The sequence below is a fragment of the Larimichthys crocea genome, chromosome XXI (genome assembly GCF_000972845.2).
Source record: "Larimichthys crocea isolate SSNF chromosome XXI, L_crocea_2.0, whole genome shotgun sequence".
Taxonomy (NCBI): domain Eukaryota; kingdom Metazoa; phylum Chordata; class Actinopteri; family Sciaenidae; genus Larimichthys; species Larimichthys crocea.
Genome location: NC_040031.1, coordinates 11,350,671 through 11,422,759, shown reverse-complemented (window position 1 = coordinate 11,422,759; position 72,089 = coordinate 11,350,671). Strand labels below are relative to the sequence as shown.

Here is a 72,089-nt window from a genome sequence, read left to right as displayed (position 1 = left end):
CTAATAAAGCTGCATTTTTATGTTTCTCTGGGCAGAGACCACAATGCAAAATGTGGGAAATTGTGGTCCACAAAAAAGTGTTAATAAAAACTTTCAGAAAGTTTGCCATTATATATATACTGAGTAAAAAAAAAAAAGGATTCAGCCACAGCACAGCAATATTTAACACATGTTCAATTCTCAAAGATAAACTCAGTAAAGGACGTTAGAATTAGAATTCTGATTTGGATTTTAATTAATACAGTTTGTTGTAATGATTATAAATCTAATAATTAAAGTACATACACCCCCCCTCTCAAGGAATATATCTTATCATTTGTTGGCACATTTTAAAACGTGGCATATTTCAAAATCACTTCAGTGCCTGTAAATATTTGAATTACTGCATTTGTTTAATTTTATTTATTTATTTTTTGTTGTTTAGTTCAATCTTCGTCTTCCGAAATGTTGAAATGTTCGCAGCTTTACTTTTCTAATCTCAAATTGCAAAGCATGTGCATGGACATGAGGTAAAAAAAAAAAAAAAAACACACACACACAGACCAGTCAGCTTCTGAACTGCTGCCTTCATATTTAACAAATCAAAAATACAAAAGTCACAGTATGAAGTGTGTTTTAAATCATTTTTCAGACACTTTCTTAAAAAAAAAAAACCTACATTTGTAGAACGGTCACGAACACTGGATCGATTTATCGTAACAAGAAAACAGAAATAAACACTTTTTTTGAAAGCAGGATTTAACTCACCTTGCTGTTTCTCACAGGATTCTGAAAGAAGAGGAGGAGGAAAACAGCAAAGAAGAGTTTCTCCTGGGAACAAGCTGGAAATTATGGACCTATTCGATATCAGACTCAGAGTGGACAACCTATCCAAAGAGGGACGCGCCCTAACTGTAACTAACAACTACTTCTGGCAGCCCTTCAACAGCCAAACATATTGTCCTGGATCAGGGCAGCTTTTCGTATGGCAGCATCAAACTAGGGCAGCAAGATAACCAAATTAAACTACAATATCAATAAATAAAAAAAGTTAAAAGGTTGATCAAATGCATTTGTTTTTTTAGGAGATATAGTTTCAACTGTAAACTTGGGATTACTTCTAAATTTTACTCTTCAAACTTTAAACATGAGAAAATTCTGCCAGCTAATGCACAGCTTATTTTTTTTCAATTAAACATTATGATTTACATAAATTTTACACATTCTTTTTCTTTTTTTTTTAGTACTGTGATATTACAAGACCGAAATGAAACCCTGATATTGTGATTCAACTTTACGAATGTCAAAAGTCTGAAGATCTAAATTTGTAGTCGAGACTATATAACAAAACTATATCATAGCAGGAAGTAAGCACAAAAATGTTTGACACTGTAACAACATCAATGAAATGTTAAAATATAAATAAATAAATCATCTTATTAATTTAATAAATACTTTAAATAGAGTTACTATTTACTAACTGTAACAAAAAATGTTACAAGACCAGAGATGTTTAAATGTAGTAAAAAAAACTTTACATAATTTCAACAACATAGATAATGACAATTAAAATGGTGTTAAAATGTTGATCTAAGGCACTGTAACTGAACTATTTATCACTATTTTATAACTATTTTAACTAACGTTAACTGAAGTACCGGGACAAATTCTCAAAAGTTAATGACGCGTAATAATAATAAAAAAAAGTACATTCTCCTTTTCTGTACACTTGACTAGGCTGCACCAGGCTTCCACATACCTGAACTCTGTCTTTGCAGTCCCCAGACCCCCCCCCACCTGGCCCTCCTGAGGACTGCTAATACCTACTTTAAACAGCCTTGGCCATTCTGTTTTATTCTCCCTCAACACTAAGCGCAGGAGAGCACAGGTCTGGCATTTTGGGGGCCACGTCACAATGCCTGTGTCTGCACCACAGGGCTGCAAGGAGTCCAACACTCGAGCCATACACACATACTGAGCGGTTCACTGCCTCGAGAAAAAAAAAAAAAAAAAAAAAACACTTTATACATGCTGTTTTGTTATCTTACACACTCTCTCTAGCATCCTTGCTCTACCGAGGGCAGCATAACATGCACCTAATACGCTTTATCCATTTCATAAACATACCCTCCTCCCGGTGCCATCTCTAACCCAGCGAGACCTTCAGCCCCTGAATCCCTGCACAGCACTTTCCCCTCTCCTGATTACCACAGTGAAATTAGCTCAGTCGCAAAATAGATAAATTGACGCCTCATCCTATTCCCAATTCGGCGACGGCGTTTAACGAACTTCATCGTCGTTTTCTAACTTCCTGCACGGTAAAACAAGAAAACCTTGTGGTGTCCTTTTAAAAAGGAGGGGCACAATGCTGACATTGATTTCGATACGTGACAAGGATAAAAATACTGATTAAGTAAATTCCACCTGAGCTGACGGACTGCAAATGATGTGCATAATGTTATTAGCAGAAGGATATTTATCTGTGTGGGAGAAAAGCCGCGCTTCATTGGACAGCTGCGTAAACACAAGTTTTATTACTCTCTGGGCTATTTCTGCAAATTTAGTGGTTGTTTCAATTCCCGTTAAATATTATTTTAAGATGACCAAAAGACATGCTTCAAACTGCAAACTGTTTCACATTTTACCATACGTAGGCACTGAAAGTTATGGTCATCTGAGGACATATTGTAAAGACACATGACTGTAATAGAACATATAAATAAATATGACATTTTATTGACTTTGTTTCCTGCTTTTTGAGATAACTGACCCAATATCTTTTAAGTTAGGTTTGCACAGACACAGTGACTCGGTCTGTTACTCTGTATTAGGTTTGTGCCCATCAGAGCAGCCAGTTTAGCTACCGAGGAGCTCGGTCATCTGAGGACAGGCACATTCTACAAAGAGGTCATTTCTAATAATCTGAAGCTTTAAGGCCATTTTTTTATTATGTATTCCTGTTAACAACTGTTTGCTCTGTGCTTCATAAACACCCACAGGCTATACTGGGATACTGGATACAGATAATGAATATGCAGCTTAAATTATCTCAATATTATGAGTTGTCTGGTGTCTTTCTTATGTAAATGTGCAACGATCTTATGCCTGGATATGTTTTTAGGTTGTCTGTTTTTCATATAAAGCCACGTTTTATGTGAACTGTGTTATTATCATTATTATCATCATGTTATTTTAATGAGTTTGTTGGAACAAGCAGCCTCGTGCTCATGGCTACAGACGCATAAAAGAACTCACAGGGTAAACATTAGTTTATTGGTGCTAAATTATTGCTTTCTGCAAGTCCCTGTGTGTAAATTACATGCACTCCTTTTGCTAAACTCCACCGGATGATGATGGTGTGTAATAATTCCCTGGCCTGCCCCTCATCTTTGTCATCGTCAGGCTAAAAAAAGGTGTGGACAGCACATGCGGAACGGCGATATGACAGCCTCTGACCTCTCGCGCCGGCTCATTGAGGCCAAAGGGTCACGCAGAGGACATGGCGATGGAGAAGGGAGAAGTCAATCTTATCCTTCCGTTCCGCCACAGGCCGGTGTGCAGCGACAGCAAGATGAGCAAGTGGGCTTTCCAAAATCCACACTCGGTTTGACTCGGGAGCAAGGCATCAGGCATCAGTGTGTATTTCAAAGGAAACGCTGAGGAAAGCGTTTTTTTTTTTGTGGCAGCATCCATGCACTTGACAGTGTGTATCATCCAGCCTCTGTGTCTTTGCTCCATCCCCACCCTTAATCAATACCTCACCCAACACCAATATCTGTCATCTTTAGTAGCCAAAATGGCACACAGCCCATTTGTCTCACACCAGTGCTAAAAACTCTACCATGTCTCATCCTCATACGGTTTCTCACGTGTACGGACAATTTTTGGTCATTATCTCTCTGCACAGAATACCTCCAGCTCTCCTAAACGGCGTAAGGCCAAAGGGTTAAAAAGGCAGGAGGCACTAAACGGCGTAAGGCCAAAGGGTTAAAAAGGCAGGAGGCACCCGAAATGAGAGGGAGAGAGAGAGAGAAAAGCATCAGCTCTCCTCTCGGACTGCTGTCAATTGAGCCTGTGCCTCTGTAATGGGGGGGCGGGAGGGGGGTGGGGGGGATAACCTGGCACAGAACCAACCACTAATGCCCCTTAAATGTCAGAGACTGCAGAAAGGAAGGGAGACAGCGAAAAAAAAAACGAGAGCACATTCATATTTCAGTATGGCAGATGCTATAATGCGTTGATGCATCACACTGAGTGCACACAAGGACACCGGGAGAGAGAACAAGAGAAGGCAGACGTGAAAAACGGGAAATGAAAAAGAGAGAGAGAGAGAGAGAAAAAAAAGGGGGGGCTTTGCAGCAGTGATGGAAGCAGCCCCATCTGATGGTTGTCTCTATTCGACAAAGTTCGGAGTGGATCTCTCTCTCCCTCACTCTCTCTCCGCAGACGAAAAATCTGGCGGGGTGGGGGTCCGGTGGGGTGGCGGGGTGGTGGGTTTGAGTCTGGTGTTGGGGGTGGGGTTGGATTGCTGGAGAGAGTGATCTTTTTTTCCAGCGGGGTGAAAGGCGGACGGTCATGTGTGCAGAGCTCATGACAAAAGGCCCTTTTATGTGCAGCGTATGCAGATAGAGGAGGCTCCTTTGTGCACAGATGGAGATCCCATGCCTGGGTCTGCCTGTGGCGGAGAGAGAGAGAGAGAGAGAGAGAGAGAGGGAAGGGGGAGGGAGGAGAAGAGTGTTGGTGAAGGGAAGGGAGGCGAGGAGGAGGAGGGGGGTGTCTCTGGCACTGAGTGCCATCACTGTGTCTGGTGGGGGGAGGGGGCACGGAAAAGGAGAACCAAGCCGTCCTGGTCCTGCCAGGTTCATACATTGAGGGAGGAGAGGCCACAAGGCTTGCTAAGAAGATACCGATAACTGGTAAGCCCATAGTGGGATCACAGATAGATAGAGTCCCGTCTACTGACTGAACAAGTGGAGCAGGGTCGGATATTATTATTGTTTGTTTAACCAGCTTGGGACGTGCTTTGCCACATATTGTACCAGAGAGTTCACGTCAGAGGAGCATGCAGGAAAGCATGTCATTCAACTTACCTGAAACTAACCTGAGGATTATTGGGGTTAGAAAAGCTTAACCTACTTTGTAACGCCACCTATCACGTGCTCCCAACAGGTTAAACAGGCAAACATCACTTCACCGCGAGGGGCCAACTGATCGTGTGAATGATCAAGGTGGGAAAAATCCCCCCAACAACATCCAATGTCAAGTTCAGCTTCAAATCTGCCCCCCTGTCCATTACGCCGTTATCTCTTGACCCTTTACACAGTTGCTGTTATGCCTGTAATCTATCAATCTCAGGATAAGAGCGTCAGCTAAATGCTGAAAGCGTCTATTCTATCCCGGTGCCACCTCTCCCCTGAGAAACGAGGTGACTCCCACTGACATCCCGTCTGCTGAGAAGACGTCACATCCTTTAAGCGGCCTCCTCCCACTGACCAGAACGTCTTAACACCGCAGCCACACAGATTCCTATCCTGCCAGAGAACCAAAGTGACATAGCCCTTTTCACCAGTGGACAGATGGACAACAGCCACCCGCCCCTCACACACACACACACACACTCTCTCTCATGTTAACCCCTTCACATGAGCTGCTGATAGACTTGCACTGAGCTAATAATTGTTAAACATTGAGAGTTTTCTTACAGAGATCTGTCTGGGGATGCATTAACAAACGTGCTTGATAAGACAAGGAATCATTGTGAGCTAGTTAGTGAGCTCGTTATCTCACGATAGCAAGAAAGAGGAGCCATGAATCGTTTTTCCTCCATCATTATTATACAACTTCTTTGCCATCAAAGGGAACTCATGACTTTGTAGTCTTTGACGTTTGTAGTTCAAGGTTAAACCTGTGAGATCATTGCTGACGGACAACTGAAAACAAAAAAGAATTGCCACGTCTTTATAATAACCTCGCGTTTTGTGTATTCCCATGCCAAGAAACACACATGACGTACTACAGCAATCTTTTAAAAAGTCAGTATGCACTCAGGCTTTGAAAGTTTGTTTGGATCGTCAGCCAATGGATTTCACAGACTCTGTATTTCCACAATCCAAAAGAGTTTTCATGACATAAACCTGATTATGAACCACTGCGACCACTCAAACATAAATAAATCAGTTGAAATAACAAATCTCTTACAGAACATGTCTTCCAAACTGAAACACAGATTTCAGCGAAAGACCTATACGGCAAAATAAAAAAGAGAGAGAAAGACGCTGCGGTGGAAATCTCTTGTTTATCTAATTATATTAGACCATGCAGTTAACACTGTGCGCTGCAGTTATTCAGGCATAGTGGAGAGAATCCGAAGTGCAAGTTCATGCGAAGAAACTCTTTAACTTAACAACACATCCATTGTAGTTTTTGAAGCTACCAACAGCCACGTCGAGATCGTTTTTTTACGTGTACGCTAAGTGCTTAATATAAGCTTGGTTTTAAAAAAAAAGAAAAATGAAGTGACTCAACCATTTTGGCATGTCCTCATGTGTTTTCTTCTTCCTATTGACAGTCAAACATCCCCTGCCTACTTTGTGTAAGTTGGCTCGCTGTCTGATGTTCAGACGGGCTGACATTTAGAATTTAATGAAGCGTATTTGATCCACACCTATATTTGGCAGATTGGCGGATATATAAATCTCTCGGGCCCGATTGTGTCACTCATCTTGAAACTTTCTACATGTACTACATGGGCCTGTTTTTGCTGGCAACAATTACGAATTAGCTCTCTGAATTATGCAAATTATTAGAATTTGTTGCCATTGTTGATAATTATAAATTAATATTTATTACACCTGTATAAAAAACAACTTTAACAATTAAATAACTTGCTAACTCCCATAAAATGGATGCCTAATTCCCAATTTAAAGTTTCTTGCTCAGTTTACTTCCTCAGTCAGTTTCATTTTTTTGTTTATTATTATTACCTGCCCAGCGGTAACATTACAGAGCCAAAGTATGCGACTATGCTTGACGGGTCCACTTATTTCGCAAACCAAAGAGAGACAAGATATTTTTAAACCTTCAAAAACATTGGTGAACACAGGACTTACATGCAACACGTAGTCAGAGAGGTCTGCAAAGGAATTCCCATGTTGTTCCATTACGCTAGTCATGTAAATAAACTGCATTTTTCCAACCGGGTAACCACAACGTGTTAGACAACGACATATAACGCTATGAACAAAATTTTCCATGCTAGGAGGTCGTTTTGAGGTCTTTCTGCCCCCTGCTGGTCAAAAATCAGTTAATACTAGTCATGTGATTCTATGTGCAACGCTCTTGAAGAAGTTCCTGGGTTTGTCTGCAGGTGTAGAACATTATAAAAGTGAAAAACAATATTTAAACTATCTTTTTTTTCTGAAAATATTTATGATACCATTAATCTGTGTAGTAAAATGTCTGGAAATGAACATACTATCAAGCCTGAAGGAATATGTAGAGATGATGTTGACATTTTAACTTAACAACCTGAGACTGGACTCAGATGTGTTTTTTAGGACTCGTGAACTATGCTGTCTCGGTTTCTCTCACTTACTCACACCCTGTCACACACACACACACACACACACGAGAAAGCAAACCTGGTAGCAAGCCCAACAAGGTAGGCTTAGGCTAATTAAAGTGATTAGGTGTTTTTGTTTGAGTACTGTCTTGGTTTGCTGGCTCTGGTCTAACCCATGCCCGGCCCGCCTGCAGTCTGCCTGCCAGGAAGCCAGGAATGAAAGGCTGGCACTTACCCTTCTCTCCTCTATCTGATCCCCTGTTGCTACCCTAGATGCCAACAAAGGTATTTCTGCCTCTAATCAACAGACAAGGCGAGCAAGAGAGATATACAGGCAAGCTCGTCTGTCATAGAAAGTAAAGCAATAAAGTCCCAGTTGTAAAAAGTATACAAACTATTTCTCGAATCATGAATTACATCCAGTTCAGTGCCTTAAAATATTTTATAAATCTATTTTAACCTTCTTCTTACGACTGAAATTAACATATTATAACAATTCTGCAGGAAGGTAGTTATTATATATTGTACTTCAGTAAATGAAGTCAGAGGGTGCCACAAACAAAGACAAGAGGATGATGAAGATGGCGACGAAGAGGGAAAACTCTCTTTGGCATGTTCAATATCCGCCTGTCTCAATTGACCTGTAAAATCTTCGAGACTGGAACAAATGCAAATAGCGCTGACTTGCTTGGACCAAAAAAAAAAAAAAAAAATCCTCAAGGCTTTTCAAATGAACTCACTCTCACAATGGTGGGGAGCTCAGAGCAGGGTGAATATACGGTCTGGACTCTGAATGGCACAATGTGTGAGAGCCAAACAGGGAGCTGTGAAGTGAAGGCTCAGGACCCTCCAGGCTGCCTGACACTGTTGAGCTGAGCCTCGGCTGTTACAAAGCTGACCACCACCACCACCACCACCACCACCACGGTCCTCTGTTGGCAACGCATGTGTAACGCTGCACTACACGCCTGAGCTCAAAGTGAAAAACTGTAAAGTATAAACAGTGTGTTTTCAAGGTTAGTGTGTGCTCCTGGTGTAAAACGGGGCAGCACTGACAAAGAGAAAGTGTTCTCAGTCAAGCCTTGCTGGATAAATTAATAATAAAAGTCTGCTTAGTTTATCTTAAAACTATAAAGATTCGGTTACCACCTCCTTGCACATTTGTCCTGTGGTTAAACAGAAACTCTGACAGGTGGTAAGAGGTTCAATTCCTGTCAATCATCGGGCCACACAACCTGTTCAAGTGCCCTCGAGCTTTTTTCTTACTTACATCTAAATAAACTAAATAAAAAAATAGGAAATTCAAATGCCGCAAAGGGACTCTAATAGTTATCACATCTAGTGCACCTGTCTGCATTGTACTGTTTTTGTGCACCATGGTATTTCTTAACTACAGTAGAGCACAATAATACTTTAATTGCTTGAAGACAATTATAGCCCCAATAAAACATTTTAAAAGGCATTAATGCTAATTTAACAACCGTGGTTACACTACTTCAGTCATTATACTTTTTCAACTCGAATTATCTTAGGCCAAAACCTTTAAAAAACTCAGTCAGTTATTAAAGTAAATGAGTATTTTATGATTAGAACTAAATAAACTTTTAATAAATTCTCCTGAAGCTTGTTTATCTTCTTATTCCAGAGTTATTTCGAATATTAATTCTACAGCATGTGCATGTTTAAATGTAATACTGTCCCACACCAAGTCATTAAAGTCTGACTCCGGTCGCCTTAACTCGGTTGACGTACAGTACGTTTAAACAGCACTTCACTGTATGGCCTCATTTCCATGTCCATGACTGAGGAATGTTTTGGTGATATCTCTTTAAGAGAAGGCTGAGCCTACAGCTGTGAGAGCTCTCTGCTTTGCTGCTCCTCTTATTTCCACTTTCAAACTTCATTTTCAGCCCTTGCAAAGATTTTCAGAGCCGCTCTCTGGACGTTGGCAGGCACTTTCACCAGCAGCCAAACTTCCCAGCATGCCTTGTGGCGGGGCTGGCTTTGTTCACAAAGTTAACTGTGAAGTTGCTCAGCTCGACATGAGACACAGACGCTGGTTAGCTCTTACCAGGTTTACATAAGATGAGGAATTTACTCAGGAGAGTGAAGTTTTCACATGCATACTGTATTTACAGATCTTAATTTCGCAGTGTCTCGTATTGTAACAATATTTAATATTCTTTCAAGGATTTCTTACGACTTTTTGTGCACAAACCATAATTTGAAACCCTCTAATTTGCAAACAGTGGTTATGACTGGCATTTAATAATGTTATATATCAAATGTGTTCTTTCATCATCTCTCCAAATACTGTTATTAAATCACTGGAATTAAAGACGTCTTTAATCACACTGCACTTTCTGTAACAGATGCATCATCAAAGCTACTTAATAGCATAAAATGGGACCCATTTTCTATGATGCAAAACTAAATTACATTTAATCCTAACACCATGGAAACAGTTCAAACTGTTTGCTCCACAGTGGATATTACATCTCCTTCTGGATGACATGCAAGGGACAGTACAGGCTACCTACAGCATCTGGTGGACACCTGTAAGACTGCAAGTCACTGGAGTGAATAAGAGAGGCCTTTGTGATTTTGCTAAGTCACCAGAAATCTGGGCCAGAGTATACTGACCCTCAGTGCTCCAGCCAGTTCCAAAAGCCTTCAGCAAAGCACCCACGTGGGGTATTTAACCGGAGTGTTCGATCGCTAACTCAAAAGCAACATAAATAACAAAAGTCAGCAAAAAAGCAATAAATATATATCAACACCGATCTGCTCAGTCACATAAGTTCTCGGGGAGGGCAGCAAATCAAGTCCTGCCAAGATGTTTAATTATTTCCAAGGTCGGTGACAACAAGAAGAAGACACTCAGTGGCACCCACAGAAATGTTTTCAGAGGGGTGGTGAGACCAAAAACCAAAAGCCATAGTTGAATTTTAGGAATTCTGTTAAGCTGTTGTAGTATATAGTTGAACACACTGTCAATATGAGAATAAAATAACCCCCTACTGATTTAATTTGCACTTTGGTTACTAATTTTCTGACGTATCAGTGCAGTTAACCCTTCAAGAGGGGACAGAGATTGTATCGAGGTGGCATTGGGCCCCTAGCAGCGCCACGGCAAACCAGAATGACCCGTGCACTTGATTTTTTATCTTTTCCAAAATAGTTACTGTGAGATCGGTGGCGTCTTGGAATGAGATGTAAAGGGAAAGAGAGAGTGAAAACTGCTTCTGTATGTTACTCAGGTCTTAGTCATCCCATCACACATCTGCACAGCCGACCGCGTGACTCATGTGTAAAGTTAGAGACATGTCACACAGCAGATTTGCAGACAGTGAACACAATGAAATAAACATCTGTAAGATATAGTGCAATCAAACGGATTATATATTTTCTACAGTGTTCATTTTAACTTTCACCGCATTGCACATTGTAATGTTATATTATTATTGTAAAAATATAACTACGTAACAAAAGAGTTTATCAAACAGCGTTCTGACACACATTGTAAATTTGTATGTATTGTATGGCTGTTATATTTTACAGATGTCCAGGTACTTGCATTCACCTTCCGCATGTGTAAAGTACTCACAGTGATTGTTTCCTTTGTTTTCCCTCCATCCATTGATCTGTTGAGTAAACAGAAAGAAGAAAAAAAACATTGTCAGGCCGTGTGGAAATTGTGTCTGGTGACAAAAGATTTTTTAGCTTGCGGAAGACAAAAGAAAACTGGTTCAACATGTGTTTCAGCTCAAGCACTTCAGACCTATATTCAGTGCACGCTGTTAGCTCTTCCATTTATGAGAGCTAATCACTACGAGTGAACCAGATCACAAAGGGACAGTCACTGACACCAGAGCAATTACGTTGTACAGGTCTAATCCCTTACACAGCACTTAGGACAGTTTTAAAGGCCACCAGGGCACACTGCGGAGCTCTCTTAACTGTTAGGGTGCAGTTTGGTCCATTTTACAGCCACTGGGGCACAGGCCTGATTGTTAAGACCAGGAAAAGTAATCCCTGGAGTCAGACCACTAAACCTGCTCTGTCCCTGTAACCATGGCAGCAGACAGGTAGTGTCTGGGTCACAGGGCAAACATGGCCGGGCTTCAGCGTTGGCCGCCGGTTAATAAAAAATCAGCCTGGTGTGAACACGCACGCATGGCTGGCAGGGCCAACGCATGTGTGCTTTCAGACAAATGCAAATGTGGATGTACGTGCATGTATGCACGCTCACAAACACACACACACACACACACACACACACACACACACAAAAGTTCAAGTGAAAGTTGCCAGCTAACCTGAGAACTGATACAACCGCAGAGCGGTACAAGGTTTCAGGTAATCAACAGTGGCACTGGATATTCAAGATCTAAGTGCCATCATGTGAACTAAACACAATGAGTCACAGTGACAGGTGAATGGAAACATAGAAATGAATGCAACAGTTTATACAGTAACGTGTTTCGAAATCAAGTTACGACTTCACATTAAGTCTCAGAGACGAAAATGAATCGTCTGTATATTGAGACGTCACCATAACGATGGATGTAGCAGGGCTGGGCTGACATTTCATTCACATGATGGTCTTTGCAAACCACACTGTCCGACTCTGTGTTTTCTTTTTTTTGAAATATTACGGTCTCAGTTATTGCGTTATATTACATTTGCAGTCCAGGCTCCTCTAAAATACATATTTTAACAAAAACAATACAAAGATTTTCAGAGAATGCATGCTCTTATCCGAGGCCCCCGAAGCGCTGACATCTGAAATAAAAGGTAATAAGTAATGAAGCGCTGGGTCCGAGACTAATCGTCCAGTTTGATTTTTCACTCCTCACAAAAATCCCCAAACGATGGTCAGGTCTGTCTTGCCCTTTTGAAAGAAACACATGATCTCCCCTGGCCTTTTCTCCATTTACCAGCTCTCCCTCTCTCTTTTCAGTTGCTATGAGACACTCCAGCTCAAGCCAAGGCTTCCACAATTCATTACTGGAGGAACAAAAGCCAAAGCACTGGACAAAGCAGGGCAGACCAACTCAAACCAGCTCCCACTTAACACACACATCACACCTCTGAGTGCTCTGCTGACATACAAATGGCCAATTCAAGACCTCTCCTTTTAGCTTTTTTATTTATTTTTCTACAATGTCAGTGGGACAGATGAGGGAAAACGCTCAAGATACTCAGTAAGAAGTCAACAGGTTGAAGATTTGCCGCATTTAGAGTTAAGATTTCCTATATTCTTCATAAGACATGACGTCAGAATGTTTTGAAAGGATTTTAGGCAATGCAGTATTTCCATAAATAACATTTAATATGTCTTTTGTGGTGTAACACAGCTTTTTTTTTTTATTATTTGTGCCCATGATTGAATAGGCTACAATGCACCATCAGTGCAACATCACCTGTCTCTGGCTTTCCACCAGCTCTGCCTCGCCAAATCATGAAACATCTCTTTTCTCTCCAACCAATCAGAACTCAATCTCTGGCTGTTCTCATGCAAAGAAAGAGAGGGGAAGTCCAATGAGAAGTGGCCCTCCTCCTTCCTCTTGTATCCTACACACACACACACACACACACGACAATCACCGTCTGAGAAATGCCAAAGGACGGGCAATCAGTCATTGTAATTAGGCTGGCTGCCATTCCCGAGTCTTCATAATTCAGGCTGGAGCTGGAGGACATAGGTAGTGAGAGCCCAGCTGCCAGCTGCCACAGCCCACCCCTGGCTCACCCAAACCTCAACACAGGCCACTCCCTCTCCCCTCTCCCCTCCTTCTGATGGAGGGAGGGTGAGGATGGGGGGGCAGCCGAATTATAAGGGGGGCTGGCTGACTGCAAAATTAAACCCCCCCTTACCACCACCACCACCACCATCTCCCTCCCTTCCTCCTTGTCTACATCCCAAAACCGCTCCCACTCACACTTTCTTTTCACTGCACTGCAGAGTTTTGTTCTCCAAACTGCATGTTTCTTTTCACTGCACTGCAGAGTTTTGTTCTCCAAACTGCATGACTGCAAAAGCAGATACCCTGCGCCGAGAAAATGGCTTTTTTTTTTTTTTAAATGTGTTTAATCTAAACACATAAAACGCCTCTATAAAAAGTGGGCTGGTGTAACTTCCCCCCCAGTACGTTTTTTATTCGAAGGTGTAAAGCCTACAGATGGGTATTGTCCACGTTGTTTTCTAGGTGTAGGGAACAGTGGATTTACAGTACAGACCTGGCTCGCTCTTTTCTCTTTGGAATTCACAGCTAAACAGGAAGCTATGGCAGTATTCTACAGAGATTTATTTTATTTGCTTAAAGGCCGCGGTTGACTCAGAAACTGGCTTTGCCTGTTGTATAGGACCTGAAGTTTTCTTGGCAGTGAAATGAAGAACTGCAAGTTCAGCCAAAATAGACAATAAAGTAGAATGGAGAAACATGCCAAATTGCTGGGGCAATTCAGTCCAGAGGCTCATTTTTCCAAAATGATTCACACTGGAAAGAAAAGCATTTCCCTGTCCTTAGATGAACTTAGTGTGCTCTCTGTCGGCTTTAACAAGGAAGCTATGGGGGAGGGAGGGAGGAAAGAAAAAAAAAAAACGCGTGCGCACTCTATCACACACACTTGTGTGTGTGCGCACACACACACACATGACCACACAGCCATCACTGCAGATTCTTTGCTCACTGTGGAATTAGGTCATGCACATAAAAAGCCCCAAACACAGACACGCATACAAACACGCACAACTTTTTTTTTTAAAAAAGAAAAAGACATTTTCAAAGTCACAGGAAAAAAACAAAACACACATGGAATCTTTGCAAGAAAAACCCCAAATAAGAACAACCGAGCTGGTTAAGTGCCATTTTACATGTACTATGCTGTGTGTTGTACACTAACAGCTTGTACTATAACTATGGGACAAACAGTGTTTTCTTTTTTCTTTTTTTTTTTTTAGCATGGACTCAGTTTTCAGTGCAGCAGCACAGTTGAGGAATGAGGGAGGACTAAAGGCAAGTTTTGCATCAGTCAGCAGTGTCCTGAGGCTGGTTTATTAGCTTGTCTGGCTCAGCTGCCTGAGAGTGTTCACCTGTTCCTGCTTCCCACTGCAGGATGACAGTCAACAGTTCTGCTTTGCAGCACAACAGGAACAAGGAGCTCAAACATATCTGTCGTTATTTTGTTTGTCACCCACGAAAGTCTTTGCCTTCGGATAAAATAAAAAAAACACGACGAAATGAATACCTACAAGTCGGCTCATATCAATAAACGCCACAATACAAAAAAATCCTTTTCATGACCAAAAATATAACAGGGCTTAAAAAAGAAAATGCTGCCCTGCTTCTGTTTGTCAGCACAACATGATAGCTAAAGCTTCTGATGGAGGAGGGCGGCACACTTTGTAAATATCCACTCATTAAGTCTCACAGTAAAATTAGATCTTGCACTAAGCAAACATTAAGCGTTAGGTTACACAGAAAAGATAAAAGCCGTCTGTATGGTTTTGCCGGGAGCTTTTATGCACTCATAACTATGCCTCTACTAATGACAGTAAACATTTGTGCAGCTGTTTTGCAGTCTCTCTGTTATATGCGACGGATATAATGTGAGATCAAAAGAATAAATGAGAAGAAAGGAACCATAAATATGCATTAACCACAATCGTGGAAGTTAACAGACTGTTAAGTAATTTTACTGTCGGGCTAAATCATTATTTCTTTCACTGTCAGTTGAGACCTTGCTTACTCATCAGATTATGTTCAGAAATCTTTAATAGCTGCTGTAATATAATTAATGATTCACCCAGTGTGTTCATCCAGTGAGCTTCACGCAGCTATTATCTGATGAGGTCTTCAGGCAATGACACACACACACACGTGCACACACGCATCTGGACGTGAGGCACGAATGTGTTTGGACAATCATAGGGAGGTTGGAAGTGAGAATAAGCAGACTGCCACAAAATAAAAAAAGGCAAAAAGACATAAAGATACGGGCAGTAATCAATTAAATCTCTACAGAATCACACGATGGTTCATTTCAAATGGGAACAGAACTGCGAGGTTTGTCATGGCACCGGGTGCCAAATCTGTTTTTGGCACCGTGGGTTCTAGACAAGCGTATGACACAAGGAGCAGGAGATTATTTTAACTTCATAAAAAGTTGAAAATGTTGTTCCAGATGTTGCTATTCTACAAGAGTTATTAGACATTATTCACTCTTTGGGAACAGTAAGAGAATGAAGCTGACACTGCGGAGCCGATGAAAGGTGAGAGTAAAAAACACTCGATCTGTGACCTTTGACCGCCGTGGAGAAAAACAAAAGTCCCAAAGAGGAACAACAAAACCTTCAGTGTCATTATTATCAGTTCAAGAGTGTAGTTTTACTTCTAGTCTACAGTTCACTGCTGGTAGATTACAGGCTTTATTTATTTATTATTTGCCTCTTACAGGCTAGAGACAGAAACAACAACAACAACAAGTCTGATGAAGAATTTAAGCTGTGAAAAAAGATGCACTATTATCTAATAACTCGGCTCATGTCTGAGTATTTTCAGATACTGTTCTTCGAGTGTTACTGTGCCGAACCATCGACACTAGATACTGCATCTTGTGGTTCTAAACACGTGTTAAAGTAACTTCAATGTGTAGCCTACTCTGTACTATAGTATCACCTCGATGTTTTATGTTTTCAATCATTTCTTTTTGGGCATGCATCTTCTTATAGGTCGTTCTGACATAATAGTAAGTTTTATTTCTGTGGAGTCCAGACTTCTCAGGGTGAGCTGAAATTTCACGTCTTTATGCTGCATAAACATTTTTCTAATAACCACTGAACTGAAATAGTAAACCAACAACTTTCTGTTTCATTGACACGGATGCAGCATCCCTCATCACAGTATTTTCCAATTATCACCACAAAACTACATTTCAGGACCGTACAGAGAAACCCACCTGATTACCATTGTGCCTCATGGATCTCATCCCTCCTCTGTTAATGTTTGCACTCACCGGCTGCATAAATTACACTCAGTGTTGTACACAGTTTCTCCTCGTGACATTGAACCTGAAACCACATGACTGTCTACCAACAAGGGGCACTGTGCACAGATACAGGAAACAAACTAAAAAGAGAAGAACCACAACAGGAATTCACCTCACCACAGCACCAGAACAAAATCTAGCAAAGTGCTCGTATAAAATTATTACATTATTTATTATTAGAATACAAAAAGCCTTTAAGTAAGATCTTGTTTTCAGTGCTACACATGGGGGATTTTATTTGGCACTAACTTTGGCACCACAAAAAACATAAAGACAGACTAATGTGTACTACAATCTTCCCTAAAGATTACTACTAATATGTAAAAAAAATATATATATATTTTAGTTTTTTAGAAGATTTTCTAAGTAAGTCACAACATGTCTGCAGGACAAAGAAAACTCGCAGTGGACTCACCATAATAATGCACCATGTGCTTGTCGCTTGTCAGCTGCAAAGTCTCCTCCTAGTGCGTCCACAGTGCAACAGGGTTGAGTGGAAACCGAGTAAAAAAGAAAAAGCTGCATATTAAGACACTCTGGCCGGTCTGTAAGCAGCTGCTCTGTTGTTGTTGTGTGTTTTTTTGGTGCTTCGGAAATTTGGGGGCAGTTTGAGAAGTGTGCGTGTCACCGACAGGCTCTCCATTTAATTCAAGCAAGCCTAGAAAGTGATCCTGAGCCGAGTTATAATCTACGAGGTGGTCTGACGACTGTCGTGAGGACAGGATTATACACATCCCAGCGAAAGCTTTTCATCTGTTTTCATCCGCTGCGCACGCTGTCCCCAATATCTCCGGCTGCGCGGCTGCATGGCGACTGTGACTCACTCCACCGTGCGTTAAGGCTGGACTGCAAGTTATTATCACAGTCACCAGGGTTGTTGTTGTGTGTTTTTTTTTCTTTTCTTTTCTTTTTTTTCTTTTTTTGTCTGGTAATGTTCGTGTGGTAACAAAATATTTATTTGGCCTCGATTATTGTTGCTGTGCAAAGATTTCGTGGTGCTGTCGCCCAAATGTGGCTGCGCTGGCTTTTCCTGCTGGAGAGAGTTTGAGGTTCATGTTTGTGGAGTCGTGATGCCCACACACACACACACACACACACACACACACACAAGTGCGAGTCATATGATTTGGTCTAAAATTATGATTGCAGGGTGAATATTTGATTGCTACAGTGTCACACATCTGCTATAGTGAAGAAGTTAGTGACCTACAGTGCGTCACAGAGGTGCATTTATGTAGATACTTCTCCATGAAGTTCAATTTAGGATTATTTCATTTAAATTATCATAGATCATTTCTGTAATATAGCATCAAATACTTCATCTTGGGTGGTAAAGTATATCTTAATGCAGGGTTTAGCGGATAATCTACATTGGTTTGCATGACAGGAAGTCTTAAAGTTATGAACTGAGCAAAATCACCTCATGAACATGTGATAAAGGCAGCTGTGCCACCTCCCTGTGATCACTGCAAAATGCATCCTTTGGCGAATGGAAGTTGAATTATGGCAAATATAATTATTTAGTTATTGTTTCTAATCCCTGCTGTCTTTTTCTTTTGTAAGACAAGTGCACTTTAACGTTTTATGTCCGTTTGTTTCCATCATTTGAGCCGTGCTTCATGTGTTTGTTAAAGGACTTTTGAAATAAACACATTTCAAAAGTTTGCACATTCGTAATCTCAGCAGTCAAGCACCGAGCGTCGCCTCTGCAGTGTGCACTTATAAAGTCAAGTTACCCACTCTACAGACCTGTGGCCTCGGGGATGTTTTAATGGTGCCTCGAACAATCACTCAGAATAACTCTCGAGGTATCTTAAGTTGCACCTGTTGCACGGACTGCTCTAAAATACCAGACTTGACAGACACTAAACACACGCTGCGCTGACTTTTCATCACACAACCAACTTTAACCCAGCAACATGTTTGCTCCAAAGCCAGGCCACTTAGGCCTCTTGATAGCCTCTATTAATACGAATGCCACCTCTCGCATTAATGTGACTCGTGTTTCTGTGAAGCCTCGCTGAAATTTATGATCGTTTTGATCCCAGCGCACCACGGTGGCACAGGCAAAGGCAACCCCGTTGACCCCGTACTGCATAGAGACAAGGGTAATGAGATTAGCTGTGCATGAGCGTAACCGTCATTAGTGACGTGTCCTCTCCAGATTGTGCGTGCACAGCTTTCAGGCTCTGCAGTTCAAATGACAAAATCACAGCAGTTAGGAGAGCGAGGATTACTCGACGGGGTGATTGGGTTCACAGAGCGGCGAGCTCGGGGCAAGAGTTAGGCCTCGTGAGCTCGTGCCAAAGGAAATGACATAAAATGTCAGAGATTTCTGACTGTTTCCAAAGAACTTCCTGCCACTTAATTATATTTTGGTGAGTGCTGTTTCAATGGGTCAGCTTTTAGGCCGTGTTGCAATTCCCAGGGATATTTAAATTTCTTGCATAGTCCTCCCTTGCTGTACAAATTCTTAAAGAATCTGTCATAACCGCCCATACAAACCGCGGACTACATTACATTGTTTTGATCTTTTCCTGCTCTCTTTCTTCTTCTTAGGATTTCCTGCATTTCCCTGGAATGACAGATAAAGGATGTAAACTTGTCGCTTTCAATGAAGGTTGTGAATGTCATGTGCCGACTTGTACCACTTACTCAAAATGCTGCTTGTGGCTGCAGTGCAATGCTGGTCTACTGGATCTTTCAAAGCTTTGTGTGTGATGTGTAATATAAATTAGCAGGGTTGTGTTGTTTTCAATAGTAAGTAATCCATCAGATGATCGACTGGAAATTAATCTGCAACTATTTTGATAATCGATTCATTGTTAAAGTTATTTACTGTGAAACATTCTCAATCTTTCTTTATGTGTATGAAAGCAAAAACTGAGCTGACTTTTAAGCTTTGGATTGTTGGTCAAACAAGTTCAAATCTGGAGATTAATGGACAATAATCACCTCACGAACACGTGATAAAGGCTACAACAGATTCTCCAGCAGCTGCACTCTGCAAAAAAATCATCCTTTGGCAAATGGAAGATGAATTGTGGCAACTATTTTGTTTTTAAATCATTCTTCTTCTTTTTTTTTTTAATCTCCACTGTCTTTCATAACTGGGTTTTCTTGTATGATAAGTGCACTACTCACCTGACAGCAAAAATACTAGCTCAAGATGTGAACAATCATTTATAGGAGACAATAGAAGACGGTATATGGTTTAAATGTCAATCATATCCACATAAAAGAACCTTGAACAAGACTGCAGGTATTCCTCGTCCTTTGTGTTTGTATGATTGTTGCTCAGCACTGACAAAGAACATGTGGATGTGTGTTTGCAATGCAAAACTACATTCTAACAGATAAGATCAACTTCATTGATCTCTCAAACAGTTCGAATCTTGAGTTGTTTTTTTGTGCCTTTAGAGAACTTTTCGTCTACAGAGTACAGTGCTGACCGCCGACACTGTCTCCATGCCGAACGTCTCTGGAAGCACCACAAAGGTTTTGCCCTCAACACCCACCCCGTCTGGCTGTTCCAGACACAGACGACAGGACAAAGGCACGTCTATAATTTCGGCTTGTCAAATCGAATCACTTTTGTCGACTTGATGTTAAATTGTTCAGGAGAGACCTCTGTTCATCCTCAATACTTTGATTAATTACATGTTGACCGCTGCATCAGAGCGGTTATACCAGACTCAGCTCAGCGTTTCGCTTTGTTTCATCAGTGGGCACGATTGTCGGCGTTTGTTGTACGTCAGGCGGGGCCCTTTCATACCGCATCATAAGGGTATTTCCTGAGGGAGTGTGAGGAGAAGAAAAAGGCCACAATTCACAACATTGAAACCATGAGATGGTTTTGTGATTGCACAAGATAGATCCCATGCCCATTTTCGGTTCCATTTGAGCGCTCGAGGAATGCACACTCCTTTTGTTTTGGTCGTGTCATGTCCTCGTTTTAACTACTTTCACAAGTAAGATAGCAAGACTTTGCATGGACATTCGTGCATTAAAAAAACAGTCTGACATGGTTATTCGGCTCCAATTCTCACAACAAACATTACACTGGCATCATTGTCATGTTTGTACATTCTATATATTTTTCATTCAGACTCTGCTCATGCAAAAATTTTGTAAAATTTTGCAAAAGTTTCTCTCCAAGACAGCTGCTCTCGGTCTCCACCCACTCCAGCACCGCACAAGAGCCTAAAATTTGACTTTTTTGTTTTAAAGCCACTCCAACTTTTGTGCGACAGATCCTGAATGCACACATCCTTACCCTGTTTCTATACTCTGCTTCAGACAATGAATCTCTTATGCTGCTTGATCAAGAGTCCAGACACAGCGTGCTTGCGAATGCAAAACCACTTGATATTTAGATTAAGGATTACGACTTGTCTCATTGCTTCTCCTAGAAATTCAAAGGAGTTTGCCGTCATCCATAAGCATGTGAATTCCTGCTTTAGGGTTAAAGCGACGAGGTCGTCTGTGGTTGTACTGAGATGCTTTACTTGAATGCTCCTTGACCTGACTGTCTGGAGGCTCTTTGCACACTAAGCCATGCTTATTTGTAAACAGAATACTTTGCCGAAGTTCTCCGCACTCACCCTCCAGCCTCTGAATAAGGCCACTTTGCACAAAGAGACCATTCTCAGTGCTGTTTGGACCCCATTTCTGCTTTCTATACTTTATATTTGTAGTACTGGCCTCCATTTGCTTTGGATTGAGAAAATGGGACAGTTTTTTTGCATTGAGCATGCATTAATCAGGAAATGAAGCGTTGAAATGATGACTTGAAGGTCAGTAGCTCAGACCACCAGCCTCACCGACAACGAAACCCCTAAAATTCTGCATGAAATCAAACAAGATTGTAAAAACTGGCACCAGACCTCAAACTCTTGGCTGTCGCTAACTTTCTCACATTCTCCTTTGTGCTAGTCTGTTAACTTTGAGAGCTACCTCCTTAGGAAAACATGTTCATTAAATTCCCAGCAGGAGTCCCTACGTGGGCTTCACCCTGTCATTGACAGATGCATGAATGACTCAATATGCGTCTGGATTTGTAACCTGCGAGGGCTTAAGAAAAAGCCTGGGAGACAATGGCAACTGAGGCAAAGCTGCGGAGCCCTCAGTCTAAACAAAATCTCATTGTTCCTGTTTTCCACAGTTAGGGGGTTAGGCATACCCTCACCCCCTTTACCCTCTCCACCCCCTCCACCCTATAAGACTCACAGAACCTCAGTCCGCTGTCCCAACCACAGTATTCCACCAGCTCTGAGTGCTGTTAGTGGGGCCGGTAATTAAACAGGGTTGCCTCTCAGTTTCTGCAGCTCCATGGGGGGAGTCCCTCCATGAAATGCACTCCTCATTCTGAGTCCAGACGGCAGCTGATGAGGGATTATCTGCTGGCAGAGGCACGGCATACTCCCCACCATAATCTTCAATTAGTTCAGTTCACGGTGATGTGTTGGGTGGACCTGCCACTACCTTTCCCACGGGTTCTTCATAAACACCACAAAAGTGTATTGAAAAACGTGCCATATCACTTTGATTTTTCCTCCAACGAGTGACAGATTAGGAGGAGAAATTATTTGTATTTGTTATTTGGATGCAAAGTACTAATATCTACAAAAAAATGTCCTCTTGGACATATTTGTCGTTGCATAGATCTGCACTCTAGTTCTCATTGCCCAATTTTACCTCCTACAATTCATTCTCAAATATTCACAAAGTTTACTGCATCATAAATACAGGTCTTGGCCAGGATAAGGTACAAGTTCACACTAATGTAGCCTTTCATAACAAGCAAAAAAAAAAGGTACTTGATGACCTACATTCTACGTGGGTCAACAACCGGTAGCTGTTTTAGAGTTTACCCTAAAGGTCCAATGTGTAGGATTTATTGGCGGCATTAGCAGTGGCATTGCAGATTGTAACTGATTACCCCTCACCTCACCTCACCTCACTCACCCTTCCAAGCATGTAGGAGTAACTACAGAGGTCATGAATTCATGCAAAATGTAAATGAACACTGGAGTCAGTGTTTGGTTTGTCCATTCTGGGCTACTCTAGAAACATGGCGGTGCAACATGGTGGATTCTGTGGAAAAGATTATTAGATTATACACTAATAAAATAAAATGATAATATTCGATTCCGCCAATAGTTTTAAATCTTACACACTGGACCTTTAAGGGTTTTTTTACAGAGTCAAAAAAACTCCAGAAGAATAGGGGGGGGAAAGGACAGGATAAAGAACTCTAACTAGGTATATCTAATCAAGAACAAAAAGAAACAGCACATGGGAAAGACATAAACAGCCTACCAATCTTAGCTTATAGGCTCAAGTTACTTTGCGGCAGCTACGTTAGACTCTCTGAGCCGTATAACAGACATGCTTTACAGTCATCAGCGCTCTGTTCCATTTAAGTCTTGGTCCATTTACAGTTTGAATAACTGAGAATTCAGAAGGTGTATCTCGAATTACTAAAACGAAAGCTGTTAATTACTTTGACTGAAAGATGTTTCCAGAAGCTCAGGTTGGAGGTTTAAAACGCGGTTCAGCAACTAGATGAAATAGAACACTAACGCGCGTCCGTAGTTCAAGTGCGGCGCCTTTAGCCATTTAAATACATTACATCTGAAGAGAATACGACTAGGTTTCCGTCTAATACGCCCATTTCAGGAGCGAATTATGAATCATATTTGAGATGCAGATATCAAATGATGGTGCTTTTTCCCCACTTAATCAGCTAGTAAAAATTATTATCCATTCACGGTACTGAAAGTATTCTGCATTACCCAGAACTCTGAAAAACATTTTCCATTTTAATAATTTATCTTTCATCAGGCATCTCAAGTTCTGGGGGCGTTCATGTTAAAGTGAAACTGGGTCTGTATTAAATGAACAGCAGTGTTTGGAAGGGAACACAATATTTTGTTGAGCCCCCTTCTCACTGTTTTAACATTGCCTGAGCTTACGTTGGAAAGTATTGGCTTTGGTACTGTATGTCACTCATAACGGTCTAATGCCAAGAGACTGTTAAACTGTGGGGAAATATAGGGTCTTTCGGTACATATAAATAATATGATAGGGATCTATAACACCATCTTGTCAATGTGAAGGTTATCTGATCCACTCATCAAACGGCCGAGTGACAGCCAGATAGGTCCGACAAGGGGATTGTGAAATAAACCCCTCAGCCACTTCTCCATCTCTTGTTGATCTGTGTGTTTTCCATGGGAAGCCACCAACAAAACGTCTGAGAAGCCTGGAGATCATCTCACATATGAAAAGGCAAAGTCCTTTGAAAGTGGAAGCTAAGCATAAACCAACATTAACATTGCACCGCTGCACTGACTTAAACCATGCATATAGCTTTAGTATTATTGCTGTCATTATCATATTATTCTAACATGATTAGTTATCCATTTACTGTTCTGAAAGGGAGCACGTGCTGTGTTATGTTTGCCCACATGAAGGAATGGTTTTTAAATTAAATTTGCATTTCTTTCCTCTGACAAAAGGAACTCCAATATTTGATCCCATATGCATGACAACATTAGAAAAACAAGGTGCAGCTAATAACCATCGTTTCAAGCTCCACTGCAAAGCATTCAGCTGGAGGTTTAGTCTAAGGTGCACAGCAGGTCATGTTACATTATTATAGGAGGTGTAAAAACCGCAGGAACACCCGTCGGGTAAGTCACATTCGTGTGGAGAAGGGTCATCTCAGGTAAAGCGATCACATGCTCTCCCCTGGCACTTTTCAGGTCTGTTGAGAAAAGCTTGCCCATATGCTGCGTTGTGCAAAAAAAAAAAAAAAGTCAGCCTTGACACTGACAGAAGGCCAGAAATGCTGCGACACAAACAAGACATGAGACTCCCCTCGATTTACCTGTGACCTGCTTTTAAGGACAAGTCTAAAAGGGATGAGTGCTCATGCTGCCAAGTGTTTTTGTAGGTGTGTGTATCTGAGTCTTGTTTGTTTTCCCTCGGAGCACAGCGATAGGCTCAGATAGGCTGGCAGACATGCCTTAACAAGATGTGGGGCAGGCTCTGATAAAACACTCCGATGAGTTGTGTATTTTTGGTGATGGGAATCTGTGGACTCGTTCACCTCAGCCGGTGCAAATGAAAAACAGTTGGCTGCAGATTCAAATATCAAAATATCACAGGAACTTTGTCTCGTTGCTATATTCACACAAACACACGCGGCATGAACACAATTGCGGGCTGAGGCACATGCGCTGCACATTTTACGTTTTGCATTCGGCGTTGCATTTATTATGTGCATATATTTCTCTGTGCGGTGTGTTGCATGTGTCAGCGCACAAGTGATTTCTGTATGTGGCATCTAATGTTTACCTCATGTGGCCTGGCCCTGTTGTTTGTCTGGGCATTACCGCATCTGATCCCTGCTCTTGGATCGTCTCCACTTGAGGGTTTTATCCCTCCAGCTGACCCAGAAGATCTTTGCCGTTTCAGACTTGTCTGTTTGAGCCATCCCCACAGCCCTGCTGCGGTTCTCTTACTCAACACGGCATGTGTTATTCATCACGTTGTCATGAGCTGTCAAAAGCAGCCATGACAAATGCTGCTTTTCTGTTTATGAAACGATCATGTTGGCCTCAAACTTCAAACCACCATTATCGTCCACAGTTGACTGCTCTGCACTTGCAAAATCTGTTTTGTGGGCATGCGGTGCCATAATTCAAAGGCAGGAGGACGTTTCATTTGCAAAGTCAATGAAATACAACATTCTTCACTTACATGCCAGTTGCTGTGAAAAAAATAAAAAAGCTGAGAAAACAACAGAGAAGACACGAGTGTAATTAATGGTCAGACTTGTCGATTCATCACAGAGCAACATACTCTTTTCCCTTACAGTAAGTGACCTCAAAGAACTTACAGCATGAAGCAATCAACGCCGGTCACTGCACAATACGATTACTGTATATCTCTTACACCCCCCCTAATGCTCTCAGAGATGACATTGTCGTTCTCCAGGGCCAGAACAATCACGTCCTTTGTGGTGGAATGCTCAGGGGTCAGGTAAGGTCAAGGATCTTTAAGGACTGAATAAAAAAAAAGAAAAGGCACATATGTGTGGAAAGGAAAATAGGACTCATTCACAGGAAAGCTATTTATAGGAGCAATTGCAGAGTATATTACTGTAAACCCCTAATCACTGGTTGAAATCAAGCCTCCACTTGTGTATCTGTATTTTGTTTTTGCATGATAAATGCTCACAAATCTGGCGAGCCTGTTCAGACAAAGCCTTCCCTCTGTCACCGAGCTGTGCTGAAGATATTTCTGCCGCTGCATGGAGACAGTTTTGTCCCTCCCTGCGTCACTCCTTCTTTTCCCTTTCACCCCTCCTTTTCCACACAGGCTGAATCAGCAACACTAGTTTTTCCCCCCCCGCCCCCCCCTCCGCCCGGTGTCGCTTTGCAATGGCATCACCACAAAATTTGCTTTGGTGAGCCGGCCCCATGCATCACCGACAGAGAGCTGTCCCCCCTCCAATGACAGAGCCAGAAAGCGGCAGGGTGGGCGGGAAATGAATTTGAAACAGCCGAGATGGCTCAAGTGAAAAAAAAAAAAAAAAAATCACAGACCAAAAAAAAAAAAAAAAAGTTTTGCTCAACTGAGATTTAAGGGGAAACAGGCATAATAAATCAAACAGAGCTCATGGAGATTCTCTGTAATGTTGTTTTGGCTCTTGACATCTGTATTCACTTTTTGCTGTGTAAAGACCACAGAGTATTTGTCATGATGAAATACATGGCCAAAGAGTAAATTCTAACCCTGCGTGATAACTAAACATGAAGCAAAGGAAGGAGATCAGTGTAAATTGGCACATGTGAATATTACTCACTGAACTTCTATCTGACCCGTATGATTAGAAGGGAGCCTGAGCAGCGGAGTTTACACGTGCTGTGAGTGGCAGAGTCGAGCAGTTTATGGCTCTGGGCTCTGCTCTGTTAAAAGGTGCGAATCGGTCTGGACGCAGCAAAGATTGATTGTATACAGGGTAGGAAATTTAGTGCACACTCAGTCGGTATAATTTATTGGATCACTGGATCTTGATTTTTATCTTTCGCACAAAAAAAAAAAATCTTTGAAGCACTTTGGGGGAAAAGATAATCTCATTAGTAGCAGTATATTTTCTGGTAGTTTGCATCAGGAGGCCTGCTGACACATGCAGAAAAATACCAGATGGAGAAATGTTGAGTAAACTTTTACAACGAAGAGAGAAGAGAGAAGTAAATAAAACCTGATAGCAAATATATTCTACAATATATTAAAGGATCATTCCAGTTTATTACAACTTGGGTCGTATTTATTTACAATTTGGCCATCGTTTCGATCAGCAGTAATAACATGGGACTCATCAGAGATCTGGCAACGGGGCAACTTCACTACTATGCAGGAAACACGAGCAGTCAGGTGATCAGATGGGTTTCAAACAAGCCAAAAGTCTTACCACATTATCTTTATCTGCAGATAAAAAAACGAAATTATGAGTACTGAACTGTGCAGCTGTGGCAAGTACGGTGGATCAAAGTTGAATAGCAACATCTGCAAACTGTGATGGGTGTTTACGACATGTAAATTGGGCAATAATTGTATATTTTTAATGAAAATTAAAAAAAGGATGAGGCTGGCCATATTTGGCCACAGTTTTGTTATTGTCAACAAATCAGGCGAAAACATCCAAACCAACAATGTGTTCAATCCCCAATACTTTCTGACTGACCCCCTGTCTGTGGCACTCACCCTACTGGAAGCCATTTTGCCTTCTAAAAACATATTTTTATGAAACAAAATGGACATAAATGTATGCCAAAAAGAGGCAACATATATTGTAGATTAGTCAAAACAGAATAAGAATTGTATTTGTTGGAGACGACATAAAATAAACTCCATGTTTATCATAATGGAGGAACAGGTCATTCAGTGCAATGTGACGCATTGATTTGTTTTTCATTTTTTGGATAACTATAGAGGCGTATAGCTTTGAGGAATAATATATATTAGCAGACAGGAAATACTTGTTAGTAGGGTCAAATCACTGATGGTTTTGTGAATATAATACAAACTTTAATTTGAACACAGAATCACTCAGCTTATCCATTAACAGTGAAATTAAACACTCTTTGTCTCTAAAGGTTGAGGGTGCACCTAAGCAGAATCAAGCTAATGTTCCTAAAGGAGGAGTGTGGCCGTGTTGGGGAGGTCCCTAAACGAATGCAGGGTGGTGATAAAAACCATGCTGCTCTGCAAGGTTTTTAAAAAGTTTCCTCCGAGCAATCACGGACGTGAATGACATTTCCTCACGGGGGAATAATCAGATCGTTCAGCACATTTGTGATTATTATTCAGTTTGTATAAGTAGCACACACACCGCTATATATTCCAGATTTTTCACATCAGTCCGCATGCTAAGAGACGAGAGGAGACAGCTTTGACGATTCCTTCTGGTCGAGATCAGCCTTGGGTTGTACAATTAAAAACACTATTTACATATGTTTGATGTTTAAGTGCCTTGTGTTACATGCTAAAATGGAACCTGGCACTATAATGCACTTTGACTCGGAGCAGTGGGCACAATGTCTATCTTTGATCAAGCTCTTTTTGAATCTTAATAGGGGTACTGTTACTGTACAGTGATACGCCTGGTGGGACTGAGAGCGTGGGGTGTCCGAGCCAGACACTGTTTCAATCACAGGGCAAGGCTGGAATTGGAGGAGATGTGTTCCTCTGAATCTAGAAAGTGGTGTGCAATCAAGAGCCAAGAGCCCCCCCACCCCCTTCGCCCCCAACTCCTTATACACTCACTAACACACACACATATACACACAATCCAGTTGGCAATCCAATCCACTGTAGGGTTGGCGGTAGTCAGGAAGTGCTAATGAAGTTATTAATGATATTCATGTGTGCAGTGGCGTGCAAGCAGGGACTGGGCCTCCATTAGCCAGCTGGTAGATCTGTCTCAACTTTAGCTGGTGGTGATTAATAAAGTGGGGAAGAAAAGAGAGAAAGAGACTTCCACTCTGAGCCTCGTCAAGGAAAATTGAACAGAGAGATACTGCAGATGACACGGGTGAAATAAATTGGTCACATCAACAATAAGGAAAAAAATACTGCATTTGATTAAGAGATTTGGGATAAATGTCCCGAAATATACTTTTGATTGCACTGGATGGATTTTAACCAAACGAGTGAAAGCCATAATCAGTTTGTTATGACCTGACCACAGTGGATACATGTTGTAATATCAGGTGATATATTGTTATCGCTGCTGTTTCCCTGATTGCAGCCTGGTTCTGTCCGCAGCATTAGAACGCTCCTGTTATCACAGTGATCATTTTGAGCCATGAGTCACTCCCGCAAAGATGGCAGCAATTAAGATGGCGGAGGTACTGGGGGACAATCAGACCCTGGCTCCATGCGGGCCGGATCCACTAGCTCCACTACTATAAGGGCTGTTGAAAGTAAGAACGTCCTTCTCGCTGCTGCCTCACTGCTTGTCCAACAACTCCCTCTGCTGGGTGTCCACGTCCCTCAGAGCCGGCTCTTGTTTAACTTCTAAAATGTTTCATGCATGGAAAGAGTGCAAGTCCACGAACAACACCTTTTTTTATAAGCGCGCATTTCTGAAGCTTTTAAGACTGTGTAAAAGTAGATGTTTGTAACGCAAGAAAGATGGACCAAACTTCTGATTTCACGCATTTCCTGTGCATGTTTTTGTTTGATAGTCAACTGTGGGAGACAGAAATGTCTGGACTGGCGTTCAAAATGGCACGAGCTCGTTGTGTAGCATTTCTTGCTGCATACTTTGTCTCCATCTACTGGGAAGACTCCGCTGTCACTTTGTTTATTCCAGCGTCCTTTAGTGGCAGCCAATCATGTTCACAACAGGCATCAGAATGTGGATATTTTACAATATTCAGACAAAAGGAAGCAAAAATATGGATATAATGGATGATGTTGTCAGTATTTAGAAACTTGGGAGCATTTTCATGTCAAAAATGGAGAGAGGTCATCTGTGCATGACTCTACCTTAGCTCCAGCAGGGTGGTAAAGATCACATCCCAAAGACTTTTTTTGAACATAATGTTTTAGACATATCACAAGCAGATTATAATGTACTAAGCTGATTCTTTGACATATTGCTCTAATTTATGATACCACACACAGTTGGGCAGTGATTCCCAAAGACATCATCATTCGAATGGATTCCTGATGACAGCGGTCAAGTCTGAATTTCATACAGGAGTGCCAGGATCCAACCACCCATTAACCACCAATATATCCGTCAATATATTTAATCGCTTGGTTATGAATGATTTATCTGTCCGACAGCATGCGGCGCCAGCACTGTGCACGTTTGGGAGTCATTATTCTGTTCAAGCTAAATGAAGATAAAGGAAAGACAAATTTATTGCCCTCACGCACCATTGGTCGAAAAAGAGGAATTGCATTGTCCACATTTGCTATCTGCCACTTTCTGTGAGCTCTCTGTGCGTCTGCGTCTCTGCCAGCAAGCGTTTGCTACAAATTCCACTAGATTCCAGTAAGTGGTGTCAGACCTCTTTCCTGGGCTTAACGGGAAATCTGTCTTTAGGGTGCAAGATTATAACCTCTGCAAACCGCTGGTCAATGGAAAAGTCCTAATCCACTCATAGGCCAACCACTCCTGGGTGTAATATTGGCTCCGGGAGATATGGAGGTGGCCGATTTGACCAAAAACAAATAAATTCTGTGAAGAATAAAATAAATACTCAGAAGAACAGCATGTGGGGAACGGAAGAACATTTCAGTCTCTGTTTTCTTATAGTCACTTTTGGTTATGTTACGATTCTGAATGCGGAGACTAGAAAATGTTGTTATGAAGATGTGGGCCTTCTTTGTCCCCTCTGGTTAAAATCAGTGCAGGCTCCTCTTACTTTTCTTCATTAAGTAATTACAAATTACAGTATCATCTGCAAATTCTTCAGTGATGTTGACATCTACCATATAAATGCCTTTTTGTAAGAGCATTACACTGCAACTACACCCACAGCAGCCTCTCATCAGAAGCTGATAATGAGTTTTACTGTTGCACTTGGCCTAATTGTTATAAGACAGTCCAAACAAAGGAGACGTTCTTTTAATTCTCTGAGGGAATGTATGTAGTAAAAAAAGTGTTGCACCGCAACTAAATAAAACCAAATGGGAAGCCTTTCATGTCTCTGCAGCTTTAGCTTTTTAACGGGGTTTACGCTATGACTGAAAATATCATTGTCATGCTGGTGGCGACTGAGGTAATGGCTCCGACCTCAGTGTGGAGGATGGCTCCCCTTCTGTGTCCGCCAGCCGTTGTTGTCATCTTCACCTAAAAAACCCTGACACCAGACAGAAGGAGGATGTGAAGAAGACACGCGGAGGAGGAAGAAGAGGAGAATGAACCCCTTCAGAGCAGCCACAATCCAAGTCCAACAGAACGCTAAGGTGCCCTTCGACCTCCGCTGTCAAACAACCCAGAATGCTCTCTGTTTGCAGTTCCAGTGGAGTTGAGCCTGCCGGCAGGGATCTCTTGGTTTGGCAGCACTGGCTGTCACTCTTTTCTGTCTCCACGGAAATGTCTTCTTCCTCTACGCGCCGAGGGGAAGCTTGAGGGCAGACACCCAGACCGACAGACAGACAAACCACAGGCAGACCAACACTCTGGAGTTGAAATAGCAGTCACTTCTCACAGGAAGTCGTTGCTCACTGGGATGCTTCACTGCTCAGACACAACAAAGTGGGCTTTTATAGACCCAAACACACAGAAAGGAAAGTGCGGGGTTAACCGGGGGCCAGGAGCAGGATGAGAGTTGAAATAGAGTGTGTGTTGACTGTAAATGCAAATTATGTGGGATTCATTTTCCCTAAAACAGCTTGGGAAAAGATGGAGTTGAAGTAAACAATCTTAATAGATAAATGGCCTCAGATAGTGTAGTCATGAGGAGTTGCCGGTAAGTTTCTGGGCGGTCTGGTTGCCCTTTGCAACCCGTGTCAGTATGCGAGCTGAGTTAGTAAGCTAACAGTATCTTTACACCAATATCAACAGGACAGCATCTTGTACATTTATTGTTTTTGACATTTTAAGTGACTCTGTCTGTGACCCTCCTGACCCAGAACAATTTAACTATCCTACTAGCATTTCCTCTCCTCTGGCTGCCTCCTTATCCACTGTCCAGCCTCTGAGCACTACAAGAACCTCCCTGACCCAATTTAGATGTCAGATTACTGTGTTGTGCAGTCAAACAGGCAAACAAGCAGTGTGTGTGGCTGTGTAACGGATCCATCCAAACATTCCTTTGTGTATGTGAGGCCCATGCAAGGTTCAGTGTGTGGCTGACACAACAAAGAGAACCTGTGTTTGACAAGGTGCCCGGTGCCAGGCCCAACCCGAGGCTGCCAGAGAAGCCCGGGACACTGTGAACCCACCTGAGACTGAGATGCCCAGCTCAAAGACACGACACAGATGACAAACAGATAACGAATTAAGAATATACTCACATGTTAGGGAGTAATTACCGGTGTTCATTTGCTGTCTAATTATGATGTGTTATATTTTGTGATATCTGTTTATCCTTTCAACTGGGATGAAGTCTGAAGTAAAGCAAAGCTACATACATTTACCATGATAATATATGCGTACATATACAGATAATTACGTCATTTATCTTGTATTTTACCACTTCATGCTAAAACTGGACAATAAGACAGTTTGGAAGCAGAACAATGGACTTGTACCTTTTTGTATTATACTGATCTTTAACTTGGGAACCCTGCATTATTTTGTTTGTTGAGTTAGTCAAAGGGAGATGAAGAGATGAGACAATCTGGCCTTTAACAAAAGTTTCTTTCTTTCTTCTTCTGCAACCATTTGAAATGTTATATTTTATGATAGTATACCTACTTTAGACTCTAAATTGGCCGTAGGTGTGAATGTGAGTGTGAATAGTTGCTTGTCTCTATGCGCCCTGTGATGAGCTGTCAACTTGTCCAGGATGACCCCACCTCTTGTCCAAAGTCAGCTGGGGCTCCAGCCCCGCCGTGACCCTGATGAGACTAAATGGGTACGAATAATGGATGAATGGATATACCTACGTTACCTGAAATGTAGGCATAAATATAGTTTACCTTTAAAGTAGTTCAATGCAACAACACAAGACATCCATGCAGCAAATATTACTTCCTAGTCCAACAGCAAGAAGCCCAGCTCAGCGTCTGTCTTTCAGCATTTTGTTTTATGAAGCTCTCGCCAACGACTAAAATCAGTCTCAGACTTACTTTTGTCTGGTGGCCTCTAGCTTGGTCACTCTATCCTTTTCTCTTCTTAGCTTCCTCTGTCAACATCCCCTTCGGTCTTTCCCCCCCCTGTCATTATGTCCATAGACGCTGCTGAGTCCGGTTACATTGTCCGCTTCCCAAGTCGCGGTTCTGGCACAACATCGAGTCCAATGTCCGTCAGCATTTGCCAGAAACACAGGGTGTAAATCCCCTCTTCTTCGCGGTAAGGATGGGAATCGAGAACCGGTTCTTGTTGAGAACCGGTTCCATGTGTTTCAATTCCATGGAATCGTTTGGCAGTTTATCTAACTATTGTCTTATCAGTTCCAGAAAGCAGGAATTACGTCACGTAACTTCCACAAGTTTTGCACGTGCAGTGCAATCAGTAGTAAACAATGTCACCCACTCGGTTCAGACGCTCCAAAGTTTGGCTGCATTTTACCAAAAAAGACGGCAACAGGGCGACTTGCAATCATTGCAAAGTGGAGATAACAGCATTGGGAGGGAACACGACAAACATGCAGAAACATTTGCGCACACAACATGCAATATTTTTAAATGAATGTCGTGTTTTTTGACACGCTTCGGACTGGAGATGAATCTCAACCGAGCAGCAGCGGCAGCAGCCAGGCTATGACCACCTCTGCAGTTATTACAGAAGGTAACTCTGGTAAGTAACACGTTACTAGGCTGTGGGCCTCTTTAAGGTCGTGATACTTCTAACTAAACAAAGTTGATGCTGACCAAACTGTTTGTCCTCCTTTTTTCCCCAAATGAGAATCGATAAAGAATCGAATCGTTAAGCAGAATCGATTAAGGAATTGGAATGAATTCCCATCCCTACTTCCCGGTGGTCCAAAACACCTGGGGTACAAACAGTAAGACTCCTCCGGTAATCTGAGCTCATGGGCAGCCAAGCTAACAGACTGAGCTAACATTAGCTATCAGTAGTTACATACGTAAATAACAAAGAGTTGATGCGGAGAAGCCAGAGGACATCGAAGGAAGAGAATGCAACATTTCCTCCATAAAATATGACTAATATTAATAAGAATCAGTTAATTCGTGGTGTGTGACTTAGTGCCGTAAAGTGTTACGTACTTCTCGCGGGTGATTATTTCCCAAACACAAAGTTACATAGTGCAGAAAAACGGGTACAGGGTGCAAAATGGGAAAGGCAGAGACACCATTCACCTCATTCCAAGTAAGTGTCACATCATAAATTAACACTGCGTTAGTAACTAATAAACAGATACCTGTGTTTGAATACAGAATGAGGGGGCAAGGGTCAAGGATTTTGGCACCGGAGTCATATTGACCGCTCATGTTTGAGTGAGCTTTGATTGCAACAGTCTGTGTGTAAAGCAAAAGAGGTGGAATGCAATGCCTGCCTACAGTAGGCAGCAATGTGTCTTTCTTATCATTCTAGCAGTTTGGATATTCACTTAAAATCCCAGTGACATTGTCTGCTGGCTCCAGAGATTGCAGTTTATGTCACTCTGTATACTTATCTAGCTCTAACATCACAAACACAAGTTGCAAAACACTGTGCTTTATCACAGCGACTACAGCCACAATTGACGTGGCTCACTTGCTGGCATATTCCGGCACATTAAACTTCATTTCGTGGTTTTCCTCAGCGGATTGACATTTGGTCACATGATTAACGTGTAACGGAAAGTCACAAACTTTGTGATGACAACTGAGCAAATGCCATTATCTGCTGAGGAAGACTGAGATGGGATTGAAAGCTCTGTGAAAAGCTAGTGCAGTAAGTGAACCTGGACCTTCTTCGTCAGACTTCATACAGTAAATGGTGTTTTGGTTCAGTAGTGTTGCCAGACGATGGTTTATTGGTGTAATAAAACAAAGGAAGAAGAAAGTTTGAAAAAAAAATTTGGTAAAAGTTACAACAAAATAACTACTAACGCTATTTCATGTGCTTTAAACCTGCAGGGAGAAATATAAACATTGCATAACACGAAATCTTGGGCGTGCGCCACAATGCGATTTGAAGGATGATTGGTCGGGCTAATTGCTCCCTTATATCAACAGTAAATCTAGCTTGAGTATCATTTCACATCAGCCCTCCTGAAAAAGGCAGCATTGTAAGGAAACATTTTTGTGCCATTTCTTTATACCGCAGTCTATCAGGACGGTATTATTAGGCCTCACTACACCAGCTGCCAAGCCATCAGTGAGCAGGATTGAACGCCACAGATGGCCTTTACATACTACACAGCCAGTGTTTGATGTCAGGATGGTATATGAAAAGGCACTCCGACGGTGCCAAAACAGGAAAACCACACTCTTATATCCAAACATATCAGGCCATTGGTATAGAAACCTCAATCTGCCAAACGCAATGCTGAAGATAAACAGCATGGATGGATTGAGGGGAATGGCATATGCAGAGACGGAGTGGATTGAGAATAGCCAAACACTTAAAAAAAAAGAAAAAGGTTTTAGACATTTAGCTGATGGATTCATTGAGAGTGATTTATGTCGGCTTCATCAGCAGAATAATGAAATTTTGAGAGAATTAAAACTAAGCAATAGTCGGGCCTGCACATGAACTGTACTGTAATGTATGATGTGATTCAATAAACAATAAAAGAAACTGCTCTTGAAATTCATTTCGTAAAAAAAAAAAAAAAAGGAAAAAGTCTGGACTTCATTGTTTATCCATGCTTTTTTGATTAACCTCTCTTTAACTGAGCGGAGAGCGAAAGTGAGGACAACAAGCTTCCACTGGCTTTGTGAACTCGGTGTACCAGCTTCTTCCTAACAGCAGCTTTGTCTTTGTGGCTGCCATTGTTGAAGGAAATGAAATATTGCACGACTAATATTTCTGTGACCCTGATTGGAATGCCGAAACATTATCATTTGCCGGAGGGGACAACACAGGGCGAAATGTATCAGGTGCATTTCTGACATTCTAGTTGATTTCTCAATGAACTTGGCCCCTGTTTTTCCAAGTGCGGCCTGAGGCCAAGCCTTACCGGGTTTGTGTGTGCGTCTTCACAAAAGCCAGCCTCAGAGTGTGCTTGAATGGCAATGGGACGGAAATGAACGCTGTTTGAGCTAGGTGCAGTGCAAACACAGACAGTGCATGGGTCATTGTGTGAGACGGAGAGGAGAAGGAATGACCCACTCGCACTGCAAACACTCCCAGCTGTTCAGAGCCAGGTTCCCATGTGTGTGTGTGCTGCGTGTGCACGTGTCCGTGCACTTGTGCCCGTCCATAGCTGCGGTCAGATACAAATATGGGGCCACACCTTAAGTCAATGCTCTCTGTTTAACTTTCACAGGTATGTAAACTCCAACGCCAAAGCATGCATTTGATGTATCCGCAAAGTTTACCCAAAAGGAGAGGAAAGTTAATGCCTAATTCAGTTTTGCAACGTTATCTCGTCCATATTCCTGCCTATTGAGGCAAAACATGCTCAGAGCGTTCACTAATAGCTCTCGGGCCAATGAGACCAATATATGCTGGAATCAATGATGCGAGATGGCCTTTTAAAGAACTATAGGCCGTGCTGGAGTGCTAAATGTCATAAAATGAACCTCAAACTTACAGTTTTATGTCATTTATACTTTATTAATGCATTTTTCGGAGTCAGGCTGCCATTTTGAAAACAAAACAGCAATTACCCATTTGAATTGTTGCTTCTGGACATAGAGAACATGTCATGATATTAATATTTCAGATGAAATCCCGTCCAAAGTGCCAACTTGACATGGACTCTGTCTGTTCTCAGACCTTTTCTCATATCCTCGGGCTTATTAGAGGCCAACAGAGAGTATTGCTTGTATTCGCTCCACTGCACACAAGGTCTGGGGCCTTTGGGACAGACACAAGCCATATGTCTGTCAGATTTTATTGTGAATGTAAATGCCAGGGTTCCATTCTCTGACCAAGAAGACTAAATGCGGTTTATGTATTTTTTTATTGTAACATCACTCTTTTTTGTTGTGTTGTTTTTTTGCTGATGAAATTCATTGTTCCTTGCTTTTAGTGACTCCTGTCCTCAGTTTGCTTCTTATTCCCAAGTAAGTGAAACTAGGCTGCTTTAAAAACTGCGGTAACGTACCCTTTATGCCACAACATATACACCCCCTTCAAGGACATCCCATTCTCAGTACAGCTGACATCTGAAAACTATGACAGAGGCCCCGTGTCCATCTGATTTCAATTCAAACACCTGCATACAAACCATTTCTTCAGTCTGTTCAGAGAATGCAATGGGAGCGTCGATGGTACCAGACTTTGTCATGGGGATTTAGAGGAATAGAAGTGAGCTTGTGTTTTACATATCAAAGTGTGAATGTGGGCACAGCCGTTGATTATATTGCCATCTCTGGAAGTAATATAACTTCAGTTCAGTTCAATCCCCCACACAGTGTCAACTTACTACTTACCGTCTATTGTTCTTGACATTTGGAAACAAACAGACCATTCTTCAAAACATTCTTTTGTAAATCATAAAATTGAATGGACAGACGTATTTTTATGTTTGTGCTTTTACTGTGCTTCCGGCTTGTTGGCTAATATTAGTCTGTAACTCAGAAAAACGAATCATCAATTATGTTGCATTGTGTAGCCATGATTGCTGATGGTGGATCTGTTCTAGCAGAATTTCGTCCTGTTGAACTATCACATACAGTTATTATTAAGTGTATATTATATTACTTCTGTGTAAATACCCAACCACAGTCCCACTCATGTACTCGGTGAGCCAGGTCTAGACACATGGCACAGTAGCAACAAATCCTAATCTCAGTCATTCTCAGGCCTCTCCAACTTGAAACTGGACTCTTTTCTTTCCTCTAAGCCATTTCATTCATTTTACTGAGTGTGCTCTTGAATAGAGGCTACAGCTTTGGCGTGGTGTCCCAGACTGTCAGATTTGGGTAAATTGATCCTGCCTCCCTGTTCTGTCTCGGAGCCCTGGCCTGATCAGGAAAACACCCATGACAGTTTGGCTAAGGGCCTTGCTAAGAAGCGAGCCCTATTTAAAAGAGCAACATTGCAAATTAGTGTTAGGTTCTAACATGAACTCCCTTTAGGTTTCAGTTCAAACTTTATACAAGCTCCCCGACTGGTATCGGACACTAGTGAAGCCAACCCTCAGAAAAACCTGCTTTCCATCGAGTGGGCATGGTGCGGCATTTCAGCCTGAGCTAATCGGCCAGTAAGAAACAGGATGGGATACACATGGACCCAGCCTTGGTAGATGTGCACACACACGAGCCACCGATGACCTGATATATCAGAGAGCATGGTGAGGAATTAATCAGATCACACCCTGTTTCCCTATCCACAGCTGTGACTGAACAGGAAAGAGGAAAAGGTCAAACCCATTGGTCAGGATGGGAGGACTGGGAGAGTTGGCTTAACCTCTGACCTCACAGTTAGATATACGAGGAGACATCTGACATCCAGGTCTAAAAGGTCACTTTCTCTGAGCGGTACCTCTGTGAATCCTCTTCTTCTGGGGCTGCTTCCTTTCACCACGTCATGTTCTCTAAGTAAATCTGAGCTTGGTTAGTCGTGGGGAAGTGTTAAGATCAAGAAGAACAGAGAGTTAGAGGGAGATGGCTGATGGAGATGGAGAGAAGGGGGACTTTGCGAGTGCATAATAGCCGTTTCCCCCTCTTGCCTGGGGCCCAGTGTAGATGTGGTGGACCCAGCCCCAGACGCCACTCCATGGTTTGGCACGCTCCACATTTCAGCCTTCTCACTGTTTCCAGCTGAACCAGCTCCTATGCAAACACATGGGCAACCGGTGGGTTTTCTTATTTAGTTGTCGGTCAAGAGTACTTAATAATATTCAAAAAGACAGTGCGACATATCATCCCGTGCTTGCCAAAATATGATCCTGGTCTTCCCACTCCACTCCCCCCCCCTCTTTCTTCTTCCCAACATTTTCCCCTCTACATTTTGGGAAGAGTGCATGCAGATGAAAAGGAACAGATACACAATGGTGCAATCTTGAAAAAAAGAAAAAAAAGCTTGGCTGATGGTCATTAAAGTAATAGTGCAGACTGAGAAGAGGGTAAGCATGGAGCAAGGAGGACAGCGACCGCCTTTCAAGAGGCTGCGAGAGGAAATATTTCAGATACAATGGCCTGGTAATGCAGTATAAAGCACAGTCAGTGATGTGGCGTATGACTTACTCAGATTGATATGTCCTCGCTGACCCAAATGCTCTCATCCCTGCCTCAGCTTTTTGAAGTTAAATAAACAGTGTGTCACAAGATCTTCCACATACCACCCAAGTGCTGCTACAGTGTGTGTGAGAGTCTCTGTGTGTGTCCGCAGTTGCTTGTGTCTACGGTTTGATTTGCGAGCCTGTATGCATGCTTACTGTATGTGTGGACACGGAAAGAGACAGACAGACAGATCATGTTTGTTAGCGTGCACAGGAACGTGCGCGCCGACAAACGAGCGAGCGTGGATGTGTGCGACATGTCTGTAAATGACAATGGCGGGTGACAAATAACGCTGACGCACACTGTCCCTGGTCTTGATCCTGCTTTAATAAAAAAGTGTTGGCTCTTTGAACATTTTAATTAAACTAAACGGGACCATCCCCACCCAGGCCTCGACGATGAGCTATGTACATTTGAAGACAAACAAGACCATCTGTTACAGGGTAGACATCAAATACATGTCTTTTTTATGTCACCCTGGGCCCGCATGTTGACTTTCATTATTTCTAAAATCCATCTGGAATTTTGATGGGCATGTTTTGAAGGAAAAGGCCTTGAAACCACAATGCAGGGATGTCTTGAAACAAAGGTCTCTGCGGTTTTGTCTGTTTCTCGTGGTCAACAACAGCCCGGCAGTCTCTGTGCTCAGATAGCTCATGTCTGTAATTTTAGTTTATGCCATCATTATTACAACACGTTAGCCGTTTTTTGTCGTTTCTTGGAAATACACCGAATCGATGGTTTATGTGCTCTTTTTTAAAAAATTGATCTAAGACCATAAAATGTAGAAAGAGAGAGAATGGAGATTATTTTGGACTAGCCAGGAAGAGGAGAAAAGTATCTGGATAAGTGTTTGCTGCAGAAAGGCAGATTTGTCTGGTGTTAGCTGGGTCAATAAAAAAGGGATGAGGTAAAAAAAAAATATATAAGACTAACATCATTTTTATGACATTTTCACACTATATTCTCCTTTCTAACTCTACAAATATTGCGGAATCGTAATAAAAAACCAAATGATAAGTAGATGGTGACAGTGAACTTTCTGGAAATGATCCACAAACACACTTTACTAAAATTTAAAGCAGCTGCGTAAAAGAAAACACTTAAAAATATCAAGTTGGTTATACTAATTACAATAAATCTATTATATGATCAAGTTCTGATGCTCCCTATTAATTTAATTTCATCTTTACCCACAAATTAATTCATTTTTATTCAGATTTAATCTATATTTCACCCTTGATTCAGAAAGGATTGTCCCAAATACAGTGGAGGGTTATCTCTGTACTGTATGTTGCCACCAGAGGGAGTCTTCTTAGTCAAATTATAGCTCCCCAAGGGGTTGACTGTGTATGCTGAACATCTGCTCAAAATTCACATCATTCTGACTCAAACCCAAAGTAATGGCAATATTGATGTTGTGTTTATGTTGTTTTGTTCATGCATTTCACTGTTAATCAAAGTGACTGACAGATCCTCGCTGACACATATTAATCACGACGCCAAGTTCATTATTATTAGTCATTATTAGTCATGCGATGGTAATTTTTATTCCTACAGCTGGAAAGACATTCCTCTGTCTGTTTGACTTTATGGGGCTTACTGTTGTGGTTGAAGCCCATCCGGGGAGCACACACTGGTGGGGCAATGCCCAATGTTGCAAGCGACAAGCACCAGCCTTGTACAGGCCTATAAAAGGCCATTTCACTTGGTTCCTTTTTTAGTTTTCTGTACAACAACTACACGTGTAGAGCTCAGACTGGAAGCCCGTCCCATCCCCTGCATATCCATGCTGGAGGAGGAGGAGGCGTGTAGCCCTTTTGTTACCTGTATTAGAGTACCTGGCTGTTAGTAAGTTAGTTTAAGATGTCTCCAAGGGATAGAAAGAGCGAGCGATGTACAAAAGATTTAAAGAGATCCACAGAGTTGGCAGGGCACTGCTTTAAGTGCTACTAGTTGTGTGTTTTTTTTTCTACCTGCAAGGCGCAGCAAATGGGAATTGCTAATTAGACTCTACCGTGAAAGTAAGGACGAATAGGAGGCACTTCCTCCAAGAACTCATTCACCTTTCGAGTCCGACCCTCTCTCAAGTTTCATTTTGGAGTTCTTATCCACCTTTCAGGTCGCCATCAGCATCTCACCTGTACTGCTGGACCATGGATTTCACACGGTCGAAGGTTTCAAAGACGTATCATGTCGCGGAAAATAGGCGGTATACGTGCATCTGGAAGGGTTAGGAAACTTGCCAATGTGAACGGAAAGCGTGACCACCTTATGTTACAGTGCATGGCCTCTGGACAAAGTGGTAACGATCATGCACAAACCCCTCCGAAAGCGGAGTCTCTACGTATTCCTGTGTTTTGGCATCATATACCTCAGACTTGGGTGAGTTCCTTTTTTTTTTCTTCTTCTTTTATATTACCTGTGATTACATGCGCAGTTTTCTTCACATGCGCAAACCTGCATCTGAAATTCATTGCGACACTCTGACAAACTCCTCTTTACAGGAAAAAAAAAGAAAAGCACTGGCTGCCCTCTGACCTCAAGCATGATGTTTTTTTTTCAAGCAGGTGTATTTTTAACAAAACTATTTTAATCATTTTATCCAAACGCCTGCACCTGGGGAATGCGTTGTGCGTAAAAGTGGCAGATCAGGTCTCATGCCAACAAGGCAATACGATCGATTCGTATTCGCTGTCAGAGCTGGGCTATTAAGTTCACCTCATGAGACTCCTGCTCCTTTGTCGCACAAGATAATTTGAGCCGCTGTCTCTGCTCCAGATCCAGCTTACCCCTGCATACCTTCATTAATAGCGGCAGACTGAGTTGTATTTCCACATTCCATTGCCCAGACGGAGTTTTTACCTGTGTTTTGCAATACCTCACCTGGATGCATAAACACAGGAGGATTTCTGTCCATTCCCTCTCCCTCTCAATGCATGCTCATATCAGGACCTTCAAGGTAGACATGCATTAGTATCATCATGAACTGAGTCATTAGGGAAGTTTTTGTTGTGTTTTTTGTACTTCGTGTTCAGGCTGTGCATGCATGGGGAAGTTGCATACATCATCTTTCTAACGTCTAATTTTAATGGTGAAACAGATTTACTATAATGTATATCTCTGAAATTATAATAAGCCCAGGGGCCTAATCTTAAGTAAGTATACAGAAATTCTTACCTGCCAAATGATGACACTGTGGGGACTAATTCAATATGAGTTATATTTCCCAATTCCAGGCAACTTTTTATGCGCCTCTTCCTTTCCAAAACCAACTGCGCATGTCAATCAGAAGTTATTAACTGGCATACAAGATGCCACATATTGTTTAAAGCTCATTTTCAGCAGTAAAAAGACACAAATTCCATTCAGGTTTAAGCCTCATGTTCTGATTTCATCCTATTTTTTTTTTTTTTCGGAGATTCCTACAGCCACAGTGAGTGAACCAAACCAAAAGTGTCAGCCCTCCCTGTGAGAACCTCATGTGCAGCGAAGCGTGTAACCGACAGATGCTCATATCACATGACAGTAGCTCCAGTATGGTGGGGGGAGAAAGTCACCGATCTCCGTGTTTACTAAGCCCGAGCAGTTAGCTCATTCCTTCCATCCTTTTACTGGGGGCTCGATCTTTCATGGTACCCTCTTCATTTACAATGACTGGAGCCTGCAGGTGTTGAGTGAGAGTCGCGATGCTGAGACGATAAAAGCCCCAAACTCACTAAGCTCTGCGACAAAATCTCCCCAAGTATTTTTTTATTTTATTTCTCTGCACAAGATATTATCTCAGGCAACAACACCTTGACATTTAGAAGAAAGAAAAAAAAAACTACAATCTGACTGAGATCAACCTACAATTTCACAGCAGGACCACAACAGGAATATTTAAATATTATAGGATGTAAGTCATAATAGCACCAGAGCGCACCAGACAGAATTATTACAGACGCCTATAGGAATATTATAGTGTTACCACAGGAAATAATAAGGTCACTGAAACTCACATTCGAGTACCACAAAGATGGTTTATGTCTCCCAGGAAATATTATAGGAAAATGTGTTACCAGAGAACGCAGAGCTCTGTAGGCTCCAAGAATAACATTATATCAAAATCACAGGAGATAAGGATGACTCCCATAGACACCCCATACAGAAATATAATGGAAATCATATCTGCTACATATGCAGAGTTTTGTGCGTTAACATGACACCAACTTGTTGATTCAGGTCAACGTATCCTGCCAAAGAAATGTGCAGATTTTTTTTTGTGTGTGTGTGTGTGTGTGTGCACATGGAGCTGTGATGATGGTGTGAGGCTCAAGCAGCCCAGCGTCTATGTTTGTTTATTTTTGGCTGGATGGAGGGGTGGTGGTGGTGGAGGAGGAGGAGGAGGAGGAGGAGGAAGAGGAGGAGGAGGGTGTGTGTGTGTCTGTCTGTGGAGAGGGTGGGGTGGTGGGGTAGTGGTGGTGGTGGTGGTGATGGTGGTGGGGGGGTGATGATGAATGAAACCTCCTGCACGTCCAACGGGGATCGGATCAGTGTCACCCTATTGTCCCGCTGTGGCAAAGTGGGCGGATAGCAGTGTCTCTCCCTGCCCAATGGCAGGCACGACTCTCATGAGAGTGGAGAGAGGCACTTTTCTGCCATGCAAAATCCCTAAAACCATCATCATTCCGGCTCGGGAACGAACAGTACTGTGTAACAGCCTCCGCCGCTGAGAGATGACAGAGCCAATCTCAGCGCACACACGGCCCTGGGAGCTTGGAGCTGCGTAGAGCCACCCGCACCAAAAAAAAAAAAAAAAAAAAGAGACAAGGAGACGCTCAGCACCTCTTTTTGATTTTGTGCGAAAGGGACTTAAAACCGGGAATAAAGGGAGTTTTTTTTTTTTTTTTTTTTTTTTTTTTGCCTTCATCCTGTCCGCGTCGTCTCTCTCAAATCCGAACGTGGCCATTTGCTCAATGTCATCATGATCATCTTCTCGTCGCGCAGTGTACTGCTGTCAGTCTATTATCCACAGATCTTCCTGATCCTGACGAGTGGCAGCTACCTGTAAGTTTGAGCCAATTAACGGGGTCCTTAATTAACTTCAGAGAGTGCGCGCGCTCATCCTCAGCAACACAAAGACGCACGGGTTTGCTTTTTGCTCCCGTGCTGCTCTCCTACCGGACAACAGGCTATATTCCCCTTTCCTTCCCCCCTCTAATCATTAAACGCCGGTTCTGACATGAATTTCTTTAGTTCTCCGCGTCCACACACTGGAGATTCATTTTAAACTTGTTTATGTTGTGTCACCAGACTGTAACGGCACGGAGGGGAAGCAGGCGTATAGCGAAAAGTTCAACTTACGCAGTAAATGTGATTTAATTCTACGCTATCTTTTTACACGCTTCCTAATCATATAGGTACCAAAAAAAAAATCCCGTAGAGAATACTCATGAGTGGAAACATCGCCGGGAAAATGATCCACGTGGGAATAAACTAATTAAGTGAAATCCTGAACCCGCTAATGTGCCGTCTGCTGGCGGATGAGGCACGTCTTGTGAGTAAGCAGTGATGGTTTTTATGTCTAGCTGTCGTATTCCAAATATTTTGTGCATGATCAGGAGAGAAAAAAAACTAAACATTTTTTGGGGTGACTGCTACGTGGATTCGTTTTTGGCCACAGAGTGGCAGAGATGTTCAAGACAATTGGATGCTGAGATTCTGTCTTATCCCCCCCACCCCTCCTGTATGGAGAATTTTACGCACAATATGTTTTTTTTACGCAGGGCGAGCACCGTTAACCTGTCAGAGCGTGTGAAATATCACCTCTGCGCATGACTTCACTCTCCGGTTAATTCTCAGTATTTTCGCTGTTATCATCTGAAGCCACACATCTGTTAGAATATGTGTCTGCAACATGCATGTGATTGACGCTACAACGCGCTGTGCCTTTGAATTAAAAAAGAAAAGAAAAAAGAAATCCCTCTTGCAGGAGAACACTGGCTTTTCTTAAAAACTTCCAAAATAATTACTCACCCAATGCTTCCTCGCTCCTTTTCCTTCTGCTTACCCCGGAGACCCCAAACCTGATGCTGAAATAGATGTGGTTTTTTTGGTTTTCTGTTAAAAGTGGGCTAAGTATAGTGATGGCTTTCACGTTAAAACTACATACCATTGTTTGTTTGGATTAAGTATGTTTTCTGTTGAGCACTGACCGCAAAATACGTTTGGAGGAAGGAACATTTAAATATGGATTCCAAAAAAAAAAAAAAAAATGCAATGTGTCAAAGCTACGCAACTAACGTTTTGGCATGATGGAGAGAAATCTGTAAAGCTGTGGGTGGTAAATGAGCCGTCAGCCAAAGGGATCTGACCATGTAAAGCTTTTTGGGCCATTGCACACCTCACACTCCAGTATCAAGGAATTTCACACTTAATGTTCCAATGGCAATAATCTGACCATTTTCACTCTGTTTTGTTGATATCAGCCAGCGTGCGGCTGCAGATCTGGTTCAGAAATAGCGTTTTGTTATGAATTAAACACCTCCGGCGTTCATCTGAAACTCTTATATTTGTAAATGAGCAGCAAAAGGGAGGGGGGAATCATATTCAGCGCTAAAATAACAGCTAATTTCCTTGCCCTTGGAAAAAAAAAATCACTTGACTTAGTTAAGTTGTGTCTGAGGCATTTTTCGTGAGTGCATTCCTCGGTAGAAGATGCATGCCTGGGAGCTTAATAGTGTGTCAGTTAGGTTCAAAGTGTTCCATGTGATGGAGTAGGTGGCTGTGAGCACACTGTATGCCATGACGTAGATTAAAGTTTCTCTGAACGCCAAACTACCCCTCTGATCTGTGAGCTCTGTGCCGCTCACGCTGGGACTGATGAGTTTTTCTAAAGAAATTAATCCGAGGTCAAAAACACACGACAGGCTTGTCTCTGTGACGATTTAACGTCGGACACGTCACGCAGAGGATGGAGATTTATGTCACGTCTAAGTGGGTGTCAGAGCTTTTGCGTACATGAACATTTTGATGGAATCATGACACTAATGTGGCCTCCAAATTTCTGAAGTCTGCTTACAATCTGTAGTGTCTGTGCACAGGTCAAACTTGTGCAAAATTCATCCCACCTGCTGCTTGGTAATTAACACACAAAAAAAGCCGACTTCATCTCTCTATGACAGCTGCGTTAATGTGGACTGACGTCTGCACTCTTTGCATCGGTTTATAAGTCAGATCATCACTGTAATATCCGACTCAGGAAACCACACATTATCTGAATAAACTTGCCACTTATTGATAGCAACTGCAGCATCTTTGAAAAACAGACAGAACTCTGTGACATTTCCAAGTGTTGTTGGAGTTTCTGCTTGGCGGTCTATCTGATGGCAGATCTGTATCCGTGGGTGAGCTGCCCCCAAGCTGCTGGCGTACACACAGAATATACGGCTAAGCAAACAGAATCGCATTTGTGCACTTTGATGATTTCGGGGATTTAAAAGCTTAGCTCTGGAATTCTCTGTTTGGTGTTGTCTGGTGGTTTATGTTGCCAGTGGTAGACTGTGATTCTGTGAATTAGCAGGTGAATGACATGAGAAAGAGCCAAGAGGGGGGAAGTTATTAGGAGCTGTGTTTGTCAGACTGAAAAACATCAACATGCTGTCGTGCACTGAAATATCAGAGATATAGCATGACTCGAATGTGTTTTATTGCCTTTCTGGATTCATATAAACAAACCGGTTCTAGTCACCCTTAATGTTTATTATGTAGGACGGTGAATTTCTCCGGTTGCACATTACTTGCCTTAACGAGCCTGACCTTTTGGTTCGTACAGGCTTACATGTCATTGTTGCCATGAACGACCACATATACAGCAGAGGGTCACAGTGGGTCAGGGGAATTCAGGACTGTTTAACAGCAGAGAGAGCAAACAGGGTTCGAAAGCAGCAGCAGGCCCGAGTGTTTACTGCAGACACTGAATGCACCTGATGCACGTCTCTCTTTTCTCATTTCTCATTTTTGCTCGTGGTATACTTCACAAGTTCGAGTGCCGTGCCGCACGTGTTTGTGTTTTATGCTCTTTGCCTCGTTAACGTCTTGCTGCTCTCTCTCTCTCTCTCACATCTTAACATGTTTAGTGTAATTGAGCAAAAAAAAAAAAAAAAAATCTTCTCAGTTGGGCTAACTTTTGTGGTATTTTTCAGAGCAGGGTTTGCTAAATCAACAGTATACACAATGGCACTTTTCCCTTTTATACACTGGAGTACGTTCCCCTGACTGCACTGTGAAGACCAAGAGAATGTGTGCAGTCCTCAAGACTGGTAACAGATACTCGTCTCTGTGCTGTTAGGATTTATTTGAACTTATGTGTTTGAAATTGAGATTTATGTTTTTCTGCCTTTTGTGGAGAAACTTAAGCAACCAGCGGATAGGGAGCATGCTTGTCCGAGAGCGACTTCTAATCAACCATCATATCTTCGTTCTTAGTCAGAGGTCTCCTACCAAGATCACTGTGTACTAGAATTCACAGAAACCATTGTGTCTGTTTCTCCTCTGCTTTTTTGCCGCCATCGCTTTTTTCGCTGACATACAACTCGCCTGCGTTAGTTTGCCCCGTTTGTGGTGAAGCCCTCTGGAGTTCGACGTCATACTTCAAAGCCTTGCGTTTGCCTCCACGCTCATTTATGGCTCCCTGTCCCTGACATGTTTGAAAAGTATGTATCTACATGGTTTCAAGGGCTATAAACAGAGTTTTGGAGAAAGTCAGTGCTTTTGTTTAGCTGTAATCTGTTCTGGCTTCCTCGGGTTGCAAAGTCATCTCTAACATGTGTTTTGATATTATCACATCGAGTGATAGTGACAGATGTGATGAAGTCTCCCTGAGGAAAATTGAGAAGGACGTGTGTCATTCACACAGCGCAGCACATTAAAAACCTCACGAGTTTAGGCGACCAGTGTTGAAAACATTACATATTTTCCATGCAAACCAGTCTTAGGATGTGGCTAAAGCAAAAGTACGTCTCTCTTGAAATTTATAGGCAGCACATAATTGCACAAATCATGAGAAATAATATTTTGCGTGACATTTTTGTGCAATCCTGCATCTGCATCCCGAGACACTGAGCAAGTGTATACGATGTGTTTGCGTAAGAGTGAAGTCTGGGAACTATTTATGCCGCTATGTTACCTAACAATTAACATTAAAGCCGCAACTCATTACTCAAAGTCCCACCATCCAAACCAGTGTGGAATGGCGTTGTCAGTAGTCAAATAAGCATCTTGTTTTCTCTCCCTCTCTGGGCTGTTTTAGTAAGTTTCCCTGTGTGTTTTTTTTATGTTCTATACCGGATTAAGTTTTCAGGTTTTTTGATTTACCTCTAATCCATTAAATAGCAATACTTTCATGTAGTAGAGCTTTCACTTCACTACGGAACGTGCATCAATCACTGGTCAAATTGAATCCTGTTCTGGAGAGCCTCACATAAGTGAGTCAGTCTGACCATCCTCTGGAGGTTCTAACTGAGTCTGTGTTTGTGTGTGTGTGTGTCTGTGTGTGCAAACATGTATGCATGTATGTGTGTCCGTTCTTGTATGTGTCTGAATGTATGTGTGTGCGTGCTCCTCTCTCTTTCTTCTTGGCAGGGCCCTGTCCTCGGTGGTGGCTCTGGGTGCCAACATCATCTGCAACAAGATTCCCGGGCTGGCACCTCGTCAGCGGGCCATCTGCCAGAGCCGCCCGGACGCCATCATTGTTGTGGGCGAAGGCGCTCAGATGGGCATCAATGAGTGTCAATACCAGTTCCGATATGGACGCTGGAACTGTTCGGCGCTGGGAGAAAGGACAGTCTTCGGCCAGGAGCTGCGAGTAGGTCAGTCTGGGTTCTGTCACAAAAGGGAAAGGGCACAGTGTGCGCTTGTGTTTGTGTTTGTGTGTACTCCTTTATGGCTGTCCTCATCAGAACCTGTGTGAGCCTTACTGTTGGAGTGAGGATGCCACGTCATTTCTGACAGTCATCACTTCTGTAGTGAGTGATTATGCATGTTATGTATCAGAGGTCTATGAGAACTCTAGCCTTTGTAGTAATTAATCCAACCAAACAGCTGTTCTTATGAAAAGCCCAAAATAAACTGAAATAAGGTTGTAAAATCTGATTTTGACCATAAAAATAGGCATTGATACAGGATCTTTACTTTAGTGCAAGTTTGATATTCTTAGGAAAATTTGCTATCTCACAAATAAACACAAAAAACAATCAACATGCAACAAATTCAGAATTTTTTATGTCCCAGATCTTTCAGGCATCTAGCATTTAACGTCGCAGCTATAAAAGTTTAAATATGTTTTCAGTAAAACACTGTTTCGGTGACACACTGGAATAAACAAACACCAGAATATAGCATGGTCCAACTTTGAAGCTGTTTAAGGGAGAACTTAAGGCGAACATTCGTGTTCGTGAGGTTAGGGTTGCACTGATTGTCATTTGGTAATGATAATGACGCTGACAATGGTAATACCAGTGACTTGCCCATTGAAGAGCGAACAGGAGTTACATAATAGGTTTTTCCGAGCCATCCCATTGTCTCAGTTAGAACAAGCACAGAAGAGTACAAGAAGAGTATCGAAAATGTAGTACCAGCCCCCGACCCTCTGAGCCCCATGAAATATGGCTCTTCACAAGCCAAACCCAAACTGCACACATCACACAGTCAAAACTCAAACCAGCAACACACAGTCTCTTTGACTCTCTATTGTATAACCGTTTGCGTTGGCATTGCTCAAGAGGACTTCATATATTTCTAATTCCAGCACATCTTAGTTGTCCTCTTTTCACTTGACAATGTTGTATTTCTCCAGCGCGCTTTTGGTTTCTGTCGATGTAGGTTCTGCAATGAGCCTGTTGGGTTAGCAGCATGCCGTCCATTGCTGGCTACGCCAGAGTTATGGAAAAGCTACCGAACGGAACTGGAGCCCTAATGGGGAAAACGTATGGTTGAAAAATGATATCGCAAATGAGGAGACAACTAATGGTGTTATTGCAGAGAACGCTTGTCGAACCAAAATAGATGGACACATCTGTTGTTAATCGGGCAAAATTGGTTGTGTCCATGCCTGGCTGGCTCATGAGAGTGTGCACATACATGCAGAAAAAGACGTTAAGCAGACAAACATTTACATTTACGATGCTTTTGTTTGAGAAACTTGGCATTCCGCAAACCTCTTTTGCATCGCTTTTGTTTTACAGGGACTTTTATATATTTCCTTTCATTTAGAAGATGCTTTGTTGCCATTACGTTGCGGTTGGGCTGTGCATTTAATCCAGTGGCTCTGTTAACAATCACTCCTCTTAAGGAGTAGCTGAATTAGCTCCAGCTCCCTCTCCAAAAGCATTTTTTCTTTGTTGTGAATGTGGCGCTTTCTTGTTGTAATGGAGCTCATGTTGTTTTCCTCAACACTCAACATCCCCTTTCTTCCTATTTTTGGTCTGTTCTTTTATGCTCTTCTGAAGAGCGCCGAGATTTGGGAATGATATTAGGCACTTGTCCATCAGAAGCATCTGTGTGTCTACTCTGACTGATGTTTGTGTTTTACACTGTTTACCTAAAGAACTTTGTAGTATAAAAATCTATATTTAGCTATTATGATTCACACAGTCCTTGTTCTCTGCATTGCCACGAATCTTTGTGTATTTGCGACATAATGGCGTCATCTGAATTTCTTTACTTTGGTCTTTGCTCTTCTTGTTTGGTTTCCATAGTGGATCTACACAAATAAATCCTTCATGTGCCCATGCTGTTGTTGGTGTCCAGTTCTGGTCACAGAGCGATGACTACTGGGCCTGCCATGATTGTCCAATAATGATGGGACTTGGTGGCCTTCTCAATAAAGCATTCCAACGATGACGTCTTTTTTTTTTTTAAGGCCGATGTGGAACTTGAATTTGCTCAGGGTTCCCATGACAAATTTACTTTATGTTTCTGTTTTACTTATTTTTGTCCGACGTAATAATCACCACATATCTGCTGCTCTCTTGACATAAATTGAATGTATTTTCGATAAATTAAATGAACACATCTGGCAGTGGAACCTTCTCAAATTCAGTTTTTGGACTACAAATTGTAACGTTTCAATGGCCCATGTGTGCGTAATCTGGCTCAGTAGTTCTTGACAGAAAAAAAAAACTATAAGAAAAAAAAACCTGAGCAAATTACTGCGCTAAAATTAGTCACCAGTGACAGGGATGCGGGAGCAGGAGGATAAGAGGAGTGTTCTTCTACTCAGCTTCAAGCGAATAGATTTATTCCTCCACTCCATGGCGGCAAAAGGGAGAAAATGTTGCATCGTTTGTGCCTCTTGACGCTGTTGTCCAATCACGAGGCTGCTCTGAGGCGCATAGAGCAGATCTTTGTGAGTCGGTAAAACCGTCTGAACCGTGGATCGTGCACCGGTTTTGGTATCAGAATGTGGGTGAATTCTTTTAGAGCCTTAAAATCTGTAGCGCTCGTGCTATCACAGGCAAGTGGCAGAAAGAAACAGACACCCGTTCACACACAAATATTATTGTGTAATAAATGTGTTATCGATAAACTGTGGTCGGAAGCGAGCCAAAAGTTTAGGGATGAACAATAAACTCACTCGCTGGAACTTTACTTCAGCACAGAAAATAAACTTGTATAAAATTGAATTTAGTTGAATTGAGAGATCCTCTTACAGCTGGGCATTGGCTCATTGTGGATATATGAAATACGACCATTTTGGGCTTCTCTCCAGCTCATACCTGATCAGTGACTTGTAAGATTTGTTGTTGGGAGGGACACACACGGACTCAGACACCCAAAAGTAAACAGAAAAGCTCACGATCACTGATGCTACTCCAGATGTTCAGATGTTGTTTACTACCATTTCTGGCTGCTCAGGTTTCTCTCTGGGTCTGTGCTCAGCACTTTGAAAGACATGTGTATAAGACACATGTTTACTTCTGTCTCTCAGACTTGTTACACTATTAAAACCAGCTCAGCCACCTATCATCACCAGCTTTGCCCACCAGAAATGGTAAAGCGTGGAGGCAGACTTTCCATACAGTCACTGGAGCACAGAGTATTCCCTATCAGAGCCTTGTTTATGTGGATGGCAGTGTCCTCCAACATGCTGAGTTTCTCATATTAACCACATGTTTTTCTGTTACTGTCACAGCGGGGGTGTAGTGATGAAGTTTTGTCTCTTGGAGGGAGAATATTGTGAAGTAGAACAATAGCTCTGACCCCAGTTTTCATAAAAATCAGTTTTCATAAAAATCTGCAGTGCAAAAACATGTTGCGTTGCATCTTCACTGATCTCTCCTGACACCTACATGCACGGGAAACCGCTTATTGGACTGGTCGGGTTAGACTTTAACTTATTGTGGATGAGGTTTTTTTAGGGTTGAATGAGCTCAAACACAGAACAATAAGACAGATTTTACGTGTACAGTTCCCTAAATGATGACTATATTCATATTTAGAGTGTTCTTAAAGATTTCCACTCATTAACAGTTTCACTGCTTTAGCATTTACTGACGTTTAAGCCTTTTCCTCTCACTACATTCAAAGTTATTTTTTATTAGCATGGAAATATGCGATTGTCAGAGTTTAACATTGTGGTTGTTCTCCCTAACTTTCACCTGTACTGCAGGATACAGGTGTGTAATTGGCTGCTGCATCTCACATGCAGTGGTATCAAGCTCCCCACTGCTGTAGGTTGGGATCTGACAGTGCTCGTTCAGTTTAGCAGTGTCCCACTAGGTCATCGTGGGAGACCACAGACACCACAGCTACTGCAGAGCTCGGCTGCCAGTTAGACGCTGTGGAAAAGTGGGCGATTTAGCGTTCTCTCTCAACACCTTATTGTCAAACTGCCATCAGCTTTGCACGTGACATGCGCAGTTGTGATATTTTCCAGTGTTTGTTGCTCGTGATTGAAGATGTAACCATGTTTTCTGACCATGTCTGTATGTATTATGGAATTCTTTAGCATGGCATATGAAATCATGGAATACACCCCTTCAACAAAATGTTCCAATCCCTTCTCCGAATCTGCAAATTCCCACATCATCATAATCAAGTACAGGGGAAAAGCTATTCCCGTTCTGCTCCCATTTAAGTTTTTCATTCAAATCCCCAAAATTATGAACACTAAACCTTTCCCCCTGCTCTGTGATCCAGTCTTAGTTTTGGACTGGAGGGAGGAGATGTCGGCATTTTTTCAAGAACTAAAGATCAGCCGACCGCAAGTCTAATGCATTCTCTCTGTGCTGCCTGCTCTTGGAGGCAGTCTTTCTGTTCTGGAGCTGCTCCATGGTATTACATTCGCTTTCCAAGAGAGCACACATTAATAGCTGGGTTATTGAGCATTACAGAGGCTGAGATATCTTCATTCAGCAGAGGTGATTCAGTTTCAAAGGCCGGTCATTTGATATTTATTTCGCTCTACTGCTGTCAACAGAAAAGTGTATTCAGTTCAGAAGATGGCTTCTGCTGGCACCTTCCCTGTTGCCTGACACTGTTGAACACAAGACTTGAGGCTAGATGGATTGATGGAAAAATGAAAGCATCCCCATTCTTGTTGCGGCCTTATCCCTCAACAGTTTCTCTTTTTTGCAAAAAAAAAAAGAAAGTGTTGGCTCCCTTATTATGCTCTAACTGACAAATTGGAGAACAACACCATAAACTCCAAGTGCGATTTGAAACTGGCAATTGAAGCGCGTCTCTGTTTCCTCTGCAGAAGCAGATTTAGCAGTCCTCCCCTTGTGCCCTGCTCTGGTGTTGGCATGAGTTGGTACCTTCAAGTCTGTGAAAATGTGGAATGAATTATCCTGCGCTAACAGAAATGGGTGTTATTGAGTGGCTTGTTGCAGTCTATTAAGAAGTAATAATAAAATTAGAGGCAAATCCATCAGCGAGTCAGGAGGGAAAGAGGGAGAATGGCAAACCGTGGTCAATCCTCCAATCATAATACTTTCTGTCAAGGCTGATCCCAGGGCTGTGATTTGTTGATGCCATTTTATTATTCATATTTAAGTGTGTTCACCCACGCGTGAAGTGCATCGAAAGCGCCATGTGGTTTCTGGTACACATCTCGCATAATAGGTTGACGTGTTTTAGATCCAGCAAGTGATCTTTGCCCCATGCCTCAACTCTAACACACATGCAGTATCAAATTAACGCTCTTTATTCTCCCGTGGCATTTATTCAGATTCTGATTTTTGGTAATTGATTCCGCTATGACTGGACATGGGCACTTTTCTTTTCCTTCTTTCTCTGATGATATGTTTTGACTTGACTCAAAATAAGCCTAATCTTGTGTACCATCAGACATTCCTTTGGTTAACCACCTGTAATAGAGATGCCCTTCACTAAAAAAGACCTGCTTATGAACACCTTACAGCTCTGTTCAAATTGCAATGCACTTGATGTCAGCGATTAGGGCTTGAAAATGGACACCTTTCAACAGCTACACTCAGCATCAAAGGCCAACACTGGCCCCCTTGTCATAAAATGGCCTGCTCTGGTTACTGCTCTGTTTGACTTTCCAGCCAGTTTGTCACCGTCCTGATTCATGCTTTTCATCTGAAAGAGGTTTCTTGTTGTGCCGACAGTGAAATATTACAAAAGTTCAATCATGCTGCCTCTGGCTCGTTGCACAAGAATAGATGCAGCACTTGAGTAGGTGAGGCATTTGCTGCAGAGGGAATACTGCTGTAGCAAAAAAACATGATTAGAATTTATTTGTTGTATAAAGACCAGATCGATTGTTTTATCCGTGGGAGGTTGGAGAATAGAGGATGTGTTCATGTCTGTACTTTCCCATCCTCCTTAAAAGTATCATCTCCCAGCCAGTCCCTCCCTCCCTCCTGCCTCATTCCCTTCCTTGGAAAAGTGTGGTGAAGGCAGTGAACAAGCCACCTGCCAGGACTTCAGGGCAGTAGGGGCCAAATCAGTGTCTAGTCAGATAAAGGATTTTTCATTTAGCAGGTTCACTGGAAACCACTTGTGTGGAAAGAACTCCCAGACAGGCATGTACTTGATCGGGAGCTGGAGATGCTGGACTACTTCGAGCGGAGCTCCCTCTTCAGAGGAGGGGAAAGGTCACTACAAACAGATAGAGCCAGACATAACTCAATGCTGAGGTTGTTTTTTGTATCCCCGGTTTACACAGTGGAGGAGGATAAGTGCAAAGAGGATGCGGTGGAAAGAAGTTTTTGGGATTTTGGCATTGTGTTTTACATTCCATACCCTTTTAAAAAAGCTGAATTTGTTGAAGATTGAAGGTTTTGGAGTCTTATTATGTTTGAATGCATTGTGTCAGAGACAATAGATGCACTGGATTTGCCTTTTTTATGTCTTAAGCTATTCTGAACAACAGCAGAAGATATGTGCACAGTGAATTTGTTCTTCAGTTTTTTTTCAAATTGTTTTACTTAATATCAAATCAAAAAGATGAGTGGTGACTTTGCCTCTTATTTAAGCATCATCGCGCTGTCAGTCAAAATTTCCCAGAAGAGTTCTCTCATTGAGGACGCTTCGTTGACATTTCAGACCACGTTAATGTTATAACGGGAGCACACAGCGGCTTTCACATGCAAAAAATATACACACAATGTTTTTATTGAATCACGTGGAATATGAAACAATTACAGCGGGAGTCGAAGTTAACGATTATGATTTAATTTGTTGTTGAAGGCTTGAAATAGCCGCTCGTTTGCTTTGCCTCCCACATATCTTGCATTTCTCCTCTCAAACGCTGCACTACAAGCTCCTGGTTTGAGGACAACAAAATACTTGCAGATTATAAATGCATTGGCGGAGCTCCTTCCCCTTCTCGGAATCAGTTGATGGTCATTTGTGGTGAAATCATATCCCAGCAGAATGCAAGTACAACATCACAGTCCAACCTAAGGCTAATAATGAACGGACGAGAAAATCTATTCAAATGACCATGTGGTTCCGTTCGTGCTTTGTTTCCTCAATTTGACAAAGTAAAAGGAAATGCAAGTTGAAATATTAATTTCGACCAGCTGAACTTTTTCAACAAGCTCATTTTAAATCATGCGGCGATGCCGTTTCGAAAACAGACGTTCAAGTTAAATATCAACTACAGTGCAAACATTCTTTCCTTGAAAGCACTTGTAGAGTGTAACTATAGCCACCTACGTTGTCGACCCAATTATTTGTTCAAATTTTATAAAAAGAAATAATCCATCAACTCAACGGATTTCTTTACTTCTCAAGGCCTTTGTCATTAGGGAGCGAAGCTTGCTCGAAAAAGCTACGTTACCCTGTTTGACTTATGAGCTTAGTCAGTTGGCTATGAGTGTTATACCCAAGACTAGCTTCATAAAGACAGTCAAAAACTCATTCTTTAAAACTGGGGGTTTTTCAAGAGCCCTCAATTGGATACTTTGACACTGGTGAACTCTCCCAAAATACCATCAGTCATTTCACTGCCGCCAAAGCTTTTTCCCTTTGTGGGATCAGTTTCTTGTTGGTCGTACACCCTACAGGCAAATTGTGGTTATCAATTCAGATATGTAATCATTCGACCACTTCTCTTATCCACGTATAGATAAAAAAATATTTATCGCAAAAGGATGCAAGGCTGCTATCGCAAAAAAAAAGATAAAATGTCTGTGATGCATCGTAGTGCCGAGCTACTAGCCAGATTTCAGATTCGCTCCCGGGCAGCCAAGTACTTGATACCATGCGGATAACAGTGTGGAAATGATGCGTGCATTGTGTTATGGTGGAACGGTGGCGGATAAAAGGCCTATTTTTCAGCCCATCATCATGTGGGTAGTCGTAATCCTCTCTGCCCTCCTCTATGTGAGTTCAGAGAAACCAGAGCACTCGTATATACTGTATGTGTGTTTGTGTGTGTGTGTGTCCCAAGTGTGTAGGATCTTTCCCCTAACTTTATCAGATAGGAGAGTCTGATGTTTTGTTGTTCTACAGTGTGTGGGCTGTGGTCATCACGCCGCGGTAAAGGTCATCTCGTACTCTTTTTCTCCCGATGTTTCGCCTCACATCGCTTGCCCACAACATGTGTCTGGATCTAGGGTGGGGCCTCGCGTCCTACGCGACCAAACATCGCTATCATCGCCAGGCCCCCTTTGCTTGTTCATTCATCAGCTCTGTCTCTGTCTCAGACTGTGTGGGTGTGTCGGGAGCTAGGGTCCCTCTCCTTTCCCTCACCCCTCTCTCTCCCTTCTCTTTCTCTCTCTGCCCACCCACCGTCTGTCTGCTGACGTGGCCCGGGGTCGTTCTGGGCCCTGGCCCTTGGGCCCCTGTGTGTGTGTGTGTATGTATGTATGTATGTGTGTCATTCGCCCCTCCCAACCCCGCGGTGATGTGTTATCGGTGGGATCTGCGTCTGTCTGTGTCTGCCAGTGCTGCTAGACGCAGGAGGAAACAGGATGCGAGAGGATCAACTGTAATCTCACAGTGCGCTTTGTTCCACACAATCCCAGGCCAATCACTGTATTCTCTACACGCAGGGCCGCCACTGGACATTTACATGTGCCAACAATCACACCGCTACTGGCCCACTTAGGTGAGAGCGCAGAGAGAGGGAGAGTCAGAAAGTTTGAGGGAAAGAGACATTGGGTAGGAGGAAGAGGATGTTAAGAGACCCAGAGCTTTATTTTGAGGGTTTGATGAAGATCAGCGAATATGGAAATGTTAGGTCTGGAGGTTTCTTTTGTAATGAGTAAGGAAACATGTCATCAGTGGCATATTTGACTCGCTGATTATAGTGATGATGATAATGATATCTTCAACGATATGATGTGGGATTGATATATATCTCGGTAAATATGTTTCCATTGAAGATGAAACAAAGTCAAATGGGATTGAAATTGAGGAAAATCCTCAACACTGTCCTCAAATGAACTTGATGATTACCATGTACAGCACTTACAGGCCTACATTTCCAGATCTGAGCAGGTGAGGTCCTGATTCGGTCTCATTATTAGGATGAAAGGGTGGAAAGAAGGATTTGTGCTTGTTTTAGCAAGTCTCGGTATTCAGTCAAAAAGCTTTATCTCCACCTCAGGGAGATCAGGGAAGAAAAAGGATGCTTTTGAGATGCTTTCTGCCAGCCCAATTTTCTGTGCCTGGGAGGCAGCTTACTTAAAATTCTCAGCATTTAATACCGGCAACTCATAATTGTTTTAGCTTTACTCCTCAAAGCTCTCCTTATTATATGAATCAAACTCGGGACCCTACAGTGAGCGGCTGTGCCAAAGCGTGTCACTTCCCCAGCTCCATGATGTGAGTAGACTTGAATGTGGAGCCTAGTTCTGGTAAAACAATATTATTTTATTGTACAGGAACACGGCTGTGCTAATTCCTCAAGCTGCAAACCTCATGGACCACAACTTTGTCTATAATTTGCTGGGAGCATATGTTCATAGCAACGGTACATAAAGCGGAACGGAAAACAGTAGTAGAGAGCGCATTAGTCAGTTCAGTGATTGGTATACAAAGCAAAGGGGTTTTCCTCCAACTTTCTTCCCCTTCCATGGGGCCCTGGAGTCACAGTTCCAGCGCCAGCTCGGAGTTGGTTAGAGCTTGTTTTCAGTATTTTGGGTGTCACAACTTTATTATATATGTACAAGGTGGAACTTCTTTTTTTTTCATGGAGCATGCATGAACCAGAACTATAAATCAGTGCTCAGATTTGTTTGATTCTATATATTTTTTTAGAGGTTTTTGGTGCTGTGTATCACATTCTGAATCTTGATATATAAAGTTTTGTTTTTGCTTCTTTCTAACTGAAGATTAAGGACTTTCTTGGCTTGTCTTAAGGACAAGAGTTGAAGTGCAGCAAGGCAGAAAGAGAGAAGTAGAAAAACCTACGACGGGATTCAAGGGTACATCCAGAAAAACTACGGTACTTATCTCCCTTTCCACCTTAAAAATATATAAATTCGGTCATTGAGACAAAGTGGCAGGTGAGTTTTGGAAATTTTCAACAGCCGGGTCCTCTAGAGGACAAAGTTTCCTTGTCCTGTTTATAACATAGTGCCAGTCATCATCACCACAAGTGTAAACACTCGTGGCCACCAGCAGGTGACACTTTCCCCTTTGTTCACTGGAGTGCCATTTGTCTGTGATGGCATGTCCTTGTACTTAATGGATATGAAGGTTCCAAATCTCCAGTGTGTTGTTGTGTTGTCGAGATGTAATTTCTTATGCAATCCAATCCACCTCTGTCCCCGGGGGTATGAGTGCATGTCCGGGATGAAGGGGAGGGGGGGGGCTTTAAAAAGCTTTCCCCTTCACTGCTCCACCAACAGGCTTGTCTTGTGTAGAGAGGCCATTCAACTGCACTGCTGGGCTCTGCCGGTCTTTATGTGTGTGTATGTGTGTGTGTGTGTGTGTGTTTTCCTCTGGTTTGGCAAGACCTCCACCAGTATTCCAGCCTGAACTTCTCTCCAGCGACTTTCATCTGCTGATTTCCTTCTCCTCTCCTCTTAACACACCCCACTTCTCCGCACCTTTGCGGTTAATGAAGTCGTGTCTGTGCTGCGGTGCTCTTATGTCTGCATGCTTCGCTGCAGCTCGCTTATCCTGCAGATTTTCTTCCGCGTTTGTGTGAAATCGTCAGAATCCAAATCACGTTTCGTGGCCACACAAACAAGAAAACTGACTCTGGAGAGGCAGAAACTTTTAAAGTATGTCTACATTTCAAACCGTGATCTTACGATAGGATAGGCGCACAACAAACCTGACCCCGGCTTGGCTTTTGGACCGAGCAGTGGCCTCCACAATCCCTTGACGAAGTTCCTTCATATATCTTTTCCCTTTCCTCTCTTGTCAGCAACATAGCCTAACCATGGCTTGTGAGCGGTGAAGAAAAGGAAGGCCCGTTGAGGTCAGCGGCAGTGTTACTACATCAGCTAGCCTATACTACATCAGCAGTGGCTGTATAGTGTCGTCGGTTGTAAATCTCATGTGCTGTGTCATGTGAAATTTGTCTAGCGGTGTGCCTGCCTCCGTCTCTAAACACAGATTGCCGTCTTAGCGGCGAGCCACTACATCCAGAGATTTCTTTTTGTGTCCCACTTTCGGCAGATGGTCAAAAGACATGACGGGTGTTGCAGCAGGGGCTGGTGTCCAAAGTGGTGTGGTCAGTTAATGTGAAGGGCAAGGCATACTGAGTCAGTAGCCTTGATACATCTCTGGTTTTAGTCCTTGACGCAGGGATGTGTAGATGTAGTGGGGTATTTTTTATGAACTCTTGTACCTGCTCTGAGCAAAGCAAGGCGAGCTTCTTCTTCCCTACTTTCTTGGATAGTGTAGCAGACACTTGCCACTAAACTCCATTAGACATCTGGTTTAATATTCCCCCATTCTTCTCTCCTGGATGTTTTCAAGTTCATTGAGGTTTTTCTGGTCACTCCAATTTTCCACTGGCAGCTTACGCGGCTATCCCAGGGTGGTTCCTCCTGGAGGGCTGTCAGGACTCTGGGGCCAGCCTCTGTAGGGCTTTCTGCTGCTGTTATGGGTGCTTTTTCTCCTCCGCATTTCATCAACCGCACGGCTGTTTAGCAAAGCAGGGCCTTCCTTTCCTGAGGGAGTAAAATAATGTTGCACAGACAACATCCAACACAAGACAACAGAGCATCGTTGTTCAAATCTGGGGTGTCTTGGTTGTGGTTATATTAGTATTTGTTTTATTCAAAATCTTTTGGTTTTTGATTTCTGTCACTTTGGGCCATGGAGATGAATTATCTATTCATCATGCATTTTATTTTTGCTGACCTGAAAATAAGTCTCGCCGCAGTTCAGGCATAACTGTGCAGTGAATAACTTTAAATTTTGTTTTGATGTTTTTGATCGAAAGATTCGTCACACATAATATGATCTGCTATGGACTGAATAAGCAAGACGGAGACTGAACGCAAACACGTAGATATTTATACCCAATAGCAACATATTTTAAGTGCTAAAAATCTGATTTCCGATGTCTTTTATTGGTTCGTTGCACAAAGAAAAAAGAGGGTCTTGATCGCCACAGTTCCATGGCTTGTGTAATTGGCTTTCATTATGTCCATGCAAAAGCTTTGGCAGTGCCAGACCCACCAGGGGGTGACAACCAGTACAAGCCCCATCATCATCATTTTCCCCATGAGCAGCACAACTCAATGGGCCTAGAAATGGGCATGCATCTATGGCTCAGGGAACCACCCTTTCTCTGGAAACTGCTTTTATCCTGTTTTAAACATTACAGTGACGCTCTGTTTGTGCGTCTATGTGCAAATGTGTTTTTAACAGTGTATGTGTGTGAGGGTGGAGGGTTTGTGTGAGCGTGTTGTGTATTTTTATTATGCGGCCGGTCACATTTTGCGTGCATATGTATGTGTGTGTGTATGGCACGTACATGAGCCTGCATCTGTGCGTGTGTGTGAGGTGGGGGCAGCAGAATGTTACCACAAGCTGGTGGGGCACAGCTCTACTGCTAACCAAAGAAGCAAGTGGTTGTGAGTCAGTCCCCACCGGGCAAACCTGTGGCCATGGTGTTAGCTGTGCTGTGCCAAGATAGGAAATTAACAGTGGCTTTGGGTGAAAACGTCTCGGAGAGTTCAGAAGGAAAATACCCCTGAGACTAGAATAAGAGGTGCAAAAAGTCCCTCTGAAGACAGAAGAGGAAATGAAAAAAAAAAAAAACCCAGCTGCAAATGACTGCATATAAACAGTTAATTTAGAAGTACTTAATGCAAACGACTTTATAAATGCAGAGAAAAGCTCCATAAAATCAGGCAACAGACAAATACATACACCGACACGCGAGCGCATTTCATTTTTCTGCTTTATGCAAAGCAGACATTGCTAGGCGAGACTCCGCTAGCAGCCTTGGCTCTATCTGACCGCACTGTCTGGGCCCATTAAATAAGGTAAAATAAGCAAAGATTTTATGTCCAGTAACTTTTAAAATTGTTAAAAGTTTATTTGGTCAGGCAAAATGACACAGTACACACTGTGTTTTCTTGTCTCTCGTGTCTGAGGCGTGTTTTGTTTCCTCATAATTTCCACTTTATTGTTGTACTTGTGCCGCTGCACATGTAAACATTTCACCCCGTTTGTTCACTTTAGGATATTATTTCTGTTTTTGGTGGACGCGGCTATATGTGTGCCTGCAATATCTGACAGTTTATTTATTTGAGGTTCTGGATGTTTTCAAAAAATTCTGTTTCATTATTTGGTGTGTCACCAGATTCGGTGCTCCAGTTTGCACGGAGAAAGTTCTGTGTTTTCGTTTTGAAGCTACACCCCTTTTGAAAATGTCTCGTAAGTCTGTCACATCTGACATGTATGAGCATGTAGTCCAATACAGTGCACCATTTTTTATTGGTTTATATTCACAAATATCATAATTCATCAAAAAATATTGTAGTTTTTCACCCTGGATCATATTTTACTTACAAATAAATCAGTTTTTGAGGAATCACTGACCACAGAGGATTTGATATATTGCTTGGTCTTCACACCCACGTCTTTTGCAATGTGCATCAAGTCACAACGTCCAGAACACTGGAGCTGCTGTTAATGTCTGAGGTAATACAGTAAAGTTTGTTGCCAAATTGATCTGACAAGCTTTATGGCTGTTTGTCTGAAAGTCATTCAAGAAATGATAAATCATCAAGGGCGCTTTTGGCTCTCTGACGTGGAGAAGAAAATTAATTTCACCTAGAGAGATTCAAATAATCGCAGCTGAGTACATTACACAACATACATCAAAAGACTTACAAAACATTCCTCTCTTTTCTGCGGTTAGCCTTGATTCTGCTGCTTGGCCCCTTCCAGATTACTGCCAGTTGAAGGGAGACCGAGGTTGTAATAGCCCACAGTCTGTTTTGGACTAGAGGAGGCCTTTTAAGCCAGCCCTCCATAGCTATTAGAATTAGAGTAGTAGAGGACTCTGAGAGATTCAGAAAGACAAACGAATGGTATGGTAAGGGTTGTTGTCACTGACCTTTTGGCTGAATGTGTCATGAGGCTGTCTTTGCATCTTAAAACCATCATTAATGTTCCATTATTCTATGATGAAAATGTGATTTGTTTTTACGCTGAAATGCTCAGTTGATTTGATAAGCAGTTAATCATTCTGTGGGCACCACAGTGGTGCGTTGGTTAGCAAAAAGCAAAAGGTTATGGGGTTTCGAACCCACAAACCGGCTGGGGCCTTTCTGTGTGAACTTCCTATGTGTCTTCTCCCAGTGTATGGGTGGGTTCTCTCCGGCTACGCGGGTCCAAATACATGCAGGCGTATAGGACGGTGACTCTAAATTGTGTCAAAAAAGTGTCAGTGTGATGAACTGGTGAATTGTCCAGGGAGTATCCTGCTTCTCGCCCAATGGCAGCTGGGATCCCTGCAACCCTGATAAGAATAGGCGGCTACGCAAAATTAATAATCATTTAGGTCATTTGTCAAGAAAACATTTGCCTGACTCGCCCTCTCAAATAGTAGATCTTCCATTTTTATATGATTTTTTGTCTTTGCGAATAAGGTTGTTGGTTGACAAAGCAAGAAATTTGGAAGCACCACATTGAGCTCTGGGCTTCTAACAGCATATTAATCAGCATATGGATCAGCAATCGACACAAGACAACAGAGCATTGTTGTTCAAACCTTGAAGTTTCCTGCCTGTGGTTATATTAGTAAATTTGTTTTATTCAAAAACCTTTTTGGTTTTTGATTCCTGTCTCTTTGGTGCATGGAAATGTATTATCTATTCATCATCCTGAAAATAACTTTCACCGCAGTTCAAGCGTAACGGTGTAGTGAATAACTTTGATTTTGCTTAGATGTTTTTGATTGAAAGACTCGTCACACATAATATGATCTGCCATGGACCGAATAAGCAAGACTGGAGACTGAATGTTTCAAACACAGAGATATTTCTACCCAAGAGCAACAAATTTTAAGTGCTATAAGAAGAAAAAAAGAGGGTCTTGATCGCCACATGATCAACAGTCAAAATTTATTTGGTCAAACGTGTAGACTCTACTTTCTGATGGTGCATTTTACATTTCATCCCGTGGCAAAAGCCCAAGCAGTCAAAGACAGTAATCCTTCAACTTGAGGGGTTACATGTTGAGATACAAATTGCATTAATACATTTTTAACACAGCACTACTGAACACACAGCACAGGTAAAATATATATCTGCTGTTTAGGTTTAGCTGCTGATCTCATCCTGTGCAGTCTTGGTACCATCTGGCTCTTGCTCCCCTGAGTGTCTTCTTACTTGTCAGTGAGCGGTGTGAAAGAGGCAGTGAGACCTGCAGACCCCAGCTGTTTGCAGTGTGGGCAGCAGTACAAGGTGCTCCTGTAGAGGAATTCAGCACTTTGGACAGCACCTAAACAAGCTCTCCCCACACTGGAATTCCAACACTGCACTCTCGCAGGCTGGGCCCAAGGACTTTGCGGTCGGAAATGTGACCACATTTCTACCAAGGTGCAGGAGGGAAGCAGTTTAGGAAAGGGAAGGGAAAAAAATTGGTAGCTTATCAAGATGATGTAGCAGACTTGGAATTTCTGTGCTGTTTATCGAGGGCAAAAAAAAATTTCATTATGTGACTTGAGTGGCGCGTTGAGAAGTGTGCTGTGCATAAAGTGACAGTGGTTTTCCCCTCTTTCAGGCAGTCGGGAAGCAGCATTCACCTACGCCATAACAGCGGCAGGGGTGGCCCACGCTATCACAGCGGCGTGCAGCCAGGGCAACCTGAGCCAATGCGGCTGCGACCGGGAGAAGCAGGGGTATTACAATCAGGAGGAAGGCTGGAAGTGGGGAGGCTGCTCGGCTGACATCAAGTACGGAATCGAGTTCTCTCGCCGCTTCGTGGATGCCCGCGAGATTAAAAAGACCCCACGCCGCCTGATGAACTTACATAACAATGAGGCAGGGAGAAAGGTAAAGATGTTTTTTTGTAATCTTAGATGCGTTGCCACAAGTGTATAATCTACAAGTGATCCAGAGAGAAAGACAGCAAAACCCCAAAAAGTCTTTTTGAAAGGACGATATTATAAAATGAAACATCTCATTCCCCCTTATGCGATTTAACGGATCATTTTGATTTACTTTATAGGCCATTCTTCCTACCAGTCATAACAACAGTCAGCAGGTTTTTTGCTGAGATATGATCAACATTTTTGTGTGAAGTCGCTTATCTTCCAAATATATCCAAATGTAGGGGTTTAGATAATCTGCCTAAACTGTCTAAGTCTGTTTACAGCTCGGCAGATTGTTGTTTTACTGCTCATGTTTCTTACCTCACAGATCTCTGCAATAGTACGCTGTTATCATAAGTGATGATCCGAGTGAAAAACAGAACTATCCTTCAAGTGAGCCTCGAGATGGATGACATGAAATAATATTCCTCTAAAGAAAGAAAACATTACATGACCCAGTACCTGACAAATGTGTTCGTGCATTGGATGCATAGATGCTTGTGTTAATGTGTTCCTTTGCAGAAGAGCAAACAGTCCCAGATAAAGAGCTAAAAGTCACACAGTCATGTCATCAAAGGACTGTGATTGACCAAGTTGCGGATTGATTGATCGCCCAGTTTGCCTTTCAGCAGCTTGCTTTTCCTCCAGCCAATTATTGACATTTCTTTCCATTCTAAGAGGGCGTCTTTTATTTCTGAGAGAGTGTTGGCAAACTTCGTTATGGACATGTTTGTTTGCTATTAGTCATCCCAGAACAGTCAGAGAAAAAGTGTGAGAGGTAAATAATAGAGAAGAGATGATGTTATGTTGATAAATGGATCTAATTAATAACTTGAGCTTTATCGTGTCCACTGGGAAAATAGGGTCAGGCCAATAGTTGCCAAATGGAGGACTGCCATCCCCTCTTTCCAGTTCCTTTCATGGAATTATGAAGTGTAAAGTCAGGAACAGGATATTATTGCAGTTCTCTGCACAATACCAAAACATGTCACTGCCATTTGACTGCGTCTATTCAGGGTGTGAAAGCAGGCCGACAATGCCGGTGTTAACACAGCAGACTGATAGGGTCTGTGTGCTGCATGCCAGGGTGCTGGCATGTTGGACTGTCAGGGTTAGAGTTGGCACTGTTGCTGCTCTCACTCTGGGGCTCGGAAAATCAGTTTTCAGAAGGATGTGCAAAGGTCAGATTTCCTCTTTGCAGAGACGGGAGGAAGATGAATTCTTATTTAAACTTGAGGAGATTATTCAGGATCTGAGAGGTCTGAGCCTTCTGTCTGAGCAGAGTTTGTTTGAGCCCACACGTCGTGCATCCTGAGTGGATACCGGCTCCCCAACCAATATGGGTTTGTTGAGGGTGATTATTTGAAAGCGGAAAAATTGAAAATATGATATGTGATATTGAGCAGAAATGAAAACAAACATCGGATTTTGCACCAGTGCGACTATGGAAAGGTCCTCAGAGGGCTGCTCTCTTGAGCAAAGAATATTTAAGTTGAATACTCACAACATGTTAAATAGTTTATTCTATATATATTGTTTACCAATTCTCGTTGACATTGCCGAGAGCTGCTGCTTCTCTCGTGTCTGTGTAGCTTGCAACAGTATTCTGAATCACAGTGCAGTCTGCTGATTAAACTTTGCAATAGCACCAGTATATTTCTTTGTGCATTATATACCGGGAAAGAAACTGATTTATCAAAGCATTAGTGTTCTTCAGGTCTTGGCAGTTAGCAAACAGCTTTTACCACTGTCCTCTGGACTGTTGCAGACCATGAACTGCACGTTGCCTAGACAGATTGCCATCAGATTTGTAAGCTGGTCAACAAATATGTGTAAAAAAAAGTGTATTTAGACACATTAAGACCAAGAAATGACATGTTTAAATGGGGCCTTAGTCAGTTTTTTAATTAAACCTCGGTTGTTTTTATGCAGAAGATTTTCTTTCTTGTGTAAAATACGTAATGCCTTGTTTGTTTGCCCCGTCCATTGCCATCGAGGTCTGTTCCTACTTATATCATGTGCCAGCATTTGCAATGAGACTTGTTGGAAGAGAGAGAAAAAAAAGAAAAAGTTTCTCACCACCAATATATTCAAGACAAATGAGCTGATAAAATGATCCTGATTTCGATGAGGGAGGAAATTGTGCCTCGAATGGGATCCAGCTGAGATATTGTTTTCTAATGAGTGATAAGAAGCGTCATTGAAACAGAAAACTATAATTACAACAGATTTCGTGACTAAACCGAATGTAAAAGAACACCCAGTAAATCACAAGCTCTCTTTAATCTGGCAACAGTGCTATGTGTTTGACAAAGTGATCTTTAGATGGGAATCTGGTCATATTGGACTAATTAGTAACAGATCAGAGGCTTTGATGGACACAGTTTAAGTAAATGTTTCCATGCATCTGTCAGACTCCTTATGCCAGGCATTCCTTGTGGTTTTTGTGCTATACATTTTTGGAAATCCTCGTTCTGAATCAACATCCGAGGCAAGATGGATAGCTGACCCCTGCTTTTATGAAGTCGGAGGGGGGAGCTCATGTTTTTTTAGTTAAATTGTCCTCAAATCAGGAAAACTGCGATCACATGAGTCCGTGGACAAGACGGACCGAGACGTTGAACAACCCTTGTGTACATTTCATAAGCGTCTGATAGAAAAGATGACTTGTGCCGCTGGCGAGGCGAGGTGCCAGGAAAAAAAGTGCACTGGAAAAATGCCCTGCCAACCAAACTTTTACATTTCATACAACAATGACACATGCTTCGTTCGAGCAAGTCGAATGCTCCTAATTTGGTTAAAGGATTCATGTCAGGACTATTACAGACGTGTTAATATGTCCCATTCAGACTCCACCCCCATGTTCCTCTGTTCTTTTTCCTTTGAGAGCAGTTCAACAGAGAGCGAAGAGGGTACAGTTTTTATTTTGAGGTTTTTTAGTTTCTTAGTCCCACGGGGCAAGGGATTGACACTTCAATACTGACGACAGCACTCAATATTTCCCATATGTCCTGGGATTAGGCAGCAAAGAGAAGACATTGTGTGCCATATGTTGGAGATAACCTCAAAGAGAGAAATTAAGTCTGAGTATGGGCATAACCTAAAAAAAAATATACATATCATTGCATCCAATATGGCTCTCTGACTAAAAGCATCTGAATCTATAACTGTGATCCACTTTCAAGCATGTGGCAACATCGCTTTGTTCTGTTTATCTCTACATTGTTTAAGCAGTCAAAAAAGCCTCGAGTCTCTTGTCCAGCTGTAAACAATTAATTGAGTTTGTCTTTGTTTTGTACTGCATGCGCATGTAATGACAATAATCTGGATTCAAATTATCCAAGATGATTGATAGCTGTATGAGATCCATGTTTTTTTTTTCTTCTTTCCCCTTGTTATTGATGTGGTTTAGGGAAGGTAGACAAAATTACAGGCTGGAATATTACCAGTAAGTGCAATTTTCCCTCCCTCAGGACATGCAACTGCATGTCATCCATGACCGAAAATTCAGATACGCTTGGATTTGTCTGCTCCAACAGAGATCCGTCACTCTGTACTCAATCAAGCACAGTCACCACTTACTAATGCAGATAAGAATGCCCGATTGCCATCACAGTTTTTGCACAAAAAATTCAAATAAACAACTTGACGACTTGCTTGATTTGACATATTTTTGCATTTGTTTCCACTTGCACAGTGGCACGGCACGAAACAAACATTCAGACAGCATCTAGGTGATGCTAAATTACTCACTGATAAAGTTGGAATGCAGAAAGAAAAAAACTAAACTCATAACTGGTATGTTGCTCTTGTACTTGCTGTGAAGATCCGCAACAAAGCTTAAAGTGTTCCAATCCACGTTGCAAATCTGTCTGCATGTCAGTAAATCAGTGGTGAAAAAGCATGGGAACACTCAAATGTTCAAGGCAAAAATGGGTAGCTTTTTAGGTTGCATGCCAATATCTAAAAATATGTTCACCCAAGTTATAAAATACATTATTTCTCCTACCCTTAGTCAAATATAGACAAGCAGATAGTTGATAGTAGACAAATCTGCATAAATATGGAGGCTATTGAAGGTATTCATACTTTAGGTGAACAGACCTTTTAGGACAGACATTGGATTTGTCCATTTATGTCTTTAATTTGGGGTTTTGAGTCAAATTTTCTGTCTTCATTTGAAGGAGTTCTACAACTGTTTTTTTTTCTATCACTCTCCAGGTACTAGAAGAAAGGATGAAGCTAGAGTGCAAGTGCCACGGCGTCTCAGGCTCCTGCACCACCAAGACCTGTTGGACTACACTTCCCAAGTTCCGCGAGATTGGCTACGTACTCAAAGACAAGTACAACGAAGCTGTGCACGTGGAGGTAGTCCGGGCTAGCCGACTGCGCCAGCCCACCCACCTCAAGGTGAAGCAGACTCAGGGCTACCGCAAGCCCATGGAGACAGACCTCGTCTACATCGAGAGGTCGCCCAACTACTGCGAGGAGGACGCAGCCACGGGGAGCGTGGGCACCCAGGGACGCCTGTGCAACCGCACCTCGCCGCATACAGACGGCTGTGACCTTATGTGCTGTGGGCGGGGCTACAATACACACCAGTACACCAAAGTGTGGCAGTGCAACTGTAAGTTCCAATGGTGCTGCTTCGTCAAGTGCAACACGTGCAGTGAGAGGACGGAGGTGTTTACCTGCAAATAAGGACGCAAGGAACTCAGTGCCAGGAAGTGAGGCGCCAAGGACTAGCCGAATGAGGAAGACTCAAGCGAGCGAGATAAAAGTGTGACGTGGACCAGTGAAAGATTTTGAAATAAAGGAATGGAATTTACACTATCAGCTCTTCATGGCATCGTTTTGCACAGCAGAATCTATCTAATTTCTTTTCAGAAAGTAAATGCTAAATATCAGTAGGTAATACCCCAGAACTTTACTGTCACATAGAGATTGTGCTCATGTACTGATGTATCCACAGTGAAGTTGGGACTACAGGTAATGAATGAGGCCCTCGTTGGGAACTGTGCTTTGCACTCTGGGATTTGTAATTGTTAAATTCACAAGAGACTCATGCATGGAGAGGAAACACAGTAACCTGGGAATTGATCAAAATGACAGCAGCTGATGAGGTTGTGACTGGGAAAGATTTGTCAAGTCTTTGATTGAAAACTTTTTAAAAAAAAAGGTCTTGTTTGTATTTTCACTAAAGGGGAGCAAAAGTGAATCTTGACATGAATGACCCCCCCAAATTGGCTGGGGCTTATGTTGGAGGTTTGTAGAAATGAAGAACATTTTGTAAGTATGGTGCGTTGGGGTGCGCCAAAATCTTGAGTGGAGAACTCTGTTAAACCCTCTGCTGCCAACTGGAATATGGTGGAGTATGTTAGTTTTCCAGTCACACTGGAACTGTCTGTTCTGAACACTGAAAATAAATTGTTTATTTATGTTATAGTATCTTAAAACGAAGCACTAACGGGTAGAGATGTCTTTTTTGTACTAAGTGTAAAGAAAAATACTTTTTAGAAACTCTGACTGAAGATGTGTGTCTATTAGAAAATGACTCCCCCTTCCCACAACCCCCCCCAAAACACCTAATCTTTTCTTAAAAAGAAAAAAAAAAAGGTTTCATTGCTACTGGCATGTTGACGACAAAAAAAAAAAACATCATTACAGTGTGTTTCACATTCAAACACCTTGGTTCTATTTTACTGTAGCATAGTTTGTTTGCAGTCATTTCCCCCGAAACAGTAAAAAATATATATATATTTGGATGCTTTTGCAGTTTCAGTTAATAGACAGTAGCAAGAAAACTCATTTAACTGCAGAGATCCTTCCTCAATTCATTAAAACATGAAACTGATATATTGCTGGATGTGTTGTAGAGTGCTGCACTGATATTTTCTATTCAGATACGACTCATGAGAATTTAATAAACACCCATTTGACTCAGTTTGGCAGTTTATTGCTAAAATATCAGTTGAAGTTGAAGCTTTAGTTTTAAGAGGATTAGTTCATTTCAAAACATTTTTTAAAGCTGTGGTCAGTGGAGTGATGGTTTTAAAGAACTGCACACACATGCATACAATAGCAGAGGTATATTTATGATTATTTGTATTATTATTATTTAGTCTGATATGCTACCGGACAAAAGCTAATAGTATTTTTTCACTTAACACAAAAGCTGACTTGGGTCTGATCATTTACACTTTGTTTGTTCTCATTAGTGCTATACGGGATTATTTTTGCTCCGAGCTAGATTATCAACGTTAAAGGAATTCCAGTGTATTACAACTTGGATCGTACTTTAGGAGTCTTTTTGGTCAATCTATCACTTATAATAACATTTTACTCACCAAAGTAATTGCTGAGATCTGGGAACACTGTGACACAATGAAGTCTGACAGGGCATAAACGCAAGAATCCAGATAATTGGCAAGTTGAGAAAGGTTGTAAAACAAGCCAACACTTTACCCAGATAATCTAAAACCGCTTTGGTGAAGACAATAGTAAGCGCACCCAAAATGAAGATTAGAACGATTGCACAAGTACAGCAAGTAGGCTACAGTTGGTCAAAGTTGAACCAGACTGTCAGCAGTGATCAACACCATTTGCCATTGTTCTCTCTTCCAAGGAAGCTAACCTCCTTCTTAGCAATTGTCGCAGCATTTCTTTTTTTATTAACTTAGTAAGAACAATGTTATTATAATTGATAGTTATGATGGCCAAAACTATAAAAGGGAATTAGGTGTTGTAACTGTTTCATGACGAACAACAGAACCTCTGTGCCGCACCTCTGCTGGTTGCCGGTGAGAAGAGTTCACAAAGCCATTGGTCCCTGTTGTTCTTTTAGAAATCGTTACAGCATTTAACTCCCAACAACTGTCGAGTATCCTTTATACATGTCTGTGTATGGGTTTGAAAGATGATACATTGTGCACATTAATACGTTTTATAGGTGTTTTTGAACTGCTAGCTGTTTCACTC

At 42.1% G+C, this 72,089-nt stretch overlaps 1 protein-coding gene across 2 annotated transcripts; it reads left to right on the top strand.

Annotated features, from left to right (window-relative positions):
* The first annotated feature begins 40,887 nt into the window (after window positions 1-40,887).
* wnt7bb (wingless-type MMTV integration site family, member 7Bb) lies at window positions 40,888-71,054 on the top strand. 2 transcript variants are annotated; one of them, XM_010733430.3, is made up of 4 exons: window positions 40,888-41,524; window positions 48,764-48,990; window positions 64,802-65,073; window positions 69,333-71,054. In XM_010733430.3, exons 1-4 carry the CDS (start codon window positions 41,454-41,456, stop codon window positions 69,810-69,812), a joined length of 1,050 nt encoding a protein of 349 aa, XP_010731732.1. In that variant the 5' UTR covers window positions 40,888-41,453; the 3' UTR covers window positions 69,813-71,054. The 2 variants fall into 2 exon arrangements, with proteins under 2 accessions (XP_010731732.1, XP_019121330.1); XM_019265785.2 differs by lacking the exon at window positions 40,888-41,524 and adding an exon at window positions 43,589-44,188.
* The last annotated feature ends 1,035 nt before the right edge of the window (window positions 71,055-72,089 follow it).

Excerpts from the sequence above, each read along its gene's own strand:
- wnt7bb (XM_019265785.2), top strand. The coding sequence starts at position 44,106 with ATGATCATCTTCTCGTCGCGCAGTGTACTGCTGTCAGTCTATTATCCA. Across the intron at positions 48,991-64,801 it reads CGGCCAGGAGCTGCGAGTAG|GCAGTCGGGAAGCAGCATTC; the intron begins GTCAGTCTGGGT and ends CCCCTCTTTCAG. Across the intron at positions 65,074-69,332 it reads ACAATGAGGCAGGGAGAAAG|GTACTAGAAGAAAGGATGAA; the intron begins GTAAAGATGTTT and ends ATCACTCTCCAG.